This window comes from Ammospiza caudacuta, chromosome 4 (assembly GCF_027887145.1).
Source record: "Ammospiza caudacuta isolate bAmmCau1 chromosome 4, bAmmCau1.pri, whole genome shotgun sequence".
NCBI lineage: Eukaryota > Metazoa > Chordata > Aves > Passeriformes > Passerellidae > Ammospiza > Ammospiza caudacuta.
In genome coordinates, this window is record NC_080596.1 from 56,356,801 (window position 1) to 56,428,889 (window position 72,089).

Consider the following 72,089-nt stretch of genomic DNA (forward strand, 5'->3'; position numbering starts at 1 on the left):
TTTTGGTTTTCTGTGGGGTTTTTTTGTTGTCTTTAATCAGTTTTCCACTGACAAGCCTTTCAGTTTTTAATTTTGGACAGCTGAGCAGGATTGCAAAATGCATATTAAATAAACTTGGAAGAAAGCTGTGCCCCTCATTTTTTTGTGCTCAAGAAAGCAAGCTGATAAAGGAATAAAGCCAAGAATCTTACTGAATCTACTTTGTCCTTCGGGATTACAGCCTACCAATTTCTGCAGTCAGAGGTACATAGAGTAATAATATGACTACTGTCACATTCTCACTTTCAGATAAAATTACCAGATATCCATTTATGGCTGAATCAAGGTATTCAGCATGAATTCCTCATAAAAATAAAATTCTTATTGTTAGAGCTTCCATAAATCTTCCCACCTACTGTCCTAATAAGCACAATGAAGGGAAGATTGGATGGAAATGCAACCTACCCCATGTGGATGCATAGTGGGTTTCTCCAGGCTCTTTCTGCAATGGCTGAATGTCTGTAATTGCCCTGGCACTTCAGAGCCTCTCTGTCCAAATCTGAACCTCTCAGGTTCAGCCCTTGAGTGTCAGCCACCTTCTGATTTTCAGTTGATTTTCATATCATGATATGAACCTGCAAAAACCCAGATAAATGGATCCCAGGACCTTCAGCTTTATAATTTCTCCTCACTGCCATGACATTGATTTGAAGAGCCCTGGGAGTGGCTGTTGTTTGGCAGCTGGAAGCAGAACAGGACCAACATAAGGTGGAAAATGTAAATAGTTTACTCTGACACCCTGGCTTCCTCACAGAAGTTGGACTTGCCTTCCGGTACCATGCAGTTTACTCCAGGGAAAAAGAAGTTGTGATTCAAGCTCTGTCTAGCACAATAATCTGCAAGGAAATGGAAAAACTCAGGAATTTCTGGGGATATCTGTTCTCCAAATTTGTCCTGCTTAGCAGTGCTTTAAAGGAAGGTCCTGACTAGTAAAAATTTTGACCAGTAAATTTTTTTCATGAGACATTAGTTCTTTTTTGTTCCCTAATGATAGTAAAAGATAACTTAGTGATATGAATGGTTGAGGGAAGTTAGGAAAATGCAAATTCCCAGTTTTTATGGGGATCTCAGTGTCACAGTAGCTCAGTTTGTGACTAGAATGGCCAATGACAGCCTTGGAGCTGCTAAAGGTCTTGTCCTGAAGCCTTGTAGACTGAAGAAATCTCTCCCATAGAGTTCAGTTTGATTTATGGATAAAAAGGCATTTCTCACACTTGTTCAAAATTTAGCAGTTCTGGGTCAGCTCTTTAACCAGGGAAACATGATGATATCAGTAGCACTGGATTACTTTACACTGGCAGAGGTTTTATTCCAGAATGCTGGTTTTGAGAAAAGCAAAGAGGAGTTTTTGACTAACTGATGGAGCTGTTCCTAGAGTTTAGCCCATGGCATTGTTCTCACAGTTCAGCCTGTGGCTAGTAATTAAGACCTTCTAGCTGATTTTTACTCTCCCTACTGCCTTGTGCTGATTCTCTTGACCCTTCATAACTGTGTCTTGGCCTGCTTTACTCAAGTTATTTTTTCAGACTCCTGACTATCAAATTATTCATTATTTGGCCAAGAAAAAACTAAATTCAACAGCTCAAATTATTTCTCATGATGAGTCAATGCTTAAGCCCCCATCCAATTTGTTACCTCTCTGCAAATCCTTTCCAATCTGTTCATTCCCAAAATGGGAATACTCATGCTTCTCATGTCATTAAATGCACAATAGCCTTACTGAAGGATGGCACATAGCAGTGCTTGCAGGACTCTGTAGCTCTCTGGAGGACCCTGGGACAAGCCAGGAGCAGCCCTGAAAGTAGCACAGCACCACCACCCTGCCCTCCCCATACAGATGTTTTGCAAATTCTTTGAATAAATGCAGAAAATAAAATTTTAACTAAAAACCCTTATCTTTTAATATATTCTCTGTTTATTTTTAATAGGCTGTGCCACTCTAAAGAGTTGGAACCTTGATATAAAAAAACCCCAAATATTAAGACACATATTAGCATGGCACAGATATTTAGCATGGTATAGATTCTCAGTATACTGCTATGTAATTTTAAAGTGCTTAAATATATTTTTAAACATTTTATATTGACTAATTTAACACCATTTTTCTCCTGATGTTAAGTCAGACTTGTGTCTCAGAAGTGTATTTCTCAAAGTGAAGTTAAAATCCCCAGAGCTGAAATGGCTACTGGTTCTTGCTATCTGAGATGAACTCCCAGTTTTCTGGGGAGTGCCAGCCTTGGAGGAATTTATTTTTTTCTTTGGAAAATGCCAAGGATCTGCTTTAAAACCATCAGGGTCTCTTAAGTATTTCCCCCATGGGGTGTCTACCAACTACAGCACTCCAAATCACTTTTTCAAAATGCTTCCCAGCACCTCTGTGAATGTGAAAAGCAAGCCCCAGAGAACTTCTTTTGAATGTTTTGGCATTAATGTTCTGTGAGACAGGGAGAAGAGATGAAGTGAAATGAGTCTCAAAATAGGACTGTCAAGTTCTTTTCTGGTAGAACTTACATTAATTTTTAATACTCCATCTGTGATCAGAAGAAAAGAAAGATCTTTAGTTCTCAGCACAGATCTTTTTTGAGCACACATTTTTCCTTGTAGCTGTTATATATTCAGTTCTATGATTCATGAACATATTTGTATTATTTTCCTTGCTTTATGGGAGTCAGGCAGAGTCACCTTTGGGCCTCATCTTGAACAAAAACAGCAAAATGCATCACCAGTAACCCCTCAGCAGTAATCCTGCTTTGCTACTTTACATGTGGGAGTAATAAGAGGCAGCCTTTGAGAGGATAACAAGGTCCTTATGTCAGCCCTATCTCTTTAATGATTAAATTTAAATAATATTGTGTGCTTATAGCAGGATCTGGTGATCAGTGCATGCTATTTTGCACATGTTCTGCTGGATATAGAATCATATTTATTACTGTTGTCCCTTTGTGGTCTCGTTCTACCATCTGGTGCCAGGTTCCTTTCCAGTCTTTTGTATCATTGATGCCTTTGATCATGGATGAATTTTAACTAGATATCATTTTCTCCTGTCATCAAAAGAAACTTTCTGAGCAGCTTCATTTCTTACTGATTAACTGAAACAAGCACAGGGACCACATGAAGGGTAGGCCAAAGGAAAGGCATGTAGCCAGTTGAATCTTTTGGGGATGGTAGGGCCTTCTCCAGTTTTAATTGTGTTCTTCTGCATTATGATAGGATCAGCTCAATGAATCACCTGGATGTGGTATAAGCAACTAATTTTGTGGGTCAGTGACTTAGTTAATCTGTGACAAGTCAGAAGATAAAACCAGAAGTTAATTATCACTGACAGTACTTGTATTGAATTTAAATAATTTAAATATTTTTCAAGAGCTGCATTTTTTAATGTGTATTATATTTAATCAGGAAGGAAAGATGTATCTGTGACTATAATATTAAGTGAGGGAAGTAAACCCACCCACTCATTGCTTGCTTTTGTTTCCAGCTTATGAGGAAAAACTGGGGGAAAGAAATTGAGAAGACATGTCAAAATAAAATAAAAAAAAAAAAAATGACCAATTTTGGAAGAAATTTAATTTTTTTGAGTATGGTGAAACTGGTTCACACTGAGGTTTACTGGAGCATTATTCTTTCTCCCTTAGTGAGTTGGTACAACTATATACTTGATCAAAAATGATAAAAAATAACTGGTAGAGTCTACAGGGAATTTTGAAGTATTTAAGAAATGTAGGCAGTTGCAGTCCATGATCCATTCTAGGTTAAAATTTTAGGGTATAATGTGTAGGAAAACAGGAGAACTTGTTCTTGTGGTCTTTTCTTTATAGTCTCTCAATCAAATTTCCAGCACTCAATGTTTATGTGTGGCAGTTTCTAAACCGAAGTTTTTAATCCTGTGGGTCATAAGGGGAACAAATTGAAAGTTCAGATAAAAGGTACCACTAAAAAACTCTCAGTGAGAAAGTTAAAAGCTCCCCAAGTGTAATGTAGATGGTGCCAGAAGGCACAGAGAGACATCCCAAAATATCTGCTTAAGTGCAAAGCTCAGAATAGCCTGTGTATCTTTAGAAGAAATTAGCCATCTCTCTTATCCAGATGCATGTTAATTTGAATTAGAAATCTTTGTTTGGAGAACAAATTTGTTTTCCTTTTTTAACTTAGCATCTAGAAGCTGAAAGAGAAGCCCTTGTGGGCCTTTTCCAGTTCTCTGCTGTTACATGAAGCTCAATCCGTTTATAGGGAGATAAGGTCTTGCAAAGACAGGTAGAACAGGATTGGATTTTTTGAAATATTGCTATTGCTTTGCAGGAAGTTGCTGATTTAGTCCCTGTCTGTCCTGAGACCAGTTCCTCTTCTCTGCCCTGTTTTTCAGAAACTGAAACAGGGAGGAAAAAAAACAAAAATAAACAAAACCCACAGAATGCAATTGGTTGCCTCTCTGCAATTAAAATATCTCCTGGATTAATTTAAACCACTGTAAAGTCCTGAAACCACAGCTGCTGACTTTGTGCTGGAGCAGATGTGATGTGCTGCCGAACACTTTCTGCCAGCTTCACTAGCACCTAGTCAGGGAGAGAATAACAAGCCATGAAGTAGCATTTTCATCTGGTCTCTGTCTATTTGTCCTTCTGAAAAGTTATCTAGACAACACGGCTTCTGTTTAATGTTCAAACTCCTCTCAGCAGAGTCAAAATAAAAAAGAACCAGGTAATGAAACCCTGTCTAAATCTAAGATATTCCTCTGCTAAATTTCTCTTACAATAGTAAGAATCATGAGAATGCAACCAAGTTAAATGTACTGTATTTAATCCCACTTTGAGTACCTGCCAAGGACATAAATCAGTTTTGGTATTTAGTCCAGTCTGAGGATTTCTGGATTGCTTGTACTGTGGACTGTAGGCTAAAAGAAAGGTCAGATCAGGAAAACACAGTCAGCAATGGCAGCTAGTGAAATTATCTACCTTTATTGATTGCAGTGATTCAAATGCAAATGATGGAAGCCAGGTGATCTGCTTAACAGTCTGGGAGTCACTGGTTCATTTTTAAGATTCTTTTAGAATTGGGGTGAAAATTGTATATTTAACCCTAAACTAGAACTTGTTTTCAACTTCCTAAGATTAGAAGATTTACTAAACACAGCAATGAAAATAGAGAGGTTAAGAAATCCCTCTATTCCCAACCATCCCTGTCCTAGTGCTTTTAATGCTTTTAGGTTTGGTCATGCAGCTGTGAAATTCCTGCAAGTCCCATTTGATATAGTTAGTGTAAGCACACAACAAAAATATGAGAAGGGCAAGTGATATGCACAAACTGCTTACAATGGGCTGAAAAAACCCCACACAAGTTAGAAATGCTGGGAGGCCGGAATATTGTATAAATGGCAAGAGCAGTACCTGTACTACTGCTCCCCTCAGAAAGGTGTAGGTCTATAGGGGAACCCAGAGGTGACAAACATGCCAAACCATTCACAGAAAGACACACTAAATCCTGGGCTCAAGTCCCTTGGAAAGGAAGAAAAGAACAGGTAATCTAAGCTAAAAGTGAAATAACCCTTCCAGACCTTCTGTTTTCTGTACCTTAGGGCATGAAAGCACAAAAAAATTTATAGATGGTGGTGGCAAACTGATAAATTTACCTTTGTTTTTAATTACCTGAATGTCATTCTTAGGCCCCCATCTATCCTACTTATGCTCTAAATTTTTTATTCTGGTATCAAATAGACACCCTGATGAAATGTCAATAGTCTGTGAAAGCTGAGGAACAAAGAAGCTTGGAGCTTGCCAGCTACTGACAGCTTTATTTAGTTGATGCAGTGGAGCTTGTGAAGGATGTGATGTTTGTGGTATCATCCAGGCAATGGGGACTGTGCCACAGTCCATACAGAAATGAGGGTGAGTCCCACAGTGGCAAGCACACACACGACTCCAGACAAGCTGGTTTGCCACCAGCACTCACATAACAGTGCACAGAGCCCAGTCCTGCTGTCCCTCTGTGGCTGCTCAGTTTGGAGGCTCACTGGTGAAAGCACAAATGCTCCCACTCTGGGTTCACAGGCAGGCTCACCCTCACAGACTCCTCAAACATCAGCACAAGCTCTCAGGTCATGTCTGCACCCTGGGCCCTTTACCCAGCCACTGAACACACCTCGAGTCTTTTCAGGTAAGTCCTTTCCTACTTGCCTGCTAATCCAGACTGAAGTTTGCTAGCAACCTACACATGGACACAGGATTGTATTCACTTGGGAAATATAAACCCTCCTGGTCTCTCCAGAGGCTGACACCTAGATCTTGCAGCTTACACCTCAGTCTCTCAGCTTGCTGGCATTTTGACTTTTCAGCTCTCATAAATAGGACAGAGAGGGAGATTGCATAGTAGGAGAAAAAAAAAATGTTAAGGATTGAATATGAAAATAGACTGGATTTCAGTGATCAGGCATAGGACTCAGACAAGTGTACAGCCCCACAGCCTACCTGCATGCAGCCATGCCTTTTAATCTCCTCCTCTGATTTTCCTGCTCTTGGCCTACCTCATCCACCCTTTACTCCTTCCCATCATAAGTTTTACATGGTCTGAATTCACTTCTAATATCCAATAATAATGACATTGACCACATTTTAAAACACATGGTCCCAAAGTATGTGGCATCTACATTGGCAATGGTGACTGAAGTGCAGTGGAGGTGAGAAATCACTCAAAAGGACGTAATGCCTAGGCTGGGGGGGCAGCAAACAGAGAAAATATAGGCAGGAAAACATGCCAACAAAAAAGAAGTGAAAAGCTGACAGGACTATAGATAGTACAGGATTAGTTCTGCAGCAGAGTTCACCACCACAAGCACTGGGATATATGTGACAGGATCTCCCCTCACACTCTCAAGGGCTGCAGAAAACTGCAGTACAGACATGAACATTTCCAAGGGCTGAGGCTTGGCTTCTGTCTGTAGGTATAACCTCTTCTGCCTTTTGTTGTTGTAAAAAAATTGAGCCACATCACTTTGTTTAGTTCTGAGCAGCTTCTTTTTTTCCCTTTAACACAAAATGCACAGGCTGGGCACACAGCAAGCCTCAGGCTTTCACACACCCTCAGCTGTTCCTGAGCACATCAGGTACAAGTGTGGCAGATTGGTACTCAGAGCAGCCAGTTGTTGGGGAATTAGGCAGAAGGTGAAGTATTCCTTCCCTTGAAGGCCACACTTCCGGTGCTTTGTTGTTTTTTGGTTTTTTTTCTTGAGGGTCCAGCCATGCTGCTGTGTGATCAGGATAAAAAATAAGGCAGGTAAATAGTATTCTTGTCCTTGGAAGTTTGTTCTTTAAACCCTGATAGGCTTTGGTACTGCTAAGTTAGTTTAGACAAGGCAGACTGCAATCTCCAGATCTAGAGGGAAATCCTGAAGATAAAAAGCCAACCTGCTTTGCAGAGCCTGGAAGCAGAGGACATACTTGACTGCTGAGCTTCTCAATGCATCCCTTTCAAATGAGATGAGACATCAAATACTTTGATGAGAATACACAGCATTCTCCTGCCCTGTCAGCCTCTTTAGTGGCTTCCCTTTGGGGGGTTCATTTGATTACATTATCATACAGCACCATAACTCCCTACTGATCTCAAATATTGAGCAGCAGGAGCCAGCATGCTCTGCCTGCAAGGACAGATTCTCTGCTCTCCCATGTAAGCAGGTATCTATTCTCAAAGGAACATGCACTGCCTGAAAAAGATAGGATGCTTTGGTCTGTTTTGGTCGAGATTTTGAGGGAAAATTCCCCTTTTTCTGTGATATGAGACATTTTCTGATGTGTAGGTAAGAAATGAGGATTTTGCATCTTAATTTAGGTACACTTCTCCACCATACCTGTTGCACAGAAATTAAAACATACAATACATATTTCTTTAAAATATACTGAAAAAAACCCACCAAACCAACCAAACAATAAAATTAAAAGATCAATTTACTATCAACCTAACGTAGATTTACATTAAGTCCAGTTTAAACCTTATAATGCTGTCCTGGAATCTTATCTAGTCATTTGTGAAGTTATTATTTTTTTAAGAATAGACAGAAAACACTGGAATCCCTCCAGACAACTCGATCTTATCTTAAGTAAAATGCCCAGGAGGACCCTGCAGAGGAGAATCCTGGTGGCTGTTCTATGTGTTCCCATTCTCTGTGTGCTGGAGGGATGCAGCTTAGAGTTCTTTCACTGTCGTGTTATGTTCTAAAATTGCAGTTAAGTATGTGATGAAATACCACAGTTTGAAAGTTGCTTTCAGTTGTTTGCTGTTCTGTCTCTTCCCTCTGCTCTCTCCAGACAGCTCTCTTGGCTTCAGAGAGACACACATTCATGAATGTCCCTTGTCCCTTAGGAAGAGTGCTGCATGAAGACCAAAGGGACCCGGGGGGGGGGGGGGGGGGGGGGCACAACCCTGCAGGATCCCCCCTTTGCTCAAACTGTTTATGGAATTGTAAACCAGGCTGCAGGAGGGAGACAGTCTGGAGGCAGAGGGGAGGGGGAGCTCATTCCTCCTCCCTCTCTGTCTCTCTCAAAGCCTTTTGCTTTCCAAGCTGAAATGCAGCTGAAATCTGACGCCTGGACTGCACACACTGTGAGACGTGGGCATGCCCTTGCAGTGCACTGATTTCCTCAGCAGCTCGGAGAGCCAGAGCCGCGCTGGGGCTCGGCAGAGGAGTCACTCCATCAGGCACTGAGTGCCACATCACTGTGCTGCTGTGCAAGGGGCTCCAGCATGGTCCTGAGGCTCCTGCTCCTCCTCGCTGGGCTGCTTAGGGCCACCAAGCCAGCACCCCGCTGTGAAACCGGCCAGGAGACCCTAGGTAAGGCTAACCACCCCTAAAGTCCTCCTTCTTCTCTTCTGCCTTCTACTGGAGATAAGTGAAGAGTTCCAGCTCCAAGGGGAGGGAGATAGGAACTGTCACTCTCCCCTTGAGATGAGGGGGATCAACTCTTTGGAAATCTGCATACTGCTGGTGGTGAAACTGGGAAGCATGGATGGGAAGGTGGGAGGTGTGTGGCTGTGCAACAGAAAAACAAGGCTGTCATGTCAAGGCTGATAAAGATTCCTCATCACTGTCTTTAGGCTGTCACAGAGGTGTCTTTCTGGCAATCTGTGCAGCTCCCAGTTGTAAGGACCCCCCTCACTCTTATGGGGAATGTAGAAGGTTCACCTCATCTCTGGCCTTGCCTTCTAGGAATGTGGTAGCCAGATTGCAAGAAGGTGACCTTTTGACCGCCTGTATGCTTTTCTACTTAAGAAAAAAAAAAGCTTTTCCTTACATTTAGCTTTAGGTCATGTATTTCAAGTCCAAAGTATGAGATTTATTAGGATCTGACAGCTGTAGGGTGTGTTTTAGCTTGCTATAAGCAATATGGAATTTGTTTGAGTTGATAGGCTGGAAAAGCAGATTTACCCTTTAGAATAAAGGTTAAACACGAACGTGCTGCTAAATTAATTGAAAGTTTTGATTCAGTAACAACTTGGCTAATAAAATATATTAACAGCGTCTTTTGAAAATACATGTTTTTTATCAAGTGTGCTTAATTATGTGGGGACAGTGGAGACATGAATTTCAGTGTAGTGACAAGGTCTATTCCAGGAAAACTATTTTTAGAGACTTTAAACCTAAAATGAGTCAGAAAAATATTTATTTTATGGGATTACAGGAAGAGATAAGTTAACCTGAAACTGACCTTAATGCTACCCAAGGAAATTCAACTATATTTCAGTGCTTAAATATAAGCCATAGACTGTCACTGGCATTGAACTGCTACACAGTACAGTCCATGAGCCATGTACTGCATATAATTTGAGAGTGCTGTTCCCATGAACATCAAAGTGAGGTCTACCACAGCCTAAAGGGATTTTATTTTTGGATAAAGCTGCACAAAGAGAAGAGTTGTAGACTATTTACAGCCAATTACAGGAAGAGGCTATGTGGTTTGCAGCATGACCTTTCTCTGTGAGGTATGATTCTGCTCCAGTTCCAGCTGATCAGGGTCTTGCCATGGGATATTAATCCCAGCAACCACAAATGTATGGATCATTGAGGGGTGACTCTGAGAGTGTTCTGTGTGTGTTGGCAGCTGTGGTGCCTTTAGGGCAGGGCTTGCAGAAAGGCAACTGAATATGCTGCTGGAGGGATGGTTAGAGGAAGGGAAATGGAATTGTCAATGGCACCACACTGTGTGCCATGGAGGGATCACACTGCCCACTGCAGGGCTGTTGGGTCAGACAATAAAGAGGCAGCTTGGACATTGAGAGACCTGCCAGATTTCTCCAGGGTCTTTCCTTTCTAAAGGGGGGATAAGATCATGTCAGGATACATGAAAATAAAGGGGCCTGCAGTGATGCACATGTTCACAAATGGACCTCGCAGGGGTCTCCTCTCAGCGTTCAGGTCATAGGCTGTATCTTCAGTTGCAGCAGTAGGGTTTTCTCTCCTGTTTTGGGCTCCATTGTGTAGGTCTTGCTGTACCCCAGTGGCCAGACCTGTAGTGCCCTCTAAAAGGAGACCAGCCTGGAGCTGCTCTTGCAGGAAAGAACAGCAGGAGCCAGTACAACTGTCTGACTCCCAGCTAGGCTGGAGCTGCTTTCTGCAGGCTTCCTGGTGGTATTTGTTCTGCAGTGACTCATTTTGCTTTTTTTCATTTTTATAAGAAGACAAAATGAAACATGATTTACAATACCAAGATCCTTTGAAAATGCTTTGTGCTTTTCTGTTAAGAAAAATAAGGAAATGATTACTGTCATCCAGCTCCACAATATGACAGAGGCATCATATGGTGAGCTTTTTGGGCAGCAGCTGGGAGCTGTGGCACTGAGAGAGGCCAGATGCCTTCTCTGTGGCTGTGTCCTGTACTCCTGGGCAGTCAGTAAGCTCTGTCTCTCTCAGATGAGATGCTACGAGGTCCCATTGTCAGACCCTTATGAGTTTAACTGGCCTCTTAGCCTATAGTTTGGGTGAGAAAAATACAGTTTAGCATGGAAATGGCTAAACATTTTCGGAGTGAGCTAATAAAACAGGTTACTCTTTATCCAAGTTGGGCACCTCTGCTGCTGACAGATGTAGTCCAGTGTAATTAGTTAAGTGAAGTGCTTTATAAATATTGACTACAAAACTAAAATCCCACAAAGGCAGATTGAAGAGATACGTCTGATTTAGGTGACTTTCCTTGCAGCTGGGGACAACTCTACAATTGTGATGCCACCGGGGTATGCTGAGGCTGCAAAACAGAATCACACAATGGCTTAGGTTGGACGGGACCTTAAAGGATATCTCGTTCCAACTCCTCTGCCTTGTACAGAGACACCTCCCACTAGATCAGATTGCTCCAGCCCCCATCCAGCCTGGCCTTGAACACTTCCAGAATGCGGCATAACAGAGAAAAACCCTTTATCCATAGTGATGCTAAAAGCAGCAAAGCCTTTCCTTTCCTGTTACTTGTATTCAGGGAGCGCTTTTCTGCGGAATTCCAGGGGTACAGGGGTGTTGTAGTGGGGTTGCGAACCCCCGGCTCTCACAGGGAGCGCAGGGAGCCCAACCCGGCTCGGCCCCGGCCCCGGGCTGGGCCCCGCCGCCGCCGCCTGTGGTGCCTCCGTGCGGCCCCTGCTCGGCCCGGCCGCACGGCTGAGGCGGCGCGGTCAGGGCCAGGGGGCTGCCCGAGCTTTCTGCCGCCCTCCCGAGCCTTCTGCCGCCCTGCCCGAGCCTTCTGCCGCCCTGCCCGAGCCTTCTGCCGCCCTCTCCGGGCCTTCTGCCGCCCGCCTGAGCTCTGTCCCAGCGCATGAAGGGCTATTTGGGCCGGGGCACAGTCTGGCAGATGGAGCCGTGGAATTGCTACTGGAAACGACCACTGTGATCTTCGAGTTAAACCATGAACCCAGCCACCGCCGGGTTCAGCGCCAAACCAGGTCCCGAAGCAGCACATCTACACATCTTTTAAATCCTTCCAGGGATGCTGTCTCAACCAGTACCCTGGGTAGCATGCTACAAGGATTGACATTCTTCTTTCTGTGAAGAAATATTTCCTAATATCCAACCTAGACCTCCCCCAGAGCAATCTGAGGCTGTTTTATCCTCATCCTTTTACTTGTTACCTGGGAGGAGACTGACCCCAGCCTCGCTACAACCCCTCTCCAGGCAGTTGTAGAGAAGGAGAAGGTCCCCCTGAGCCTCCTACTCTCCTGTGCAGAGGAGTGGGGTTGTTTAACCTGAAGCTGTGGAGGTAGGAGAGCAGCCAGAGTGATGGTTGGCACACTTGTCCCTTGCGAGTCTCCTCCTTTTCCAAGCACCTCGTTGTTTTCATCATTTTTTCTTTCTCCTGAGACAGACACTGTCCCATACTGAGGATCTCTGGCCCCCTCTAGCCAGTGCAGATGAGAGAATGGGGGGGGTACAAGGAAGGGAGATGAGGAGTGAGAAATCACCAAGGCAGGGGGCAGGGGACAATTACAGTATATATTCTGGAGCCCAGAACAGATTTTGTGGCACTGGCTCTTCTTTGAGCTATAACATTGAGTAAGACTGACAGAAAAAGTGTGTTCACATAGAAATGTTATACCTTTCCTCTCTTCTTTCCAGCTCCAAACTCCACAATGTGCCACAGTTTTTGCTAAGTAAAAGGCAAAAAAGGGGGAAAGTTTCCTCCTATGACCTTCACACTGTCCCTGGTCCATGGGACCTGAGCAAATTTGTTCACCTGCTGTGGATGTTTCTCATGCTGGTTTCTTGGTGAAACCTGTACACACACAGAGGAAAAGCCTCTCCAGCTGCTGCTGCTCCTGTGCTTGTACTGACCTGGCAGTGGGCTGGGGTCTTCTCCCCACCCCAGTGGGGTGGTCCCTCATCCTGCTGTGGCTGGCACTGGCAGGTGCTGACATGGCTACAGGACTGTGCTGCCACGGTGGGAAAGTCCAGGCTGCAGGAATCTCACTGGCTGGACTTGAGATGGATGTGTCCAAGTTATGTCAAAACAAAAAAAATGCACAACTAGCATCTACATCATGCTCACTTACAAGATGAGAAATTCCTGCTCTTTCTGAAGCCAGTTGTCATCACTGGATCATGTGAGCTCTGCTGAATTCCTGCCAGTGGCTCTAGGATTTCTACACAATTATTATTTTAGCAACACTTGCCTTCAGCTCCTTTTAACATGGGAAATGGGGTCAGAAACAGACACTTATGAGAGAAAAGTTAATATTGAAAATAAAATACACAGGTATCTCCTTATACTGCTGAAATGATTTATACATGATTTTTAATGTGAAGGCAAAGTTTTCTTCAGAACATTTGTACAGACACCTTTGAAGTGTGGGGGTGTGCATATATAGTCAAAACTTGAACAAAATCCCACTGCTCTTAGTCACAGCTAGGCTTTTAGCAAGACTTAATAACACTAATGGTTGCTCCCCCATAGCATTTCTAGACACTACCTCTCCCTTCACACAGTCACAGTGTTTGAGGATGCTGGCTGGCTGACAGCTGCCATGGTGCCCTTTGGACTGCTGGTGTCTTGTGAGAGCCAGCCCCTTTGGAAGCCTAGGCCAAATGCTGGATCAAAGTCATGTGTTATTGTCTGATGCAGGGCTGGGCATGGAGGTACCATCAGAAGTCACCTATCATGTTGTGAGTGTGGTGTTTGAGGCTGGTGGGCCATGTCCTGTTGTCTTTGCTGGGCTTTTATGACCCAGGGTTTTTATCACTGCTGAATCCTCCTAGTTGGATGCAGCTGTCACAGATCAGTGGAGTTTAGGATTTGGGGTTTACTTTGTCCACTTAAAAAATAAAGCTGAAATTTCAATCCCTTAATTTATACTCTTGTAACTCTACTGATATACTTGACACCCAATTTTTAGGGTTATAATAGGATACATTTATCTAGGAGACAATATGAGATTAAGGCACAGATTTTAAGTCAAGGTTGTTAAATCAGCTGTCAATCTTTTGTAACATAAAAGCACCACATTTGGTTGAAACTCTACTTACAGAAGAATCAGATGGGGTGTTAATTATAATAGTCCTCATACTTCTAAACTAAAGAAAAGACAGAGTTGATCTAGAGGGATGGATTCACTGTTTAAAGAGGATGGGATGATATTTTGGCAAATGTTTTGGAAGGATTGTGGCAGAAAAGATAAAGCCCTCAATTTTTCAGACATGATCCTTTGTCCCGTGGCAATCAACAGAGTTGAGCTTGCTTAAAGGAAAGCTTCTAACTGTGGTAGGTTGTTGGCCAAAGCATTTGGAGAGTACTTAAACCATGGGAACTGAGCTGTAAGGAGTGCATGGTCGCAAAGTAAAGCTATGGGGGCATCACAGACCCAGATTACCTCATTAATAAGTGCTTTCATCCTTCACCAGGCAACCTGGCAAAAAATTTGATCCTTTAGTTGGTAGTTGTAGAGATTTCTTGACCTATTCCACCCTCTTACCCCAGCTGTTTTTTAATGTCATCATCCCCCAGATTTGAGCTTTTTTCCTCTTCCTTCATTGACCAGATCCTGAGAGATGATTTCCATATGTCTCCAGACCATCCTGGTGCACAGGAAATCCTTGTTCAGCAGCAGCCCTGTCACATGTGAAGTTCACTAAGCCTTCAGCCAATTTGGCAACTGCTGGCCCAGTTTGTTGTCATCATCTTTGTTGCATTTTGTTTTCTCTGTGGGTAATTTTTCCTTTGCAACTTGAAAAAAGATCTCAACTGAGGCCAGAAAAAGGCATTTAGTAGGTTTTGTTTAGGTAATTATGTTTGTATTCAGGATTTTCAACTCCTGAAGGACTCCTTGGAGCAGCACTTACCAGCCAGAGACACAGCTGGGGTGACACAGAGTCACTAGAGGCACCAAGGCAGTGGTGGGGACAGACAGATAGAAATACTCTTCATCAGTTCTTTTAGGCACCACCTACAACTGCAGACATGTTTAAATTGCATCTGAACCAGAAACTAGGGAGGATTACAGGTGCCCACTAAGGCTTTGTGCCCTTGCCATGTGACAGGCCTTGGCGTGCATCTGCACAGATTTTGACCTGTGGTCTGCAGGCTGTGACCTTACATCATCCATGGAAAAGCTGCAGCACCTTCTCACTGGCTTCAGAGCTGTCCTGAGAGAGAAACAATCCTGAAAGAGCTGATTGCAGTGTCATTGCTGTGGGCACACCTTCAGTATTTCAATAAAAATGGATGTTTAACCGAAAGCCAGGCAGCAGGTGGGTTAGAAAGAGTGATAGGCAATGAACACTGGCTTGGATCTTCCTGCTGTGATCTTGCTCTGCAAAATAAAGGCAGAGGGGGCATTAATCTCTTTCAGGTGCTTTCAGGCTTCTTCAAGTGAGGGAGCAGGGTTAAAGGAGGGCTGCACAGAGCTCTTGGGCACTGCTTCTCTCGTTTTCAAACACATCCCTCCCCCAGGCAGTTACTGAAATTGCTGGAGGGTTAATAACATCTATTCAGTCCTCTTCTCACAAAACATTTGATGTATCCAGAAAATGGAGTTAACCACGTGGCTGCTTTTTTGCAAGCACTCCTCTCTCCTCTAGCTTTCCTGGAATTTCTTCTCTGTGGCTGGGAACCTTCCCCACTTCTGCCTCTGCATGTGTGCCTTGGATGTGTGGCTGCCTTCTCTTCAGGGCTTCAATCTGCTCAATCATTCTTCCCCTGCCTGAGCTGCTCAGCTCTCTCGTTACTCTGCCCCTAGTCCCCTTACATCTCCACTCCTTCCACACCCTTTTCCTGATGATTCTGATCCATTTAAGTGTTATATAATGGATCTTGTCCTGCTCTTGTCTTTTTCCTGTCGCTAGGAGCTGCTCTGGAAGGTTATGCTTTGCCATGTGAGGGTGCTTTTCCAGTGCTTGTATCTTGCTACTGATACTAAGTTTTGTCTCTTTAGTGAAAAAGGCAGAATATCACTGAAAGACTGACTTGATGAACCATGTGAAACAGCCAGGAGAATAATAGTAATGTGATAAGGAACTAAACTGCTTTGTTTGGAAGTGAAAAGTGGAGGCTTTCACTATAAATAGACTAAAATGAATACCTATGTTCTTCTAGTTTAAAAAAGATTTGTAAGAAGCCCAGAAAGCTGTGAGGGTATGCGTTGGTCTTTACAATATAAATTATCTCATCTATTTTGATCTGCACTGACCAACACACCCCCCTACCAATCTGCCTCACTGAATGACTTAGATATTTCAGATTTAAAACTTGCCCTTGGGCTTATTCCAGATCATCAATTGCACAAGTCTCCTGTTGGCTTTGCTCTTGAAAAGGCAACTGGCCAGCCCATGGTACTAGAAGTAGTTGTTGAGCTCTGTTGTCTGGGTTAGGGTTAATCACAGCAGCTTGCTTCTTTTGGTGCTGAATCATCAAGGGGAAAAAATGTAAGCTTGGCAGTAAAATATGTATGTGCTGCATTGTAGATTTTCAAGCTTGCCTTTGCAAATTAAAACCAGAAGCGTATTTTATAGAGAGAGCTCAGAAAGCTTGAAATGGCTTTTCTCCTCTTCAATAAGTTATTTTATCCATAATCTTAAATAGAAGCTGTGCTACTGAAAGGACTTTTGTAGCTCTAGTGGAGTAGTTAGAGTACAAAAATAAACATAAAAAATTGAAAAGGCTGTTCTGTGTCAGGAAGAAAAAGGTCCCTCTGTACCAACCTGTCGGCGGATGGGACTTTGAGAGGAGGTGACAGTGTCTTTCTTTGAGCCCAGGGAAGCCTTTACACAAAAATTGAAAAATTTTAGATTCTTTCAAGCACAGAAGAAGCAGCAATTGAAGTCTGCCAAGTGAATTGGGAGACTTGAGAAAGTCTTTGTATATCAGCCCCTGTCATTTCTCTTATGAAAATGAGGCAGGGAGTGGCTGAACTCTTCTGGCATTGCCAGAGCTTAGAGAAAACGAGCTGTCATGGGCAGGGGTGGGGATTTTCTGGTGATTTCTCTGTGCAGAGACCCAGGCCAGTGGGTGCAAGGTTGCAGGAACAGACCGTACAGCTGCAGCCTGGGAGCTGGCCTTGGAGAGCTTCCTGCTGCTGGCTCTCCAGGCAGGCAGGCTCTGGCCCAGCTACGTGTATCCACACTTATTTATGTAAGCACACATCCTGCAGAATTATCCTTGGCCCCTGCAGAGCTGCACCCTCCAAAACATATGTAAGCACTGGTGTTAGGAAACACTGGGAAAGTCCAAACACCACATCAGCACACATATTTAAGGCTGGCTATAAAGCAAGGTTTGGTATAAACCAGACCTTTTCTCTCTTGATTTATGTATACTGACTCCTGATGACCTGAAATCTCAAGCTGTTTCAGTCCTGGGTGTTTACAACTGAGCTGTGGCTGATACATGGGTCATACAGCAGCTTGCATGATGGGGAGAAGTGGCCAGAAGAAGTTGCATGGATGTCTTTAATAAGGAGAGAGAGAGAAAATGCCCCAGTGTGCTGCAACAGTGTGAGGCTTAAATCTAATTTTAGCTTAGATCTAGATTTAGGTTTAGATCCATATCACTATAGGACACGAAACAAAACTACGTGGACACTGGAACCTCCAAAGTAAAAAGAAGGACGTTTAATTTTTGACTCCAGCATTTATAGATTTTCAAAAGTGACAGTGGCTTTGAGGATGACAGTGCCACCTCTCCAATGACACTGGACAAACCATCAGTCCATCAAATTTCTCCTTCTACAGAAAAGAATGCAAAACAATAATTATTTAGAGAAAAGCATGTGAGAAAGTTTGTTACAAGAATGTAAACACCAGAAGGCTTAGAAGAACTTAGAAGAACTTAGAAGGGCGGGGTGACAGATCCAGGTTTAGGACCCAGCAGCAAGGAGCTGCTTTTGCTAATCAGTGAGTGAGTCTTGGTAGCTTTGAGTTTGTGAGGGGCATCCTGGATCACAGGGAGTGGAAAAGCTTTACCGACTAAGCAGGGCTGTTGCGGAATTACCTCTGCTTATTACATACTGAGATGAATGATTTTAGTTGCAATGGAAAAGATTTATATGGATTTGGTGCCTCATCTAAAAAATAGATTCATCTTCTTCAGTCAGCATATTTGTTAATGAGCACTGGCCATGTTGCTTAATAGATTTCCTCTCCCTATATAGATATGGTAAAAATATCAAAGTGTGGATGACATGTAGCACGGTCTGAGACCAGAGCTGTCTTTCCATCTCCTCCTGCTGACAAAAGGAGCCAGTCCTCAGGTGAACCCCTGGACATCATATCTGTGGAATTTCACATCTCTTCCATCAGCTATCCATTGCTTCCTGATGCCTCTCCTGGCCAGCTGGGCAGAAAGAGGCATCAGCTAAAGGCAGCAAGTCTGCTGCTGCTCAGGGAGCTGGGGCAGGGAGAGGCAGCATCACATCCAGACCCTGCCTGCTGCATTTTCCCTTTGGTTTCCTCTGCTTGCTCTAGTGTGTTGCCAGAACTCTTTTTTGCTCCATCTGAATAAGCAGAATTCTGAGATGCCATTGAGAACAGGGCTGTGCCACATCTCAAACTGACTGTTGGCTAATAGCACTCCTGCACAGCAAAAGTGCTTGGGGAGACTGTATGTGCCTCAGGTTCATTATTTGATCATTGCAGGTCAGAGACAGAAACTAACAGGACATTTGTAGGTTGGTCCTGGAGCCAGCAGAGGGGGAAATGCCTCTTTGGGGAAACGTGAGCAGTTGTAGAAAGACCATTCACACTCCCCAAATACCCCACAAAGAACTGTGCCAAGCACATACAACCCTCTAGTCTAAAATAATAGCTACAATACATTAATTTCTGCTCAGGAGAGGAAAAAAAAAGGTGTCAAATATTTCTCATCTATCCCTCAAGGTAACAAAGGGGTTTCATTGCTAATAACCCTGGTGATAAATGGAGATAGTGTCACTCTCCTACTCTCCTCGTTGGGACGTGGCTAAACTCAAGCCAGTCCTCCCCCCACTATATTTTCCCTTCTGTAAGGAATGTTTGGCTGACTCTAGACTTATGTCCAAGGTCTCTCAAATGTGAATGTGATGATGTTAGTATATAAGACTGTCCAGATTCAATGGGCAGTAACATCCAATTTTATCAGCAGGATTAATTGCTGGAGCTCTTACTAACAAGAGATCATTTCTTTCTCTCTCCCAACTGGCATTGTACAAAATGCTATTCCTTGATTATCCCCAGATGTAGCACTGTATACAGTATCTGGCTGAGATGAAGCTTTTTTAGAAATGCCTTGACCTTAATAACTAACTCACAGAGGGGTTTGTGCCTAGCTAGGGGAAACAATGAAACCCTATAATGGATTCAACACTGTTGATGAACCAGGTATTATTTAATGCAATTATCATAATGTACTGAGCCCGGAAAGGAGCTTGTATGGATGTAATTTTTTCTAGCTTTCTGCTTAACAGAACTTGTTGGTGTTGAGGATGGGCTACTTCTGCTAGTTCTGATGCCTCATTTATTTTATGAGGTAATATGGCTCAATTACAATCCATAATATAGAACCAGACTGATTTCCAATTAAATGTCTCCCTCCAATATAAAATCCCAGGGTTAATTTTGTTCTCATTACAATGACTTTATTTTGGCTAAAGAATGATCAACTCATTAGCAACACATATGCAGATGATTACATTTAAACAAATATGCCAGGAGTAGAAGTTTAAACTCTTCAGCAGGAAAAAAGGAAAACATAATGAATTTGGTCTTGTGAGGATAAATGCTCAATTTACTGAGCAAGAAGCTGGGATGCCTGTCCCCCCAGTGAGAGCAGGAAGAAATAGCAATAGAAGAGATCCCCAGTACGCCACAAGAAAGGTGAACCTGGGGGTGTTCAGGCTGGCACAGAGAGATTTAGCTCCTATGAGGCACTGGTGAAACCAGCTCCAATATCTTGGCAGAAATATGTTTCTTTAGCTGCCAGTATTGGAGAAGGACAGGACAGAATTATTGGCTACAGGAACAAAAGAAGCAATTGACGACCAATTGATGGTCACCACACCATGCTCCTTCAAAATCAAGAGAGCATCATTTATTTGACCTAGTAAACAAAAAGCAGAGGAGATCTGTTGGCTCTTTTCTAACACAGTGTGAAGGAATGCACCAGGGAATGAGAGCTACTTAAGCTAAAGGACAATGCTGGCACAACAACAATGGATATAAACTGGCCACAAATACTTTTAAGCAGGAAATTAAAACGCAATTTCTGGCCGTTAGAAGAGCGATCTTTTGGAAAAGCTTTCCTGTGAGAGTAGTTGGGCAGGGAAATAATTAGCTTTAAGATATTATTAAGTGTGATAAAACCCAACTGCTAGAGACACAATTAAGTAGGATGAAGAAGGAGTAAAGTCTCCTCATATCTACCAAAGGCTGGATTGCTTTAACATGAAAGGTATCCACAGCATTATAAGGGACAAAAATATCTTTTAGAGGAGATTGATAAAACACCTTGATATGTACAGGACTCATATGGACTTTTAGACTAACCAGATTTAAAAATACCTAGGTTTTGATAAGTGAAATTTCCTAGGCACCTAACTGTGTGTGGATGAGGGGCAATGGGGTTTCTCAGCTGAGCCTATTCTGTGATTCTGTGATATGTGCCTGTTGGGAATATATGCTTGTTCCTGGTATGGCTCAGTCTGTGCTGCAGCAGATACCAGATCAGACAACTCCTAACACAAAGGAGTTAATGATTTTTAATGATTTTTCTTTTTCTCTTTATTTACAGGTCAATGTCAAACTGTACAGAAAGGTATGAAGTGTCTTTCCTTGCTGTTCTTGGAGAACCTCAAAACCATAAGTATTCCTTCATAATTTCCTGACAAGTATACTCATTTTGGTGCTACAGTGGGCTTTCTCACAAGAGAAATGTGCTTTTTCATGCAGTGCAGTATTTTGCTGCTGTGACAACAGTGTTTCTTACCAGCCAGAATCATTACCAAGAGGACACTCAAATGTAGGCCCATTACTTTAACAGCCAGTAATTTTATGAAGAGATGTCTTTCTATTACTCTTTTCCACTTCTAAGTGGATTGAGGGTGTTATCAACACTTATCTTTCCTAAGACTTCCTAACCTGATTCATTAAAATGTATTGGGTTTATGAGAATATACATGTAATCATATTATGGGTCTGCTTGCCTGTGAGTTAAGCACCACAAGAACTTTTCATGTCTGGGCAATTTCAATCAAACTTTGTGGAGGGTCTGCAGTTTCAGAGATATTAAATTCTACAAATATTGTGGGGCCAAGCAGGGGAAAGAGGTAACTTAGCATTCCCCACTAAAGAAGAAAACCTATAGGATCTCACATCTACTCAGGGAATCCATATGATTATTCAAGGACAGGTGAGAGAGTGATATCACAAATACACTTTTATTCAGGAATCTGAGTTTTTCTCAGCAAAAACTGAAAAAATGAAATCAGCAAATTCCTACCTTTCTCTTAGTAATTCTCTGGTCAAATCCCTAAACTCAATTTATATCTCCAGAAGCAAGCATGCTTCCCATCATCTTTCTATAAGTGGTTTCAAACATGCAATTCAGTTTGCAAACTATTCCCAGCCTACTTGGCAGCTAAAGAAATAAGTTTGTTTGACATAGTATTTGTTACGTTCTCTTTGTCTGCTCAGAATATGAGTGAAGAAAATTATTTTTCCTGTGTTCATCTCCTTTTCACAGCAAAGTGCGTGGATATTGCCCTGAGTTCTTGTACTGATGTTGCCTACACTCAAATGGTGTACCCCAACTTTCTGGATCAGAAGTCTCGAGAAGTGATTGAGTACAGCTCTGAGTACCTGCTCATCAGCGTGCTGCACAACCTGCTCCAGGGGGAATGCAACCCCGACCTGAGGCTCCTGGGCTGCTCAGTGCTGGCCCCACAGTGTGAAAAGGACAAAGTCATAAAGCCCTGCAGGCATGTCTGTGAGAACCTCAAAAAGAATTGCCTCCCTGCCTTTGATGCAATAGACATGGCCTGGCCCTACTTCTTAGACTGTGACCGCTTCTTCGCTGGGGAGGAAGAGGGGTGCTTCGACCCACTGGCCAAGCTGAGAGGTGAGGAGGGAGGGAGGGAGGGAAGGGAAGGAAGGGAGGGAGGGAGGGAGGGAGGGAAGGGAAGGGAGGGAGGGAAGGAAGGGAAGGGAGGAAGGGAGGGAAGGGAGGGAAGGGAGGGGAGGGAGAGAAGGAAGGAAGGAAGGAAGGAAGGAAGGAAGGAAGGAAGGAAGGAAGGAAGGAAGGAAGGAAGGAAGGAAGGAAGGAAGGAAGGAAGGAAGGAAGGAAGGAAGGAAGGAAGGAAGGAAGGAAGGAAGGAAGGAAGGAAGGAAGGAAGGAAGGAAGGAAGGAAGGAAGGAAGGAAGGAAGGAAGGAAGGAAGGAAGGAAGGAAGGAAGGAAGGAAGGAAGGAAGGAAGGAAGGAAGGAAGGAAGGAAGGAAGGAAGGAAGGAAGGAAGGAAGGAAGGAAGGAAGGAAGGAAGGAAGGAAGGAAGCTCTGCTGGCACACCTTGTCTGCATGGGGAGGGTCACGTCTCACTCAGCTTGACTTATCCATGGCACACAACCTCTTCATTTGTCATCTCAGTGTGCTTTGTAGAGACCTGTAATTTTGTGTCATTAATTTTGTTCAACCTCTTTAAAAGACTTAATTAAAGCGTGCTGAAGAAGTATCTATTTCTCCCCCTCATTTAAAAAGAGCATCAAGACAGGCTGCTCAGAGCAAGATATTTGGATGCATTTACATAATCTCTGTCCTGTGTGATAGCTGTCTATATATTTGAAATATTTTATTTAAAAACTGAAACTTTAGTGCACTTATAAATCTATGACTACCTGTCAAGCTTAACAGCTCATTAAAATATTCTCATTAGTGATTGTCACAGATTTTTGTTTGGATGAAGGTACAGATAGCTGAAGACAGATGAATCTCATAAAAAAAAAGATTCACCAAATTTAAAGGGAAAAATCTGCACAATTTGTTGCTGAAATGAGCTAGCATACCAAAGGTCAAATTTAACTGGAGATTGAACAAATATTTGTTAGTATGCATATGCATTAGTTGGATTAAAAAAAAAAACATGTCACAATAAAGTGTAGGATGTACTACATACATTTAAGGTTTTGATTGCAGCTTTATTTTCTATAATTCTTTTACTTATAAAGATAATTTGAAAAAAAGTTCAGGTTTTCATACAGTCCTCTGAGCATTATGGTTTTAAACACTGTTATGATTTTTCATTGCAGGCGAAGTAGATGCTGAGGAAGATTTGCCTTCAGACTTGCCAGCAACTTTTATTCAGTTCAAACATCATTCCTATTCCCAAATGGTGAGCACTCTGAAGAAGACTGCGTCGAGGTGCTCCCACATTGCCACCACTTACAGCATCGGCCGCAGCTTTGAGGGGAAGGATCTTTTTGTGATTGAGTTTTCAACCAAGCCTGGACACCATGAACTGCGTGAGTTTGATCAGTGCTGCTGCAGGTGGAGCAGATTGTTCAAGTGAAAACAGGCCCTGTTACTGGGACATCTCCTAAACTGTGAAAAGCCTTGACTCCAAAACATTTCTCCTCCCTTGGGTTCCTGAGTTGCACTGATGATGATTCCTTGTAGCAATTACAAGGAATACCCAGCAGCAATTTCTTACTGTTTTGGGCTCTGTGCATGACCGTGCTTGGTAATGCTGTTCCTTGTATCACTGTGTATTTGGCTGCAGTGATATCACTGTTATTTATTTGTGCCCAATGCACAAATTTGGGATACTCTGTTACTGACTTGCCCTCCCTATCATCTACCACTTCCTCACTGTCCTTCACATCCTAAAATACACAAGTCTTCTGAGAAGGCTTCAGGTAGAGAAGGACATTGACACTGAAAAGGGATGATTCAGCACAGAAAACAATCCTCCTGAACAGACATTCAGTCAGTACTATACCTGTCAGTTGGTGATAACAGGAATTTATGTTATGATAGCCCCTGAACAGATGTTATTATACCATTTATAGGTGCTAATATGTACATTAGGACATGACTCCTCACAAATTTTCTGCAGAGGGGAACACTACAAATCTCTATTTTGTAGTTTCATCACTAAGAGAGCAAGGACCAGACTTTTAAGTGTTTTAAATTCTTCACAAAGCAGATAACTTTCTAGGGCAGAATTTGGTATTGTTTTCCAATAGCTGACTCCCAGGTCAAAAATTATACTTGTTCAGATTTGGTGGATTACTATGGCCATTGCTGAGAGCCTCAGATTGCTGCAGAACTGAACTACATCTGACCTAATACTTTATTGAGATTATGGTCTCAGGTCAGGCCACTGTGTCCTCTATGTGCTGTGCTGCCCACAGAGGGGACTCAGAGAGGACAGCAGAGACTGGTCACTTTGTTTACTCTCAGCTGTGCTGCCCTGTGTGGTCTAGAGGTATTTTGAGGTGCCTTTAAACTTAATCAGGTCCCAGCAGATGTCATTAACAGAGCAAAGATCTAAGTTACATTTTCCTGGCCTATCACCCTTTGTCTCTTTTTCAAAGATAATAAGTTGCAGGTGTCTTTTTAAGCTTTTACTCCATTTGCCAGGAAAACACAAAGCCTATGAATCAGGCTTTTAAATGAGAACTGTGATATGGCATGATAAAAGATGGTAGTTTAACACATTTCCTAGCATTTTTCTCTAAATCTATTGCTTCATGCTGCTTGGACACCATAAAAGGAGGTAGAAATAGGTATAGAGCTGCAGATTTTACCAGCCTGAGCAAGTGGCATAATAGGTCTGTGCCAGGCTCCTTCCAGTGTCTAGTGCTCAAGGCTGGCCAGGATCAAAGGCAAAGATGAAGGGATAGGCAGGAAAAGGTGTCTCCAAAGTGCACTTATTTTATACTTTCCATTAGTCTCTAAGGAAGTATGGAAACTGAGAGAATAACTACAGAGTATTGCAAAGTTATGTGTTTCTAATAGGCTTATTCCAGGGCTATTTAGCCTGAAAGCCCCTTTTTATGCATTACCCAACTTCTTTCTTAAATAAAGGGGTAATATATTACATATCTGCAGGTGGTTTCTAGGATCTGTGACAAAATAAGGCATTGAAGCCCCCCACGGTATCTCAGAGTGCCAGGGTTGTGTTTTGGTCCCCCCCAGCCATGGCTTGATGTTTTTGTTTTCTTTTGCTCCTTTGCTCACAATTAATGATGACTGTAGCAAAAGCTCGGAGCAATGATCACCTCTTATAGTATGGAATCCTAATAGTTTGGAGTTAACTTTATTTCACACTATTTAAACTGTTGCTGAACTGATGTTTAATAGAGAGAAGTTCACCTAGAACTGCTGTGCTATTTGCAGGAACGTGTACGTGTATTTAGCGTAAATAAAACTTTGACTCATCAGTAAGCAACTTGGATCAGTCTGATTTTGGAAGCCACTCATGTATAATGAAATTAATGCATCTCATTATTTGACATTTCACAGTCAAGCCAGAATTTAAGTACATTGGCAACATGCACGGAAATGAAGTTGTGGGGAAGGAGCTGCTGATATACCTCGCTCAGTATCTGTGCTCAGAATATCTTCTTGGGAACCCTCGCGTCCAAGCCTTGATCAACAACACCAGAATTCATCTCCTGCCCTCACTCAATCCTGATGGGTATGAACTGGCTGCAGAAGAGGTAAAAGTTTTATTATAAGGAGATGTTCAGGCCTTTGTGTTTTTATAATTCTTCATGGGAAAGAACAAACTGAGAGGAGATGTCATGTAAAGGGAGGAACACTAATAATTGACTGCCAGAATCCCAGGTAGGTTTGGTGGTGCATTGCTTTCCAAAGATGATGTGAACAGAACTAGGAGGAAATCAGAGCCATATTTGTCAGTTTTGCTGCCTGCATGTGATGATGTAGGAATGACTGTGTTACTTTTTCACACACTTAGCACTCTCTGCTACAAGTTCTAGAACAAAATGCCTGACTCACTAAAATGACTTACATTGTTTTATAAGGCAATCCAGTCTAATAACATGCTCATGTTCCCCCTCTTTTAAATCTGTTGGCATAATGAAATGTGAATATTTTCTGTATTGTCAAAGTTTCATAATGGATGGCAGTTTTCTGAGATCAGCTCATGTCTGATGGAGACCTGTGAAAACTAAGATTCTATTATTTGTTACCTGACATTCTCATTTCCCTCTCTCTGTTTTCTCTACCACCACTAGCATGAAAATAGACCTTTTTTCTCTGTTTTTGCTCGTGTGGTGAGCTCTGTCCATTGTATGAGTCTGGGGTTATTGCACTGTGCCTCATGCTGTCTTGGGGCATCAGCTGTATTTTCTTTTTCTCCTCTAACCCACTCTGCATGCTGCTCTGAGCAAGAGGCTCCTGTGTTCCTCTCATGAGTCACATCACTGGTGAGTGAAACACTTCCTGAATGCTAGTTAGTGCATTAATATTCATGGAGACAAAATGTGGTTAATTAATAAGCGTGGGTTTTTAACAGTACAGACATTTTCAGTTTACTTCTTTTAAAACTTCCCTTTGATTAATCAATTTCCACTAAGTGTTATTTTGAGACAGGGAGCTATTCTGAAATTGGCTTCTGTGTGACAAAATAGGGGGCTGGTTACAATGGATGGGTCATCGGACGACAGACAGCTCAGAACTTGGACCTGAACAGAAATTTCCCAGATTTGACATCTGAGGCTTACAGAAGAGCTGGGATTCGTGGGGCCCGTCTGGATCACATCCCCATTCCACAGTCCTACTGGTGGGGTAAGGTATGAATTACACATTTTATAAATCATTTCTACTGCAGAGCAGCTCAGGAGTTAAGAGACTGAGATTGCTTGTTCTCAAGTTATTTACTTGTAATTAGATTTTATAAGTAGGACTGAAGTGGACAGGCTCGGAATTGGCATGAAAATCATGGTGTGGGTCTGGCCAAAGAGGCAGGTGTCACAAATTGTTTGGAAAATTTGTGGACAATTTGAACTTTGCTGGTTTAGATTAAGAATAATGACTGTTATGAGGGGGTCACAAGTGTGTAATAATTCATCATTAGTGCTTTAAACTGTGATGCCTGTTAAAGCCTTTTGTGGATTTGGTTGTCATTGCACCAAGTCCTGCACAGGTCTGCTGCAATAGGAGTTTCTGCCATGGAAAACGTACAAAGGCTGCATGCAAAGCTGTGTGGTGTCATCTTCCATTAAGAGTGGATGTTTATATATGACTGTAACCATATGGAGCAGTGGAAACAGCCAGTCGAGCTGCAGAGGTGCTGGGAGGGAAAGCTGCTGCTGCAGAGGTCAGAGCAGGATGGAGGCAGCACTACAGGGCCTCACACTCATCATCACTAAGGTGTGTGAGATGTTATGTCAGGAATGCAAGGCTCAGCCCTACCTGTGTTGCTGGCAGACCCCAGCACAACTCTAACTGGACCTTAGCTGCCCTTGAAAGAAGAATCACAGGAAGCCAAATCAGTAGTTCACATATTGGGAGCTCTGCTTTTCTCCTACTTTTATACTAATTGTATTCTGATTCAATATTTATTGCTGGCACAAAGCCTCAGACAGGTGGTGAACAAGATTGTTTCATCTGGTGTCAGCAGAAGATTTGAGAGATCATACTCCAGGTTCCTACTCTGCTGCAGGTGGTCTTATGTAAAGCCAGGTCTGAATCCCAAAGGCATCCCTGATGCTACCCCAGTATCCTGGTACCCCGTTTCACAGTAGTAAAATCTAGATAAAAGCACCTCATTTCCTCAGGATAATGTGCAGATAAAGATCCAAGGCTGTAAGGGGCTCAGTAATGCACAGTGTATTAGACCACTAATTTCTGCCATAATTAAGCTCAAGTAGTTTATTCTATTTTTGCATGTAATCATAGATACCAGATTGTGGCACTGAATTTCTTCATGGTTATAAGGTCACAAGCTTAGTTGTTTTCAACTTTTGACTGAATAATAACAGATAACAGCAAGTTATGTAAATGCAAGTGGAGATCAGAGCCTCAGATGGCAAAGAAAGGTTGAGAGCTGTGGAGCAGAGCCTAAGGCCAAATGGAAATAACAGGTAGAAAAAGAGAGGATATTAGGGGAAAAGTCAGAAGATTCTGATTCACCCCTGTGCTGAGTTTCCCTAGTGGGATGCCCACCAAAGCCACTCTATCACTCTCCTCCTCAGCTGGACAGGGGACAGAAAATATAACTAAAAGCTCATGGGTCAAGATAAAGACAGGGAGAAATTGCTCACTAATTAACATCAGAAGCAAAAAAGATTGAACTTGATGAAAATTATTTATATCTATTTTATTTATTATGAATCGAATCACAGTAGACTAATGAGAAATCTTAAAAACACTTTTCCCCCACCTCTGCTTTCTTCCCAGGATTAATTTTGCAGCTTAATTCCATACCTGCTTCCCCACTGTGGTGCAGAGGAACTGGAAATGGGGGCTGTGGTCAGTTCATCCCGCATTATCTATGGTACTCCTTCCACCTGAGAGGAAGGGCTCCTGAGACCTTTCCCCTGTTCCAACATGGGAAGGAAAGGATGGAGATCTTCCTTCAGCCATGTGCTCCCTTTCTCTGTGTGTCCAGAGATGCAGGGTTGAGGACCCAGGCAACACTGAGGAAGGACAAATGGGTCTTTGACCCCCATTTTTTTGCCAGTGCCTGGTGCAAACTGTGAGCTTGTCCCTGTAACTCTGGATTTCCTGGCTCTAACCTCCTCCCTCTCCAAGTCCTGCTTCTGCCCTGGTTCTTCTGCTGACCTGTGAGAGAGGTGGTAGTGGCAGGCAGCCACTTGCAGAAGCCACCTTTACAATCATGTATTTATCTTTCATAAACACTGTGTAACATCACAGCAGCTTACAGAGGGAAGGGTGGAGGCAGCCCAACATTGCTCTCACAGTTGCTACCACAGCTCAGCCCCAGCTGCAGCATCTCCCTGGGTTTCTGTCACAGACAACAGGCAGCGAACCTTGGCACACAACCCCCCCATCCCACCTGAGCTGTACCTCAGTGGGTGTGGACCTGGGGTTACAAATACAGCACTTCTCCTGCAAAGCTTTTCTTGTTTTTAAAGAAGAAATAAGATGGCCATCCATCCTCAGAGCACTGAAACTCAGGGAACCTTCTAGGTGCTCTCCTGGCCCCAAAGCTGGTCCTCACATAAAAAACCCTCAAACATCTCCAAATCCATATGCTTTACAGAGCATATGAAGGAACCAGGCCTGTGGCCTTAGTGGCACCACAAAATCTCCTTGCTAACTGCAGTTTCCTATGGTTCACAAACCTGGCAGTAAGTCCTCTCCCAGCCCTGTGTCTCCTGTGCTGATGGTATCACGGGACTGCCAAATCAGCTGTCCCTTAATGACCTTCAGTTTTGTCAGGCAGATGAGCCCATGGCTCTTACAGTGGTGCTTTGTGCATGCAGGAGCATTAGGTTGAATGTTTCAACACCAGCCTCTCCCCTTTCATTTACTTAACAGTGTTTGTTACCTGCCTTATTAAAGTAATTACCTGAGTGCTGCAGGGCATTGTACAAAGATCAGGAAGCAGAAAGTGAGCTCTCAGCCAGAGCTCCTGATCCCCAAAAGCCTGGCTTCATTCAGAGTGTTTTGTTCCCCTCTTTTATGAATTATTGTAATAAGTGGTCTGAGGGCTCAGACGGACCTCAGGCTACATCTCAAATATAGCTCAATTGTCTTGGTTCAAACAGAATTCGGAAGTCTATGCCAGTGGAGGCTGGCATACTCTTTAAGAAAATTAGTCTGGCTGCTTTTTAAAGGGAGAAAAAAAATCTTTGAAAGCCATGGAGACAGTGACTAACTGCAGTATAATTGAAGAAATGAGATTCAGGTTTAGAAAGGGTAGTAGCCCTTCTCTGTCCTCATGCAGAAATAATTTCCCTGTTTTCTAGTTGTGCTCTGAATTGTTCTTGTGAGATGAATACTTTAAAATTGATCTCATCTAACTTAAAAGCAAAAGCCCTGGTGGAAAAAAAAAATTAAGGCTCCACAAAACCCACATTAAAGGAAAAGTCAAAGGCCAGAGTGGCATAGATAACACCTGCTATCATCCGGTGGAGCTGAACCAAATATGCTCATTTACTGAAATGGTAATAGGGTAAAAATAGTGACATTGAAACTCCTGGTTTTTCACAACATTGATTTCATTAGGACACTGGCTCTGTGAGACAGCACTGTCATGGGGCTTATGCAAGTATCTGCTTAGCCAGTTGTCTGATCAGGATGAAGGACTGAAACCAGGAGCTCTCAAATAAAACTGTGTATTTTACCCTTGTTCACTGAATTGCAGAAGCAACTTGAAAATCATATCAAGGCCCAAGGCTGATGTTTGAAAGCAGGGCTGATGCTGTGTCAGGCATGGCCTCTATGGCTGGGCAGTAGGAGCTGGGGCAGCTGCAGCAGCGCAGGGAGCTGATGAGATTTTGGGGCAGCAACCTCCTCAGAAGGGCTGGTGCTATGGACTTGGAAGGTGTGAGCTTGTTCCAGGTGCTCAACCACCCTGAGAAACTCCCAAAGTATCCAATCCATGGGGCAGGCAGTGACACTTACAGTCCCTTACAAGCCCTCAGGGGTCTTCTCTTCAGAAGAGATGGGCTCAGAGGATGAGCTTCCAGGGTGCATGTGGAAGTGGCTGGTTCAGTCCAAAGCACTGCTGGGATAAAGGTCATGATCAGCTCATCCAGGGCACTGTACAAAGGCCAGAAAAACAAATCCTTTGGTGCAGATAGCATTCTTTGGACAGTGCCATATTTCTTCTTAGGAAGCCTGGGGTCTGCTTTCTTCTCCCACTTCTCGATTGTGTGAGACTGCTAAAAGTCCTTTCCTTTTGTAATGCCCTTTATCTGCATTTTTTAATAATTTTTTCCATGTCATGCCCTTCCTGGAAACTCTGTGTTTAATCTTCCCTATTACATAAAAAACTTTGATTAGGTTTCTGGTGTGCAAAGTGCATTCTGTGTTACTCAGTTGATCAGACTTTACCTGTTACATTCCATTTTTTAAGTTGCCTTTTTAAAATGCGGAAGTTGAAAGCTACAGAGTAGCATTTATCTCAATAGCTGCAGAAGGGCATTTTAAGGAAACCCAAACACTAGAAAGACTAATTTAAAAACTATGCCTTCTATAGGGAGGTAGTCTCCTGCTTAGGTCAGGAGCAGACAGGGAAATATCTTCTTAAATCATTCCAGGTAAAACTATGTTTAGATGTGGCTTTTTCCTTGGCTTTCTGCCTCATTGATGGAGCTATAATACACATATTTTGCATCTTCACAGCGTTTTTCTGTGCTCTACCCCTGGGTTTGTGGATCCCCAAAGGTTTTTTTAACAATAGTAGATTAGGGACTGATCCAAAGAAAACAGGAATTACTATTGTTGAAACACAAGTATATAGGTCTTTAGGGGCTTTATTGAGTTGATTGTGTAGTTTTTTTCTTGTTTGTTCTGGATGTTTTTTCCCTGCACACTGTTAGTCACTAGTGCTCTAGAGCCCTGGCTGCCTGGTTTTCTGAGTGCTGTGTCAAAGCAAAGGGTGACAAGCAATCCCTAAAGCAGCCCTAAATAGATGCTGGATTAACTTCATTATAACAGGTATTTCTCATTTTTATGAAACCTGCATACCTGCAGTGGTGCAGGGTCCAGATAAGCAGCCTCTGTCATCCTCAGGTTTTCCCCAGGTAACTTCCCCCAGCTGGCAGGAAAGGAACCTCAGCTCTCCGGGGGCACTGGCGTGAGTCTGGGCTTGCAGGGACCGGCCACCAGATGCCACTGTTATCCCTAAGAATGAACCAACACCGGAGCAGGTCCCGGAAATTTCCCCTCAGAAACGGGGTGAAGGAGCCTCCTGCATGCCGGGTGCCTGAACATGCCTTAGAGTCTGCTGCCCTCTCCCTTGCCGCTGTTACTGAGGGGGGACTGTCAAAAACACCTAGATTTGGTGACTTATCTGCCACAGCTCACTGCAAGCTAACTGCAGGCATTGCTGTGCTTTATACATATCAGTTTTCAGTTATTTACAGATTATCCTGCACCTAAGGACAGCAAATGCATTTTCAACAAGGGTTGAGAATTGCAAATTTATCCCCCTATTCCAGTTTATCCATTCAAAGTTAATCCTGTTGATTCAGAAATGAAATTAGATAGGGAATTAGGTAAGTAATGATAAAATGCCACAAATTTTCCAGCCTAAAGTATCATAATCTGAAAATGTCACTGTAATGAAAAGTTTCTTCCTCTGTCAAATGCTCTCTTTCCTTTTTTGTTCCATTTTTTCCACAGTGAACAATGTGTATCATCCATTCCCTGGAGAAAACTGATTTTCTTCCCCTGGTAACTTTTGGGCTGGAAGAGCCAAAGAGCTTCAACATTCTCCTTTTGACACAGCCTCTTCTCCATTAGGCTTCATCCTGCACAAGATCAAATCCCTTTGGAATTGCATGGCTAGTCACAGCTTTTTTTTTTTTTTCTCCTGGATTTCAGGTGGCCCCTGAGACAAAAGCAGTCATGAAGTGGTTGAGGTCTATCCCATTTGTGCTGTCTGCCAGCCTGCATGGGGGTGAGCTAGTTGTGACCTATCCTTATGACTATTCAAGGCATCCTATGGAAGAAAAAATGTTCTCCCCTACACCTGATGAGAAGGTAATGTTGCTTTTGCGGGGTTAGGATGTTGGTTCCATTTGTGGAACTACGGAAACATTTACTTTTAATAAATAACAAACTTTAATTCATTTAGATCATGTACGTATGTGGGTATATTATGTATAAATAACATATTTATATACATACTCCAATATATATATATATATATATATATATATATGTATGTATATATATGTATTCAATATGATATCAGCTCATTTGGATAGAGCTGATGCTAATAATGCCAAGGTCAAGTGCTCAATCCCCACAGAGGCCTTTCACTTAAGACTTGGACGTGATGATCCTTGTGGATTCCTTCCAACTCAGAATATTGCATGACTCTAATTTATACACTTACTTAATGTACTTTAAAATATAGGATTGTTAACTCTCTATCAGCTTGGTCTGGAAAGATTTACCTATCTTTTGTGAGGTCAGATAAGGTTTCATAAAGCACAGATTAGGAAAATCCACATTTTAATTTTTAAAGGGAGTCGGCTGTGATATTTTTTACCAGTGGTTTCCAGAAGAAAAGGAACAAGCCTGACCAGGAGTGTTATTTTCCTTTGGAATCCATAAGGAGTGAACGGAAAAAAGACTTATTGCCATATGGTGGCAGCCTTGCAACATTTATTCCAGGTCAGACGAATGGGATTGGTTCTCCCTCTTGTCCCTGAAAAGTTCCTCATTTGGGACTCACTGTAAATCTTCTGTGAAATTTTTTGCCATCTTTCCTATTTCCCTTCGGCTTCCTCAATCTAGTATTCATTGCTGACATGCCCACCAGGAGAACAGCTAGCTTTTCAGCCTGCTAGCTGAGCTACAAATGTCTGTGGCCCCTTAAGAAAAGTGGTTCTTTATATAAACAAAGAACAGTTGAAAATAGTCAGAAGTTGATCTTTGACTTGAAGCATCCTTTATCTTTGAGCATATCTCTAGGCTGACTTCTTGTGCAATGGCAGTTCTCACTAACACATATTAAATATTTAAAGATGTATGACTGTTAAACATTTTCTGTATCAATCCATTTCTTCTGAGCTGTACAATGCCTAGTGACTATGTATGTATGAAAATGATTTAGCTGTAAAATTAACCAGGCACTGCACAGCAACAAGCCTGTGTAAGAAATATCTGTTGGGTGCTAATGCAACCTGCAGAACCTCTTGCTGAGGACGGGGGAAATCATAAAATTGTGCTTTTACATCCCACTGCCTGGGCTAGGGCTATCCTATGCATAGGTGGTGAAGGAGTATTGCCATGTGTGCTTCATCAAGCAGTTCACCCCTGGAATGGAAGTACAGCAGTACTTCCATCATTTCCACTCAGGGACAGCACGTGTATTTTGAGGGGAAGTATGCAGCCACACAGACACAGGGCTCTATCCCAGTGTAGTGCACAGCTGGACAAACCCTAATGGCACTCCTGGCTTGCAGCACAGGGACAGGGAACCCTATACAGGTGACTGCTGCATAGTCAGTGACTGCAAAGTCTGGCAATCTGGCTACAAATCTGGACATTTAGAACATGCAGGGGAGAGCTGGGGATGTCTTCAGTGAAAAACTGATTTTTCAAATGACAGCACAAGAAACCTTAACAGCCCTGTTAGTATCACTTGAAATTTTTCACAGAAATATATAAAACCTGTACCAATGAAGTGACCTGCATTTAAATAATGTGTTCTACAGCTGCTGCTGTCAGAGAACCTGCATCCCAAAATACAGCAGTTTGGTTATCTGTCATACATTGGCCAAAACCATTGTTCTGAATGCTGACTTCCTACATTTGCTCTGCAAGGGGAAACTTGCAGACCAGGGTGAAATGCTGCAGAGCAGATGATAGCCAGATATTAAAAAATCAAATTTTGAGAAATATATTCAAAGCACGTTTCCCCATTTGAAAATGCATCTGTGCTTCCACCTCAGCATGTCTGTCATGGTGCATGGAAGCACAAGGATCCTCTCCTCTGTTCCAAGATGCTGCAGATTTCAAGTCTTTTTTTGGCCTGCACCACAACCTGGGACAGTACTGGCTGAGAGCAAGGAGTCTCAAAACTGGACCATGTCCTTACACTCACATTCTTGCATCTGGTTCAGCCCACCTCAAAACTTTCCCATATTTTGGGATTTGTGGAGATGGAATTTTAACACTTTTTTTTTTTTTTAACAAGAAACTGAATTGATGACTCTGCTCACCAGAGCAGAAAGGTCAACACCAAGTCAAGTTCACTCCCTTTGGTGAGCTGAAACACTCCCTTCCCTCCCTCTGAAAAACCCAACCTGTGATGGTCAGTGGGGTAAAAGTGCTGGCTGAGGTAACAGCACTGACCTCACTTTGCTGAGTGAAGCCTCACACTGCCAAAGTCACAAGGATTCCTCTGGTTTTCCCCTTTTTATTACTCTATATTATACCTAAAAATCTAAGTTTCCTTGAGGTCCATGACTGGTCATACATTAGCTTCTAAGTGATAACAAATGTATTGTTATCCAGGAACTTTTTTCTTCCTCTTCTCACTACCACTGGCCTTATTTTACTTGAACTATTGGCCAGGCAAAAGCCTTATGCCTCTTGGTGTGAAACAAGAGGAAGCTTGGTCACTGGAAATAGGACATCTGCAGGTGTCTTTGTAAAAGGTGAGGATCATACTCCTAACTCACATAGTCACCTTCTAAACTTTATATCAAATATCTTCCATGGAACGTTCAGAAATGGAACCCAAATTCCTGTAGAAATTAAAGATATTGTGCCTGGCACTGAACTATTGTCAGTGAAATTTCTTCTTAACATATTTAATTAATTTCTATTTCTTTTCAGCAAAACTTTGAAGAACACAATTTGCTGGCCTGAGCAATATTGAGACACATAGAAACTTATGGGAGTTGCACAAGCATTTTATATTAAGTCTGAATTTTTTGTTTCTGGTCATCAGAAGTATGTCAGCAATATGTCTTTACACTTACATTAAACTGTCTTTCCACCTTTCCTTGCTCACCTACCTCATCCCATAATTGGCTCAGCCATGTGATTATTAGAAACAATCACAAATATCAATCAATGTTGTATGCCTAATCTTTTGGGTCTTTATCCTTGATGACAACACTAGGACAAAGCTTTAGGATAACTTCTAAAACTAGATTTTAGACACCAAACTTCTTGCACACACTGTCTTAAGCAATATGGAATGAAACTCATGATGATGAATAGTAGTATCATGTAGCACCTGATAACTGCTGTAATTTCAGTATTGAAATCTGAGAGTCTTGCCTTAGCAAGATAAGATCCAAAGAGACAAAAAGGAGAGGGAGGATTTTTATACAAAGTTGGAATAACCATTGGAGAAGAAGGGCAGGAACATGATTCAAATAAATGGTTTCTTCAGATAACTGCTCTTTCTTCTGTCTTCACTACATGTTCTGCCACTGTTCCTTTCTGCGTGGTGACTGCTCTGCTCTTCATCAGTGTCAACACTCTTTGGAAATCAGTGGTGACATCCTGCATCATCACATCCTATCCTTCACTTTTTGGAATGGTTTCTGCCCCACACAGAAGGAGCTCTCTGAGATCAAACTGGCAGGTTTTCCTGTGTGAGTGATAAGTGCAAAGCAAATTGACACTGACTATTTTAAACAGCAGCATTCAGTGTGAAGATTTAGTTGGGCTGAAGGGTAAAAAATATCAAAAACTAAAACAAAACGTAAAAGAAGCCTAAATTTAAATTTTAAAACCTGGGACTTGAAGTACAACCAAAAATGTCCTTTGCTCCTGCCCCAGGTGGTAGATTGAAGCCAAGTATCAAAAAATCCATTGTTATTTAATATGTTGTCCCTGGATAAATATATTGGAGTGAAGAGAAGAAACTCCAGAGAAGAGGACAAATCAAAATTTCTTAGCAACAAGCAAAACTTCCTTATAGAGCAGTTCATCCCCTCCTTCAGTCTTGAGGACACAGGGTGGCTTGTTGTCTGGACTGACAACAGCAATAGTTAATAACAGCAATGGCAAAGTGTTCAGTTTGTAAAAGCAAACATATTCTAATCATGTCTGTAACAGGTGTTCAAGATGCTGGCTAAAGCCTATGCAGATGCGCACCCCGTCATCTCAGACCGGTCTGAGCTTCGCTGTGGTGGGAATTTTGTGAAACGTGGAGGTATTATAAATGGTGCTGAGTGGTACAGCTTCACTGGAGGTAAAACCACTTTACCATCATATCAAGTGAGGTAAAACCTCTATGTGACCTTTATAAGACACCAGGGTTTGAACAAAATGATTTTATTCATTTCAGTTTGGTTAAGGTCCTGCCCATGTAAAACATAATTTTTAGGGGATTTAAGTAATAAATCTATGTTGGTAACGTTTTTATGCGGTTAACATGGGATGTGTTCAACCCCAATGGGATTTGAGGAAAATTAACAAGTTATGCAAGGGTCACATTTGTTATACCATATAATATAATATTTTTTATTTTTAAATCTGACATGTAGAAATAAATTCTTAATGCTATGCTCTCATTCCTTAGCTTCCTGAGTCTGAATCCATCTTGTAGGCAATGCATGTGCTGCTTCCTCATCTGTTTAAATAAATTCTTTTTTCAGGGAAAACTACAACAGAGACAAACGTCCAATTCATTTGTGCTTCCACTGTTAATTTGATTTCCCCAATAATAGTATTTTGTTTTCTTTAGAATTCCTTCAATACTGGCATGGATAAAATATCAGTGTTCATAAATTTTCAGCTGCGCTTCACTTGTGTTTTCCAATAGGACCCAGCTGGATCCCCAAATAATTATGTTGAAACTAGACATTTAGAATGCTTTAGGGCATGTGTGAGAATTAGGTTTAGATCTCTTTGGCTTACTTTCTTCCCAAAATTATATCCAATGTCTTTTGTACCGAAAGAGTTTTGAACATAATAATGGCAAAAGGTCATTTCTTTTCTGGTGACCCTTGGCAATCACCTCTGATACAGCCAATTATACAGTTACTGTAATTAACCAATCTTTATTGCTGTATTGCTACTTCTTGGCCAGGTGAATAATAATGTAAAATTATGCTTTTTTGCCTGAAAGGAGTGTCATTGTCCTTAGTTTTTATAGTTGAAACAAGCTATAGAATTCTGAATTTGTTGAACACTTTTTATATATTTGCAAGTGCTTTTTACAGTATAATAACCCACACCCATTGGGACAGCATTCAGCTGGCTGCAGCAGCAAAGCTCCAGCTAAAAGCTACAAGGCTGTTCATAAGCTGTCTTCTTTCTTTTTAAACCTGTAGGTATGGCAGATTTTAATTACCTTCACACAAATTGCTTTGAAGTTACCGTGGAGGTAGGATGTGAAAAGTTTCCTTTGGAGGAAGAATTGTTTACAATATGGCATGAAAACAAAGCTGCCCTTCTGAATTACATGGAAATGGTACTGCTCTGCTTTTACAGACCTTTTTGCATTTTGTTTTTCTTTTTCATTCTTTGTCAAAATTAATTTCTTTGCTATTTTCCTGGTTAGCCCTCGAGATGATGCTGAATCAAAACCACACACTTCTCCAGGGTCCCCAGTGCCTCAGTTTATCTGGCAGGACACACAGGTGGTATTTTGTCTATGCTGCAGAAGGGCTTGAGACTGAGGACTGCAAAGGCCTTGAAAATAGTGAGAAAGGGAATTATCTGCGAATGCTTTGGGGAGCATTATTCATCAACTGTGCAAAATTTTAGCACTAGAGAAAACCTTAACATTCAGAAAAGTATGAATCAACTTTCCTTTTGAAGACTAAAGCAAGAAGATCTGCTCTCCAGAAAGCTTCCTGAAATTTTCCTTTCCATATTCCATGTTTGTGTCCCAAACTCTACGGTCCCACAGCAAGAAATTTAGATTCAGCTAAAATCTTGCTAGAAATACCATTTGCACACTTTTGATCTTGATTTTTTTATGACAGTAGTTTTTAAAAACCTAAAGCCAAATCTTTAAGGAAGAACTGTGTGTCTCTGAGCATTAAAGTGTGCCACTTAAATGTCATTTTTAATAATAAGTTTAAGCTCAGCAAAAACAAATACCTCACTGACAATAAGTAAGTGAGCACAGAAACAGAAGTTGCTCTTTCTCTCAGCCATTAGCAGATTAGCTTTCTGTCATGCCTTATTTTGATAGAGTATGCAGTAATTTAAAATTGTTAGGAGTGTTTTTATGGCCTTTCTAAGCAACCTCTTGCTACTTGTGGTAAGTATTATCATTCAATAAAGTCTGCAGTACAGACCACCAAACTCATTTCGTTTTACAGCTGTCTGATGAAAATGAGTTTTAGTGAATCCAAATGGAGCTGGGTTAAATCCATATATATTACAATTGAAGTCTTCAAGATGTAAAGATTTTATAGTGTGAGATACTGTAGAAGTCTGTGCTGGAAAAGCTTTTTGAGTAAATGCAGGACAGTAAGCAAAACAACTTTGCAGATAAGGATGACTGAATTACCCACGATAAGGATTAAGTCTGCCATAACCAATTCAAACTTTTCTTATTCTGATACATACCAGGCTATTTGGTGTGTGTACAAATATACTTGCCTCAACACACAGAAGTAGAATTCAGTTTCCTAAACACTGATCTCTTCTCCCCATCAGAAGCAGTATTGAAACACCCTGCCAAACTCATGTGACACCAATTTGAGGGAAAAATGAAAAATAGTACATTTAATAAAGCAAACCAAAGCAAGATTGAGAAAGAAATTTCAGTTTTGTAATTTTTATCCTGTCATGTTATAATTGCAAAATTAGTATTGAAGCTAGATGAGGTCATACTACTTTGAGTATGTCTACACTGTAAATTGAATTTGAGTGCGAGATGACTGTTCTGACCATATTTACTTTCTATCCATATGATAAATCCCCAAGTTTGTACTGCAAAGCAAACTGCAGTGCTTCATTATAAGGAATAGTTTTCAAATCCTTATATTGAGTTGCTCCTAAACTTTCCAGTGAGCAGCTTAATTCAGTACATGGGACAGCTGCTTAACAAGAGCAGTGACAACATAGTCTCACCTTAAATTAAAAACTGCTCTCACTAGACTAGACTTATTTTTTCAAACTATGTATTATCAACTACTGTAAAGTTGGATACTTTAATGATTATTTTTAAACATCTCCATATTCCAACAGAAAAGCAAATGTGCTTTTCCCATTGTTTTGATACTTTGTGCTTTTTTTCTATTCTTCTCTTTTGACAAGGGTACTGAGAAAGGGAGAGTGAGTAGAAGAGAAAAGAGAAATTGGGGAAGTAAAGAACAACCCAAGTTGGTCATAGCTGTTTATAGAAAAAATCAAAATGGAATTATTTTTCACTTAAAAAAGGTCATATACATTTCCAGATATAAAATATTTTAAATTTGGAATGCTGTAAAAAGAGAACCTAAAGAGGCCTAATGTTTCAATACTTTGAACATTTTTTCTGTTTTGTTTTATTTTATTGAACTTCCAGTATAGCTGTTAGTGGACCTCCTTGTATGAAAAAATTCACATTGCTCTTTAGCTTTTCACCAAGCACATTTCTCAACAGCTCAAGCAGCTCAGTTCTGTGCTTGTAGAGAAGGGGAAATGGCTGTCATACACATTGCTGTCATGACATTCTGACAGGCAGTGAAGTGTAGGCAGCAGAGTGATGATGAGTCACAAGTACCTGAAGTGATGCCTTCACATTGTGTTCTGGGCACCAGATTGGTTTTGAAAGCCGTAACTTTTCATTTCTTTGTGGAACAGTCCTTAAATACTGTGGTCACATCACAAGGTGCCAGTGATTTGTGCAGAGAAGGGTCTCTCCAAGCAGAGCCACATACCTGTCCTAAAAATGCTATGGTTCCATTTTCCCTTTCCCTCAGTCCCCTTGGACCTCCCTAAATAGGCCATGTGATCTGAAGGGACATTATCTCCTGAGAGCCTCTGAATGGGGTGAATTTTTTGACAATTGCTTCCTCTCTACAAAGGTTTCCTTGTGATGAGGAGGTGGTATCGCAGTGACTCCCGTCTAACTCTGCTTTGCTTTGCCAGGTTCATCGGGGTATAAAAGGAATTGTGTCTGATAAGTTTGGCAACCCAATAAAAAATGCTCGTATTTCAGTCAGGGGCATTCAGCATGATGTCACCACAGGTAATATTTTTGGTTTAAGATTTTTCCTGGGGCAGGTTGAAAGTACTGAGAGCTTAACCTGCAAAAGTATTGCCATGTTTGGTAGAAATGACACCTTAATGGAAAACTGAAGGCTCAGATGGGGGTTCTCTTCTGGAATAACAAGAGAGAAGACATGTTAAGCTGACTGCTAAGTCTGTCCTGTCTCTGGGATGATGGAGCTCTTCATATGAAAAATTCCACCTGGAACAGTCTGCTGTTCACCAAAGCTAATTTGGGAGAATATGGCAACAGCTCTGCTCAGGGGCTGTAACTCAGCATGTGGAGATATGGAACCTTGATGGAATAAGTTAGTTGAGATATTGTGAACATGTTGTGGGTAGTGCAGTAGAATCCCCTCTGATTTTCACAACTAGAATAATTGCAGAAATTGAAGGGTCCACAACTTTTCCTGTTCATGTGGAAACACATAAATATGTGCAATTTTTGGAACTATTATTATTAGAACATTGAATTATGTCCACTTTATACCTGTCACCAGCTGATAAACATATATTGGGGCATGTACAACTGTTATTTTTCACAGTCATAAAGTTCTGAGCTCTTAGGCTGTCACTGAAATCAATGCTTTCTTTTTATTATTGATTTCAGTGAGAACAGGGTAGGCCATAGAAGTGCAAAATAGAAGATATGAATGGTTACATTTTGGTCTAATGATCGTTGTTGAATCAATTTGGAAAGCCAGAATGGCTTATAATGTAGTGGATGTTTTCCAGCTTTCAAAAAAAACAGTACTAGAGGGGATACAATAGTGGAGATGATGCAGATTATTAAGGCTGGTGGGAGACTCTGGCATGAATTAGGGTCTTTTTCAAACTTCTTCCTAGACAATGGCTTCCCATTGGCAGTGGACCTTTAAAGGATTAAGAATTAAAGAAAAATATGTTTACACTGTAGGAAAGAGAGTATTTGCTCTGAGTTAGGTGGGGTTAAAAATGTCATATGGTTAAAAAGTTTTTTGATTTTAGTTAAAAAGAACTAAGAAATTCCATGAGAAACTAGTATTAAATGCAACACTAACTGAGCTAAGAGACTTGCCATTCAAAATAAAGGAAATATAAAATGAGGAATAAATTTTAAATTTTTCAGTTTTAAAGCTCCCTGCTTTTGCCTGCAGGGTCTAACCTTCAGCTGGAGGAAATTTACACCCGTTTTACACTAATGGCAATTTATACCAGCTGCAGCTCCAAGTCCATACATAGTCTTACATGCAAGAATGTCTGCTAAGGAATTGAATGTAATTTAATTAAAAGAGGGATTTCTTAGCTCCTCAGACATTCTAAATATATATATGTGTATATATTGCAGCCTGGACTCTGATTTCACTTTCTTAAGTTTCACTTAGTTTTAAATTGATTTCTTTGGGAGTTATTCATTGTTCCCTTGGGAAAAGCATCATGAAGGAAAGTGTCTTTTCGCTGTGATACAGAAACAGCAAGTAGGGACATTTTGTATGTGATTTTTACTCCATTACTTCCCAAGGGCCAAGTTTTCTTAAGTTTCACTTAGTTTTAAATTGATTTCTATGGGAGTTATTCCTTGTACCCTTGAGAAAAGCAGCATGAAGGAAAGCATCTCTTTCCTGTGATACAGAAACAGCAGGTAGTGACATTTTGTATGTGAATTTTACTCCATTAACTGCCAAGGGCCAAGTTTTCACAGGCAAAGTCTCTTTTATGTTATCTAGAGTTTGCCTTCAAACATTTTCCAAAATCTGAGCTGCTTTCATGGCCCACCCCTTAGCTGCCATCTGAGGTAGTGCGTGCAGCTACAGGGGCTGTGAGGTGAAAAACTGATCTTGGTTTTGTTGTGCCTGTCCCTTTCCCAAGCTGCTGATGGCGACTACTGGCGGCTCCTGCCTCCGGGCACGTTCATCATCAGCGCCCAGGCGCCGGGCTACAGCCGGGTGATGAAGAGGGTCACCATCCCCACCAGGATGAAGCAGGCCGGCCGCGTGGATTTCGTGCTGCGGCCCGCCGAGGCCTGGCCCAGCAAGCTGCTCCGGCGCTCCATGGAGGACGCCTATGACCCTCAGGACCCGCTGGAACTTTTTGACCCTCACGCCCAGCACGGGCAGGCCGAGGCTCGCGGAGGGTCCGCGGCAGGCAGGGAGAAGCCGTGGTGGTGGTCGTACTTCAGCTCCCTGGACCTGCACAAACCTCTGTGGCTGCTCAAGCAGCGCTGAGGGACGGATGGCGCCGCGCTCCGCTCGGCTCGCTCCGCTGCCCTTCCCGACACCCGCGCTGCTCTTGGCAATATTTAAATGTTTCATTTGAAAATATAATATTAATTCAAGCACGCTTGCTTCTTTTGTTTTCTCTTCACACACAACTGAGTATATTCAAGTGGGCTTTTAAGTATTAAAAACAACGGTGCACATCCATTCAAAGGGCAGATTTTATGCAGGTTTTTTCTTGGTAATGCTCTGTACTTCTGCCCATGTAGTTAATGATCACATTCATTATTTATTAGGTTTTAAGTACCTGCAGGAAAATATTCCTGATCCTTTAATGCATTTTTGTACATGTTTTAATACATTAATGATAAAACACTAAAAACAACATTCAGAAACACTCAGAAAACTCCTTTATTTTCCATTTTTACATTGGCATATTAAGTTCATTACCTCTTCTAATAACAGCTCAAAATATAGGGTCTTTTTTAAAATTTTTAAATGTTTTTACAAATTTAAAAATAAGCTTTTAATGTATTGAGCAAAATACTGGAAAATGCCTTTACTGCTGAAAATACATACTATAAATGTGTGTAGACATAGAAAAATACTTGAGATAATTCATGAGGAATTTAGGTTCAAGTGTGACATATTACACTGAAGTTTTTAACATCATGCACTGTTCTGAGCCTATGTATATGTTAATGAAACTTGTAGACATCAAAGGAATCAAACTTCTTTTCAAGATACTTGAGTAAAGTTCAGTGAATAGTGGTCTTGCAAGATGCTGTCCTCTCTCAAATATCAGATGCAATGGATTTTTAAGGTGATATTAAAGAAAAGTCCTTGATTTTGATGAAACACATAGACCCACACCTCCTTTTAGCCTGGACTGTTAATGAACTCCCTATACAGACTGTATTTCCTCCTCTAAATGCCACAGTGCTTGAATGGTGTGATTGTTGGAGCTGATTTACTTTCTGCAGGAGCTGCTGGATTAGCTGTGTGGATTGCCCTATGAGTTCTAAAAACTTTTTTTGCTCATCTTAGATAAAGCAGCCCCATTGCATGAGCCCCATAGTCCACATGCACATATCTTATTCTGTAGCTTCCTAGGAAGACCCAAGAGATGAATGATCTTAATTCTGCAACCAGATGCTGCACATGGCTAAGTACTTTATTCCCAGTTGTAATCTGATTGAAGTTAGGAGTCTGTTATTCATGTGCTTGGATGTCTGCAGGACTGGAGACTATGTTAAAATGAAAGAAAATAATTTCAGAGCATTAACAAAAAGTAATTATATGGGAGTGAATGTACCGCATGCACATGGGTAAGTGTTCCTTGCCCAGGCTTGCCAAGTTAAAGGAACTCTGAACCCTAAATATGCCAAAGAAAATTGAGCAGGAGATACACCTCCAGACTTTATTTCCAGTAATAGGTATTACTACTCTTTTTTTTGGTCATTTTTTTCAAAGCCAGCTTCCTGTGAAAACAGTAGTGAAGCTAACAAAATCAGAACAATATGCTAAATTGCTAAGTATTAGCTGCACTTATTAAACATATAATTTGTTGCATGCTTAGAAAGATGCTTTCTCTGACTACTTCCCAGATTCTCACAGACCTATTTAGAAATTTTTTTAAGTGATCACAGTAAACCCAAGCCTGCTGAAATGCCAAACAGAATGACTGTGCAAAAAATTCACTTTTTTCCTGCAGTCCAGAGTTGAAAAAGTAGATGAAAGTCAAGACTTGGGAAATATGATTTCTGAGTAGATTGTAAAGACATCTTATGTTTGAGACAGTTTGAAAAAGTAGTTTGCTGTACTACTATACCACTTATGGTATATTAGTGAAAAGAGAGAGAAGAATAACCTCTCTCAGTCATAAAGAATAACCCTCAGTCATAAAAAGAAGTGTCCAGCAGAGAAAAAGTTAAGATCAGAACCTTCTGCAGGTTCACCCTTAACAGCCTTTATAGAAGGGATGTATTAAACTGCATTGAAGTAACTGTTAGGGTCCTGGGAAAAGGTGTGCTTTGTCTTCTGGTGCTATTTAATCTTTTTCATAAGAGGAATTCTGTTTTCAGTTCCCTTGGAGGTGGAAAAGACTGGTAGAATGACTAAGTAGCTCCAAAAAAACCATTTTACTCTAGAGGAGATTTAGGACTTATTTATTGGTGCTTTCAGAAAGAAAAGAAAAGAAGTAAAGGAAAGAAAGAGGAAGAAAAATAAAGAAAGAAGGAAAGAAAGAAAAGGAAAGAAGGAGAGAAAGAGAAAGAAAGAAAGAATTGGTCAAAGCCAGCCAAGTAACAATGCAATCAAAATTAGTATCACCATGCCATTTTTATTTGAGTTTAATACAGACTTAGTTCTATATATATATGTGAGAGAAAATATTGGCTTGGATGTGTATGTGTATCCTGAACTGGATTACATAAATCTTCTCTAATGTTAATTTAAATCAAGCAATGTGTGTTTAGTATCAGACAGTTTTGTTAAAAAGAAGAAAAAAAGACATAACCCAAAATAACCCACTCCATGACTGTAATATGGTTCAAAGGATTTTTAAGTGGTGGTGAAATTTAAGCAGCTGTAGGCAGCTCTGTAACTAATATGTGGAAATGAACACAGTGATCAGCTCCCTCATGCACCTCTGTGAAAGGCTCTTATACAGAGTTTAATGGAACATAAATTTAGGAGAATATTAAATACTTTTTAAATAGAAAGAGGGATTAAAATGCTTCAATGAAACATGCCCTCCTACAGGTGAAGTGAAAGTAACATAGGAAAGAAGTGAGAAATAACCAAAGCTCTCTGGCAGTCTCCTTCATGCTTGAGCCCTGCCTTGGAGACTGGGCTTGGCCTTTTTCCAGTGCTGCTTTGGACCCTGACAGGTTCAGCAGCCAGACAGTGCTGTCAGAAATTATAGTGTGTGTTCATCAGACTTCCTCTCCTTTTAAGTCAGAGTCTACATAATTTTTTTCAATTACCTTCCAACCACATATTGAACAGTATTGATGTATGTTTTTGCAACATCCTCCTTAATAATTAATTTCCCAGTCTCCATATTTATTTCAGAGGGATCTTCTCTACCATGGAGCCAAACTTTTCTGCACAATCGCACTAATAAATGTTTTGACCTGCCAACTGTCCAGACCTCACTGCTCTGCCAGCAATGAATCTTCTCAAGTCAAAGCCTGCAAATATAGCTAACAGCATTACAAGCATAAAGAGCAAAGAGAAAGCTCTGCTTATGTCATATGTGCAATTTCTCTTTCACTCACATGCCAGAAAAAAGCCAAGAACACATTAAAAAAATATCAGCAGTTCAATCACAAGCTGTGTTCATGAATTATACACAAGAAGATATGGGTCTCTTTGTTCCATTCACAAAAACTTTTGAGATCAAAAATAGCAATAATAAAAAAAGCATAAAATTTGCAGCTGTTTACATCTTCATCTCCTGTAAGAAAATTGTATTCCAGTCTTGGGCCTCCCACATCTTTGTTTTCCTAAAGACAAGAAAGTAGAGAAAGGTGTCTTAAGCAAACTGCTGAAAACAGAACTGTAAGTGTCAAAACCACTGAGTATTAGAAGCTCTTCCTGCTATCATTTTTCACAGTGTTCATGCAGTTTTTCTCCCTTTCATGCCTCGGTTTAGCAGCTAAAGGGAAGCACTCCAAAACAATATTGCAGTCTGTTCTGAAATACTGTGAACCAGCTGTCGATCAGAGTTTGCCAAGCCAGTGCCATTTCTCTGTGTCCATCACTCTAGTATTGCTCTGCATTTCAAAAACAAGCCAGAGATGTCTTTAGTGGTTACAAAAGCATCCATCAAAATAAGACAGGTCGGTGTGTCTCTGAGGTGATGCTTGCAGACAGGCTGGGAGATCTCTGTCATGGGTGGGCATTCACCCCACAGCAGTGAAGCACTGCAGATTCAGCCTTTGGGAGAGGAGGAACAACAGGGACTGGAGCTGTTTGAGTGTCTTGGATGGAAATGTGAGCTGAAGCTGATGCTCCTCTTTACAAGCTCCTGTCAGAGGTACTCTCATGCTGTTTTCCTTCACTGTAAGATGCACCTTTTGAAGCTTCCACAGTGTAAAAGGAGTGGACGGGGAGGTTTCACTATACTTCTCCTGCTGTCTTTGTCTTCATAGCATCTTGGAAGAGAGATTCTCTTTGACATTTGTCTTTTCTGACATCATGCAGTCTCAAATTGTGCAGGCAAAGGGCTTCTCATTGACCTGCTTGGTGGGGCAGCCAGACCTCCATGAGGAGGCTCCAGCCATCCCTCATGCTTAGGTGACACTAGAAGGACTTTTCTGTTGTGGCTCTTTAGTAATCTTTTGGATCCTGGGTGCAGGTCTGCTTGCATCAGAGTGTGAGAGCCTGGAAAAAGGAGTGGGGAGGGTGTTTTTAGTTTGGTTTTCTTTCTCACTATGCTACTCAGTTTTTGATTAACAGTAACATTTTCGCCAAGTCAAGTCTGCTTTGCCTTCAACAATAGGCAAACCAGACTTAGGGTTTGAGTTTCTCTAAGCGTCAGAGTTTTCAATAAAAAGATACCGTAATGATGAGGACAAAATTTTTTTTCCTATTTCATAAGCAGGTGTGAGATATCTCCTAATGAGCTGGTGGCAGTCCTATCAGCAAAAGCTGCTGAAAAAGATAAGAGATTGTTTTGCAGGGAGCTGATGATATAACTTTATGAAGTAAATCCATCTAATGAGGATGATCAGACATGAATAGTTGTATTATGGTTTTATTATCCCTTCTCATCAGCCTTTCTTACAAAAACCACATTGGCACAGACTTGTTACCCTTGTTATGTTCACATTGACCATAAGAAGTCTGGGCAGGTCATCAGGAGATCAGGGATATGGGGGTCTTTTGAGGGCAGGAAGGTGCTGAGGACTTACTGGCACAGCTGCCACCCAGAGGAAGTAAGCAAACCAGCCCAAGTACTAACATCTCTATTTCTCTGGAGAAAGAGGAAAAAAATACTCTTCTGAGGTGATATGACTGTATTCACAGGTAAATTCTTACTGGACTAACTGCAGATTGTTCCTTTGGCTGAGACAGTCAGAGCAGCAGAGAGGAATGCAGGAAATTCTGGTCTGGATCAGACCAGTGGCCACCTCCATGTAGTGCTGGTACATCACAAGCTCTTTTTGAGAAGTAGAATAAAGCCAGTGGTAGTGTCTGTCAACAAATATAACAACCTCTTGCCAGGGCTTAGTTCTGGGATGTCATCATGTCCTGTACCAGGGCTAGGGTAGCACTGAGGGGGGTCCCCACGTGTCTCTGCAGCCCATGCCCATGATGCAAGCTCTCCTGGGTCTTTAAGAAATGCCATGAGCCTTTATTAACCCTCAACACAGTTTACTCTATTTCTCATTCATGCAGACAATCCTCTAAATTAACTCTATATTGGAAAAGGGTTTTTATATTTATTAAATTTGAAATGTCACCAACCAGGACTCCAAAACTTAGGATGATCATTTGGAACATCTCTCAATTTATACACGCACACTTGTGCATTCATCTACACAAACACACATGCACGTCCACATACATGGAGGCATATTTTTATAGAGTGTGCCTATAAACAATTATGGATTATAAGTTATGTCATATACTAGTTATTATTTTGCATTGCAGTCAGAAAGATATTCAAACCATTAGGAATAAAAAAATAATATTGTCTTTATTTAATTTGGTTATTATTTCTGAAGACTTAATAAATTGTTTCAAATCAAATAATATCTTCAAAATTCATCTTCAAAAGCAGAGTCACAAAACCTAAGGTATTTTTCTTCATTAATTTTTTATCAGGTAAACTGAATGAAACACTGATGTTGCCAAAAATACGGATATGTAATTTTTCTGCCAAAAATTAGCACTAGTGCATTAATGCAAGTGATTTAGTTAGTTCTTCTGTTTTTATTAAATACCAAACTTAGGGAGTTCACGAAGTGAAAGCCTCCAGTAAAAGAATTATTAATGAAATAAAAGACAAAATCTGATCAAGTTAAAGCAGCAGTAAGGCTTAGTAGTTAGGACTACCAGGAATCAAACAAAAGGAGAGACATGGCAGCTAAAACACCTTTAAAAAACTGCATTGTTTTGTCACTAATGCAGTGCTTAAGGCAACTCTTCTGCCCTCCTGTAGGTAATCAAGAAATGAGAAGTTTGTTTTGACAAAATTTTTATTTTTTCACTGGTGTTAAAATATGAATGGAGAACAGAGAAACTAACTTTGAAAACTGAATGCAGATCCATCTGTCTATAGGAAATAAATCACTGCAGTCAGTTGAAATCACTAACAAACATTTGTCCCATTTGTGTAGAGGACTCGTGAAAACCCATTTCTCATCAGAAGGTGATTTCATTTTAGGCAAAAGAATTGGACAAGTCCAAATTTTAAAATCTCAGAGCCCCTGCTCAGCTACTCCAATTTGTTCACCAAAAGAATGCAGGATACCTTTCTTCTGACATTATTAACACTCACTTAAATGTCTACTTGTCAACTTCCTCAAAATCATCAGTCATGGCTTGCTCAGGGGTACAGCTCCTATTTCATTCTCTGCTGGGATTCACAAATTGAATTTTCCTCTGACTACCTCCCCTGAAAGGCTTGGTCCAGTCAGCACTCATGTTGCTCATCTGAAAGACCGCAGTATCTGTGTCAGCTTGCATTTAAAACCCAGCTAGAGAAGGCAGAGCCTTCAATATCCCTCTGTTTAAAGTATAGCTGATACATCCTCAGCACTTTCCTCCATAAAAAGTGCTTTGGAACTGTGTATTCTCTCTTACTGGGCTATTTTCTAGTGATTAAGCCCTTCTGGGTAAGCCACTTGATATTTCTTAAGTTGATATTTTTTAAATAAATCGTAGTATCAGAGAATTCTAGAATGGTTTGGGTTGGACAGGACCTTAAATTTCATCTTGTTCCAGCCACCTGTCAAGGGCAAAGACATCTTCCACTAGAAAAGGTTCCTCAAAACCCCAACCAACCTGGCCTTGAACACTTCTATTTCTAAAGTTAAAATAAATTAAAAAAAAAAATGCCATAGCTATTCTCCCTGTTTTCAAAGTTTTCTCACCACTACTAAAGTGTCTTAAATACATTTATCAGACCGGACATGTGAAGAGACCTGTGGAAGGCATCAACTCACTAGACTTTCATGTAAATATACACAACCAAGATATTAGCTCTAAGATCAGTTTGTAGTTAATGCAGATAATAATGCAAACCTTAGATGCAAACACTTTCATAACAACTCTACCCAGGCCCCAAGTTTCCAAAATAGTGGCCGTTTCTGGTGCAATACTTGGCACACACAGAAACATGAGTGTAGCTAATTGGAGAAATTCACTGACAAAATAGATAAATCACCCCACATTGAGGTGAATTTTGAGGATCTCATCCTTTAAAGGTACTAACAAATTCTACCAAGGACCATTTCAAGTCCTTTTCCTATCACATTATCATGTAGAAATATATGTTTATTTATAAAACTTCTGCCAAAACCCTATTGCCAGTATGAAGCTTGCAGGAACATGTAAGAGAACAGAGCTCCATCTGGTTTCTGTTCAATCAAAAAAAGAAATAAGAGAATGGACCTAAGTCTCTGTGATTTACAATGATAATTTTTGACTGGCACTTAGTCTGAATCCTGTAAATTTTACAAATTCAGAAGTATGTCTTCAAATGTCTCATGAAGGTAGAAATGTTCCAAGGACACAGGGAAGGAGCTGTAAAAAAACAATCTTTCCATTGCATTGCTAGTGTTTGCAAAACCACGTTTTCTTTTAGCAGAGATACAGTGGTTGCTGGTTTTGCAGCTCTTCTTTGACAGAATCCTGAAGATGCTTTGCTTTCTTCACAGAAATGTGATCATTGTAAACTGAAAAAAACAGCTAAGTGAATCTGTTAGATACAGGGACAATAATCTGACCTAAAAAATTGGCTCTATAGATCTTAGCCTTTAAGTTCGTGGGAACAATCATGAATACCAGTGTAACTTTCTACATAACCCGGCAGTCCAATCTCCAGTGTATCTTATACTGCTTGAATATGGTTAAAGGAAGAGGAGAGCCTTCCCCAAAGGTTGCTGTCCAGTAATGCCACCCTCACATTTTCTCAGGCAGGTCAACACTGCTTCTTCTCTCTCCACCCTCCTTTTATTCAGATTCTGCCCAGTTCATTGATGGGAAACAACAGCAGCATAATACTACATATTCATTCCTCTGAAAGACCAGTCTGCTCAGGGATGTTTCAGAAATTCTCCATTATGCAAGTAATGCAGTTTAAGCATACTGGTGGAAATCTCGACTTGTGATCTTACGTAGAGGCGTATGGTTCTGATGCACAAAAAACAGTGTCTCCTTTAAAATAACCCCTTCAGGAGTTATTTAATGTCATGTTAAACTCTTGTCAAGTACTTTGCTCCAGTTCTACCTCAAGAGAGTGATTTTCATATTTTGCAAATATTTTAATGTTGGCTTTCTAAAGATGATGTTGTGATTTATTACCTAAATGAAGCTAAGCCCCACTGCTGAGTCTAGGGACAGCTTTCAGAAACTGTGATGCAGAAATCACTCCAGTGGGAAGTGGCCATTGGCCTCTCAGTGAATGTCAGTTTGAATGCTTTCCTGGGTAGAGATGGGCTCCTGGATTTTGGCAAAAGGTGGACATGAAGCAGGTATGGCATCTTGGCCCCAAGACTGTGGGAAAGCTTTCAGGCTATACTAAACTATGTGATAGGTCTAAGTCTTACTTTTTTTTTGAAGATGCATTGTTGGAGAATTTTGCTCAGAAATGGCTTATAGAGTTTTGTTCAGACATGCCATAATCATATACAGCTGATGGAAAAGTAAAAGGCATCTGTGAGGAGCAAATTCTCACAGCCTGTTTCTGTAAACAGCTAAGTTCTCAAGCCTGTCTTCAATAACAAGTAAACATTCTGTCTTTGGCTGTTTTGGGAACAGACATGGAGGTTTTGAGAACCCTTCATGTCAGGGCGAGAACAGAAATCTTGGATTCAATAACAAACCACAGGTATTGAAAACAAAAGGAGGGGTTAATGTGTAATCTGTGACCTATGATGAGCTCGGATTTTGCAATATGCATGAGCTTAATTAACACCACTATAAAAGTGTGTAAGTGAGGTCAATAAATTGGAGTTCAATGCTGATCAACAAGGATGGGTAGTCTCCCGTCGCTTTCAACAATGCATCTTGAGTAAAGGTCAGGGACTCTTCTGCTTTCCTCCTGCTGCTGCTAATATCCATTCAGCTCTTCTGCTGTTGCAAAATTTAGAAACTTGTGGCATGTCAAAAAGTGAAGGGGAGCAAAAACTTTGAAGAACACAGTGCAGCTTTGCTAAGACAATTTCCAGTGTCCACATGCACTTGGGCTTATGACTTACTCGGTAACTCATGACCACTTGGCACAGTAGCCATTAAATACATCCTCCACCCTTAACCATGATGATAATCTATTGAATAGGGATGTAAATGCAGAGATTTGAATCTGGAATAGCATAAGACAGTTTTCTTCTATTTAATCCATGCTAAAAATGCAAAAGGGTGGTGCAGGCATGCTTTTGACAGTTTGGTTTATAAAAATGAATGTTGTGGTTAAGTGGGTGGGAAATACAATGAGGAACTGAGGACCAAAAGGGAAATGTCTCCTTGTTGAGGAATGCTTTTGCAATCTTGATTTTCTCTGTGTAAAGCTAACCTTGTAGTGTGCAGACTGAGAGAAGAGACCACACAACCCTTAGGAGCATACGGGAGTAGCCATTATGTGGACTCAGGAGTATTTGCTAAGATGCCCTAATAATCAAATGAAGTAGCTAAGCTGCCTTGTCTTGCTGGAGAATAGATTGGTTTCTTATGCCATTTACAAAAACAACACTGAACAGATTTTTTATTGTAATCATTTGAATTAAAATTCCTCCACCTTTCATCACTTTATGCATTTTATTTCTCTGTAGACAATTCCACCCAGATAAACTCTGGAATACTAAAAGATATTGTACGCATTCCTGGAGTTTTTCAAGTATCTGACTGTCTACATCAACACTGGCCTTGGAATGGTGGACCAAGATATTGGCTCAGTTCCTATTTCCTCAGGCAGTGGTGGTAAGACTGGGATGCCTACCCTGACTCAATGTTGTTGGATGTGTTACACCAGAAAAACCACACAAATATGAATGCTCTCATCTTAACTAAGAACATTAGTAGGAATAAGCCAGGAGAGAGTCTACTCAAAAGATTTGCATGGAAAAACACTTTTCAGAAAGAACTATACGCCACCGTGACTACACAGGTACCCCTGATCTGCCCTGTCTTTAAAAGTGACATAGCTCTAAATATGAAGTCTGGTTCAAATGGGGTTTCCTTTGGAATTGCTATCTTCTTTAAGTAAATGTAAATGAAAAATGTAAAAGGTCTCCCAGATCAGTATGAGCAAAGCAAATATCCTGGTGGCAGCAGAAAGTTGTAACAGCACAGAGGAGCAGTGGTGAGCGCACATAAATCTGTGAGCAGTGGAACCAAGGATGCCTGGTGTCCTATTGGTTTGTGACTCAAGGTAGAATTCCCAAGAAGAACCCCCATGTCCAAGCAGGGATAAACTTACTGTGAAGTCACCTTCTCAGTAGGAACCTTAGCAGGATTTCTTCCTTTTGAGATCTTTCTTCATCTCTCAGATTTTGATTGCAATTGACCGAAAGTCAAGTGGCAAGCAGAGATAATTGCATGAGTACATATGCACACACAAACTCCCACAAATTCATGTGTATCAAAGACTTTTACTGCAGAAACCAGCCTAATACTCTTGGAAATGCAAACACATCTGCCCCAGAATACTGGGATGGAGTGCTGCTCCCTCCTGGGCACAAAAGTGCTCTGTTGCTGGGAATCTAAAATCCGTCTAGAAGTGATGAATCATTTGTTTCAAACTGCATTGCCAGTGTTACAAATAAAAAGTCAAAATGAGCTCCTTCACTTTACAAGCAGTGATAAATGCAGTAGAAGCCACTTAATTAGTCTATGATAAATTGCGTGCCCAATTAATTGTGATGACTGCCTAGGGGACAAAACCCAACTCGAGGCAGTTTGATGACTCCACAGTAATGGCACATTTAGTGAACACTGGAGTCTCTTTCCATGCCCTTTCTGCAGCTGTGGGAAGCTGAATCATAACATTTTAACTGCCAGGGATGCATTCCCTTGCACTAGCTTTGCCCCAGTTTGACCTTTTCTTCATTTTATTCTAGTTAACTGAATCAATATTATCTTAATACAGTGTTTCCATTTGTCCTCCCAGTAGCAGTGCATGGCTATGCTGCAGATTTAAAGTGCAATCAATGAAATATTAAATGAGTGGAATGGAATTCCTTATCCCTCAGAGCAGTGGGTGGGAACTGGGAGGAAACACATTAAAGGTGAGGAAGTTACCTGAATGTTAAATCAGTGCAGATCTGAAAGTTGTCCTTCATAAATTTATGTAGAGAGCCTGGGAAGCATGGCCATAACAAACAGGCTTGTACCTGTTTGAGTGAAAAGGTAGTTTTGAAATGTTTGTGCTAAACTGGTGACAAAGACCATGCAGACATTGCTCTTTCAGTTTCAAAACAGCAAACGACTTCACAGGGCTCTGGCAGGTCCCAAATGTGCCATCTGCCAGGTTGTGGTTTATTTTATACATGATTGAGTGTAGTGCTCATCTTGGTTCCTTTTACATAATCACATTATGATAACCACATCATTAATGTTTTCGGTATTTAGCAGATAAATGAGATGAAAAAAGAGAGAAATATCTGATGCTTAGAAATTCTTCTCAAGTGCTCAGTAGAAGCCCAGATTTGTTCTAGTATATTTTATCTATAATTTATAGTATTTGGAATCATTTATAGTATATAGTATTATTAATCATTTATAGTATTTAGAATTGGCTTGCAGTTATAGTAAAGTTTGTTTATGAACCTTTAATGGGATGTTAGTGCATGGGTAAAACAAACATTTTTGGCTTTTTTTTTCCCTCCCACATTGTTTTTACTTCCCAGATGTTACTCGCCAAGACTTCCCAAAATTTCATCCAGAAGTACAATAAAGTGACACATTTCAATGTAGTCAAAAATATTTCACTTTCTTTTGGGAGCTGAAGAATCTCCTGTAAATTGCCTTAAATCTGTGTTCTAGAAAGTATATCAGGGTTTTTTTTTCAGACCTTCTACTCCTGCAAGCATGTGAATGCTTATACTCTTGCCCATTATTTCTTATAAAAATGTGGAGTTTATACTCTTGCCTCTTCTTATTTGGAAAGTTAACCTCTCCACAAATGGAACTAGAATTTGAGCAGAAACATATGGAGAAAATACTTCTTGTTCTTCTGGGTCCATGAAAAATTATGAAGTGGAGGTGAAGAATGTGAGCTTAGTGGGGGAAAAGAAGGTCAATGAGAAATTTGTCCCTGTTTCAAATATTTTCTCATCACAGACTATATTAGACAATGTTCCTCCTAGGTCAGGATCATAGAAATGTGTCTCCTGTGATTTGACTTTAGCCTCTTGAGATGGATCTCTGGTGGGAATTCTCATATTAGTGATGTTTTAAACTGCAAATATTCAGGTAAAGAACCCCATACATTCACAAATGTTCTGCAGACTTTTGTAGCAATGAGCAAAGCTGATGTCTCCTATTAGGAAAGTTCTTTACAAGAATAATTTTGAAGTGCCATTATACATTATTAATGGAGACAGATCTGATGATGAAGAAAACTACATTTGGCAGAAAGAACATTTACTAAAAGTGTCATTAAAGCGTTTAGGCTGTGTGCTACCAAGTATTTTGTGACTCCCTTCACTGGCTTCTTGGCCTCTTTATTTCTTTCATGTCTGGTAAGTAGCTTGAGGCAGTTGATGAACATTGGAACTGAGGAAGTCTGGCTTCTCACTGCTGTTTTTCTAAAAGTTTTTTGGCTTTGGCACATAAGAAGGAGGAAGCTCTAACCCAGTCCATGCCTCATTTTGTGCACTTAGAGCTTTCCTAAGCTTGTCTTTCATGTAGGTTTTGTAGAGTCAAAAAGAAGTAGGGGTTTTACCATAACTAATTCCTCAGTGGAGGTAAATTTATGTTTTTTTTTTCTTTCTAACAGTGAGTGCCTATTCCCAGAATTTATAAAATTTGAGATATCTTCCAACCTTCCTCTGACAAATTTACATGAATACAAGTGGACACATTTTGCTTAAATCTTCCAATAAATGATAAAGAACAATAGAAAGCACAATAGGCTGTAATATTCACTTAGAATGGCATGACCCATTTCTTAGAAATACCACCTTTAAAAAGAGAAGCATTATGGGATATATTTTATCAAATACTGCATTCAATGTCATCTTTGTGAAAAAGTGCAACTTAACTACTGCATCTCTTCTTTTTGAAATGCTGAGGCGGTGAAATGAAATAGTTACCTTTGAAATGAAATGCAGCCTCAAAGGCTGGTTTACTAGGACAAGAAGTTACTGCCCAGGTGATCCTTGGCACAGACTGGAATAATCAGAAATATAAGTCTTGCTTATACAGAGCTCATTTTTATCTAAAAGTAGCCGAGGTGATCCTATTGTCCTTTCAAAATTTACTGACATCACAACACAATGTAAGTATCTAGCGATTTTTTATGCCATACCAATGAATATTGTATATATAAATAAATAGCCCACAGAGATGGAACAGAAAATGAGGAAGTATTTCAAATTAGGGGGATATTTACATTTGGCACTTGAAATCAAAGAGGTGGAAGGAAAAAAAAGTATGAGTACATATATAAAAAGGGGGGAGGGGGTTACTACAGTTTTTTATGCAGTGGATATTTGATGGCTCTGCAAGGCCTGGCACTGAGCTCTCTACCCAGTGAATTTAGGTCAAGAGTCTGTAAAGGCTCTATTGTCTGAAGCTGGACATGGACTATGGTCTGGCATTCATGATCTGTACATTCTGTGACCTCAATTGCCAAAAGTAAAGAAGTTTCAATCATGGACTCTTCCAACTCCTTTGGGAGTGACCAAGGCACAAGATGTTTCTTCCAGCAGCTCCATGATTTTCCCAGCTGGATGAAGTTCCTCTCTTTCCTTATGGCTTACAAGCAGCCCTTTCCTTACAGGTCAATCCCTCTTTTTTCAGTTTTACTGGGATTTGGTGTTGGCTTTACCTAAACTCCTCCTGGAGCTGAATGAAGCCACTGCATTGAGCACCACCCTGTCCCCAGGGAAGCTTCATAGGGATCTGAAGGGATATTCCAGATATATGAAGGAGTGACGGAAACTTTTGTGTGAGAGTCTTCTTGAGCTAGGGTTCAGCTTGATCTACTTTTCATGGAAGTACTTAAATATCTCTTATGCCAGAAGAAATAAGGAACATGGCATTGCTCAAGTTGGAGTCTGCTCCAGGGGCTGTCCACCTTGACTGGGGAAGCCCAGCTCCTGGTAGGTGTTTGCTGGGAAATGGCACCTGCAGAGCCCAGGCTCGTGTTCTCCATCCTCCCAGCAGGGCTGCCAGACCCCCACCCTGAGGAGAAGGGCTCTGGGGGCTGGCAGGAGCAGAACTCGTGGGGCATTAGACATGCTGACAGAATGTAAATGTTGCCACTGGCAGATGAAAAGAGAGTGGTAGTTTTGAAGAGTGAAATTTGAGCAAATGCACTCCAACCCTGCAGTCTATTCAGGGATTTAAATCCCTCTGTGGATATTGGCCTATATAGAGAGCTGCTGGACTGTGCTTTTACATAAGATCCTAAGTGACTTTGTAAGCCTTCGAGCACTTCCAAATCCTCCACTTTCAACAACAGTACTCTTTGTACTGAAAATTTAGTATATAAAGCCATATCATATACTGGGGTTTAAATATACTCAGAAAAGTTCCACATAATGGCATCTTAATGCCTAGACAAATGCAAAATTAATATACTGGAAATCTCTGGCAGCAGTTAAGAGTAAAAGCAGTCCAATTTTTTAATGTTTTGTTGGGATTTTTTTAATAGCAAGCTCTACTTCTGAGACAGGCAGAGGAAAATCTTCTCAAGCTGTAAGCTCAGCGTCCCCAGAGTGAATAGGGTTCAATGTAGCATGGATAATTTGTTTGCTTTGCAATTATTTTCCGTCAGTGGAGACAAATTGATTTGTACAATAAAATTGACGGTCACTGCAAGGCAGCTGGCTTTCTAAACTGTAAAAGAATTTGACTAGGTTAAGTGAGTACCAAATTTTTGGAGTACTGGGATGTCCTTTTGTACTGGTAAAACTTGCAACAATTTTAGGGCTTGCCAGTGATTGCTATGTGAAATTCAATATCAGAGAATGCTAGAATAGTTATTCTTAATACCACTATGAGCAGGCCCTCTGCCAGTTTATTAGCAGCCTGCTCTGAAAATTATTTCCACCAAAACAAAAATCAAAATGCAGTAAAAGAAACTGATAGTAGAGTAGATGAATAGGTGATTCTATTATTGGAGGAATAATTGCCTCCAAGCCACCATCTTATTTATTAAGAGGAAATGAGATATTTAACACGATCCAGAGTCAGGAATGTTTGGCAACAATTGAGTTTCTAGCAGGGAAAAACAAGTAACAAAGGCTTATCTAGAAAATAGGACCATGATCAGACAGTGAGGTGTATTTCCAGAAAATGCTGGTAGTGAAAACATAAAACAAATAGCCAATATTTTCAGCAACTAGAGTATTTGCATATTTGTCCAAATAAAAGATCTAAATCTCATAAAAAATAAGTAGCTATTGACATCTACTCTTTCACTTTTGTTTTTTAAAAAAAACCAAAAAATTGGTTTGGCATCTCAAAAGGCCTGGCAAAATTTTAGTGCAAGCATGATCAAATGCTGTGTGTGATTAGGAATGCTGTAGTACCTGGTAGCAGCCTGAAATGAGGCTTTGATTCCACTTTTCACAACACTGAGCTAATCAGGACATTCTGTCATATTCAATTTAAAAGCTGGATATGCCCCAGAAAAATGTTGGACCTAAAAGCTCAGCAAATAGCTCTGGTTAAACTTCACTTGGATGTTTCAAGTGTTAAACCTCATTGCAGACATCAGGATTAGATTAGTGATACTGTCAGTTTTGCCAAAGTCCAAGATCAGCACTAAGTAAAGTAGAAGTTTGCTAAGACAGGCTAGTTTCTCTTTGCCCAAATTAAAAGGACCTGGGAAAAGTTGATACTGTACAGTTCAAGGACATTTGATTGGGCTCAATACAAAAGGTAAACAAAGCACTCTGAGCCCCGATCAAAGTGCACTTCTGGAGGCCAGTGGCATGATCTTGAGGTGTGAGAAAAAAAAGTTTTGAGGAAGAAGGTCACATGTTTGAAGGTCCAGACAATCAGGCTTTGGCTTGACCTCTCTGCCTATCTGGGAGCAGCTCCCCCCAGCTACTCATGTGAGAGGGGTTCAGAGGTTACCAATTACTTAGGGAGGCTGAGAAAGTTGTATGGAGCTGCTCTCAGCTGCCATTTCACATTAGCTTCAGGCCACTTGCAGGTAGGCTGTGGCTCTTAATGCTTCACTGGCAGTCAGGGATGTTTTTCAGCTCTCAGCCGCCGTGGCAGTGACAAACCATCTCCTGTCCCGCCAGGCAGCACTTGGTGCCTGCCCTGCAGCACAGCTCCCCAGCCCCACACATTTGTGCACCACAAAGCTGCAATCCCACCGCATGGTGGTTGTTTTAATTGCTTAACTGCTGACCAGGTAACATTTTTCTACGCTTTTAAAAAATTTTCTTTTTTTTTTTCCTTTTGCCCTCTCTGAGTATTTCAGAGCCATCAGTAAAAATGAGTGAAATGCTTTGATTGGTTGCAGATATTGAGAAGATCAGAGTAATTCGTGGCAACTTTTTCTTGCAAAACTTAAAATATTGTATGTGTCTTCACACACTTCACAACTAACAAATTAAGCAAAGGTGACTTACAACCTTATGGTAGCAGAGGTATAAAAAAACCACCTTCAGTATAAGTCTTGCAAATACAGTAAAAAAATTCTATCTTAAAAAAAGGTCTTAATTTAGGAGCTTATTTTCAAGTTCCAACTTTAGAAGTTAGAACTACCCTTAGAAATTAACTGAGAGTGGATAGATTGTGTGAAATGCGCTCCCTGGGGGAGTTCTCCTGCTTTCTTTTGAGGCTGCTCTCTTGGATATTGACAAACAGGATATTGAGCTACCCAGGATTCTGGTTTCATCCAGTATGGAATGTCCCATTCTTTCCATTTCACAAATAAGATTTGGGAGTTTGGAGTTTTTGTGGAAGTCACAAACTTGAGAGTGATCACACTTCCCTAATGCAAGGCATATTTTCAGTCTATAAACAAGCCAGTTTCCTTTCAGAAATATGTCTGGGTTTTATTACACATCCTTTAACTTTCCCTGGAAAATGAGTACATTTGTGTTTGGAAATATTCACATGAGTGAAGAAATTTTCTAGGAAATTAAGTGAGCCACATTGAGTTTACAGTGAAAGGCAAGAGCAGCCCTGCGTTAGTTTGTGAATATCTTATTTCACATACACTGCTATGATATATTTATAGTTGCTGTGAATTCATTTGAAGATTTTTTTAATGGGTGGTTTGTTGGTTTGGTTTGGGGTTGGGAGTTCTTTTAGGGGTTTTTGGTTTTGTTTGTTTGTCTGTTGTTTTTTTTGGAGTGGGGGTTTAATTCAAAAAAATCACAAAATATAACAGATTATTTTAGTCTTGATTTACACTCACTTTATTCTTCTCTTGCTCTTACCAGTTAATTTACCTTTAGGGTGAAAAGTGGTGCCTGTTAAATGTTCCACAAAGTAAATGTGTGGTGCTCATAACTTCCTCTGTGACATGTACTAAGTGCTTACTGGAAGTCTGCTTTCCATGGAGCAAACAGGCAAGAAGAGGGACCGGGACTTTGAAATCTGGAAAATTTGTGAATATCCTGGTTACATGGCAAGTCATGCTACACAGCACAGACATTGACATATCTGGAGAAACATTTGATACATCCTGGGTTTTTTCAAAAGCATCTTGACTCTGATTTGTGTCACAATAGAGACTCTTATTTAATATACAGATGCATTACAAATGTTCCAATTTTTTCATTTTTTGCATTTTTGTTGCCTCTTACTACATGAAGTTGAATAGGGCAGCAATTACTTTTCATTTAATTCCATTTCATTTTATATAAAAAAAAAAAATTCCACTATTAAGAAAACCTTAACTGGATAATCTTTTTGAGAATTTAATGCTGTCACTATGAGTTTAATAGGAGAAGTGAATTTACAACTTGAAGTAAATGGAATTGTCACCTCTTACCTAATCTGTGGCTAGGAAAATTCAATTATTTTCACAGAAGAAAAAAAATGCCAAGCACGGACATACTCAGAAAGGTAAGGGTATGATATTCAATAGCATTTTTAGGGGTGATGGGTTTATAATTTCCAGATTGCAATGTCTATAGCCTTTTTGTAGTATAATATAATAGATGTCTTGAATAGGATTATTGATAAGAGAGGAAGGAAATGTAAGTATGATGTTTGCAGTGTTTTGACCCCATTTTGTGCAGATTTGTTCCTCCTCAGACACATTTTTGTGTTTCAATCCCCACTATCAAAAGGCGCTTCAAAACCTTGCATAGATTTCAGGAAGAAGACTGCATGGAAGGCTAGGGAGTGGAATGGCTGGGAAAAGATTCCTGGACAAAAAGGGCATGCAGAGGGGATTTTACAGCTCATTGCTCACTTGGGTTAAAGTCAGAGCAGGCAGATTGCTGCAGAGGGGGAGAATGGGTGAAAATTGGCTGAAGACGAGGAGAAAAAGACAGGAGGACTGGAGGGAAGAGGAAGAAATCTATAGGAAGGAAAGAGAAAGTACATTAAACTTGAGATGTGTTTTTGAGGAGCACAGAACCTGAAATATAAAAACAAGTAGACCTCCAATTTAAATGTTTGACAATCTGCAGAAGATATAATTTCTACCTGTTTTACATTAACCTATGTTAAACAAAACCTTTATTAAATTATATATCCTCTTACACATTAACTAAATATTGAATGTAATACTACTGTAAAACATATTTAACGTAGGAACAGTTTTTAGTCCTTTATTTCAAATTATTTCATATAAAAGAGAGAAACTGCAGTCCAGGTTTTCATGAGTAATATATGGAAAACCAAAACAAAACCAGGAAACAAAACAATGTGACATTCCAAATGCTTTAATGTATAAGTTTAACACCACCACTGTTAACTTAATGGAAAACCCCTTTATGCCATATAGGCAACAAGGATTTCAGGAATGTAACTATTTAGCAATGAAAAAAGCCCAAATATATAAGGAGTTTTTAAACTGGCTGATGTCAATGTAAACATTAGATCCAGTTTGGAGGTCTTGCAGAAATCCTTCAGTGATGTTCTAGATGACTGAAGAAAAGCCATAGAGTCCAGGGAGAACAGAAAAGTACATTTATTTTTTTTCTAGGGAAAATTAAATGAATGATCAATGGCAAAAATTATATTTTAAAAATTATTACTTATTAATACTATTTGAAATATACATATTGATGTGTCTACTGTACCCCTTCTTTTCATCAGCATCCTCACCATGTCAGCTGATTCTGCTTAAGATAATTCAAAGAAAATAGATAATCACAATGGGCAAAGCACAGCCAAAAAGGTCCAAGGCTGCTACTGTGGTGCAGATTCCTGTCTTGGATGGGTAGCTGAATGGCATTGGCAGAGTCAAATAAAGTTTTGTTTGATTTATCAGGCATCAAGCTTGAGTTCAAATGAAGTTTTTGAAATATCAGATCTACCAAATTTACTGCATTTCACTAAGACATATTGATAGCAGCCAATCCATATAAGACTGCATTTCAGTACAGAGGGGCTCAGTTTAAAATACCCCAGTGAGCTACAGGAAGAGAGCAACAGGAAAAGTGAAGAAAGGTTGAGCAGACTGAAGCTCTCATCTAAGTTTATATCAAGTGGAGATGGGGTGAGAAATAATGCCATGAGTGCTCTGGGCTCTTCAGTCACCCTGGTGCACAGAAAACATAATAAATAAAATAAAATAAATAAGACTATAATATCTACCATGAATCTGAAAGTCAATGCACCAAAAATTTCATAGAAACTTCCAGGTCTTGGACAACATCTCATAAATGTGATTTCTGTTATTTCTCAGGAACATTATAGTGACAGGAAAACTTATTAAAAGCGATAAACAGATACAAAATAAAGCACATGTTTCCATCACAAGATCTGAAATCAAGGCTTCTGGGTTCAGTTTCCAAGCCTGCTGTAAATACTTAATGAATTACAAATGTCTCAGATCCTCATCCATCCAAATGGTTAGTGTTCCCCTCGCTTGCTGCTTTTTTGTCAATTGCTTTTTAGCTAAAATTTTTTTTCTCCTATCAGACCTTTAACAGCAGAGTTCTATTTAAGTGCAACTATAATGCATAAAATAAGTTGTAAAATATCAATATCTTTATTTTCTTTTTCTGTGTTTTGATCATATATAAAGTTCTACCCAGATAATTAACTTGACCAAAGGTAACATCAAGTTCTTCCACTACATGGACCACCCTAAAGAAAGGTTGAGAATTGTTCAGGTCAATAGTACTCCTCTTCATGATGAAAAATATAAACTTGCTTATTTAAAGCAGTCATAGAAATGCTTTTTTTTCTTTGCTGTATTTATATTTCATCAAAGAATTCCCTATTTTGTTAAATGGGCATTTTGAAAGAGTTGGGGGGCTGATTTCAGCAAGAATCTTCCTTCCTTTTGCCATGTGCAGTCTATATCTAGTGCTTCAAGGAGGTTTGATTGTTGTTATTGTTGATTTTCTCTGGTAGTAACCAGCTAAGCAGAAACAGACCTGTGATGACAGTAATATGTTACAGTGGGTACTGCAAAAGGTGGGAAAGAGTTGTAAAGAAGGGAAGGAGAAGTGGGCAGAAATGGCCAAACTGCTCTTTTCTGGAGTATTCCCAGGTTCAGAACAGTGCAATGGGATCCATTCCAGGATATCTTAACTCCTTCCTTGGCAGGAAGAAAATTATTTGCATATAGTCTTGTGGTTCCTGCATGTGCAAAATATGTATAACCAGCTTCAGCAGCCTCAGCACAGACCTGTGGATGTCAGTAGTAACACACATGGTTTAAGAGCATTTTTTATTTTCTGAATGTTTGCTCTTCTCTGGTGTAGCTCTTTATGCCTGTGAAAGCATTTCACTTCTCCTCTATTTGTTCTACATTGACCACTTTTTTCTGCCCTGCTCTCCTCTGTGTTATCATCCCTTGTTCCTGATTCATGTATTTTGCCAGCTGTGATCTGGACTGAATTCAGAGGATCAGATGGATTGGGATGGTCAGATTACTTTGGCAAGGCAAAGATGAAGGTGTATCCTGGAAAATACAGCTTTGTTCAGTTTTGATAGCAATGATTGCTCCAGCTCTGCCATTTGGAGAGGCTGCTGTCTGCAGCTGCATGTCACAGACATCCCTCTGAATATCACCATCCTGCGAGTGCCAGCTGAGCATCTGGTGTGCACTGCACCTTCTTCCAGAGGTTACAAGCCAAGGACTCTAACAAAATTGGCCAGGGAGCCCTTTGGCAGCATATAGCAGCCATAGCTTTCCCTGCCTCTGCAGCTGTCCAGCACGTTCCTTTCTTCCTGCAGCTCAGTCTGGTTTTGGCTCCCCCCAGCTCTCCTCAACCACCACCCCCTGCCTCGCTCTCCTCCTGATGGCAGTGGTTATGCCCTATAGCAGAGATTTTTAAGGATTATCCTCTGCCCCTGCTGGCTAGGCCAGACAGGAGGGCAATTGCTAGGAGCAGCTGTCTCCTTCCCAGCTGATGCATTGTACTTGCTCTCCCTTTTATGTGTGCTGGCATGACTTGCAATGTGTTACTTCTCTTGCAGTCGTAACTAAGGCTAATAAAATGCTATTATGGTTAATTATATTCACCGGTGAGGCACTTAAACTTTACATGAAATGGCATCCCAGTAGGCTTCAGTTTTCATAACACATGGCAGTTGGAATGGCAAGGTTTTAAAAACCATGTAATTTCATTACAGTAACAAGACAAGCACTTGAGTAATTTTTCTACGACAGGCTTAATGGTGTTGCCATATGGATGGCTTGTAAATAAACAAACAAAAAAAAACCTGGTGGAAGGCTAGAGGATGTAAGGGACATACATTTGGCACAGGATATCCCAGCATGCTTCAAGCACTTGCACTTTTAATAAGCACTTCTCAGCACCTTGTGCTTATGAAAAGGTTCAGTGAGGTGGTGATTCATGCCCATTTCCAGAACTAACTTTTACTTAATTTTTTTTTTTTTAAGTTGTGTGAGGCCTTTATAAATTCTCTTCAGTCCATTGGAATGTCCTGCTGTATACCAGGGAGCTTTTCTCTCTCTTTTTGTTCACTAGAAGACATTTAATCCATACTGGCCTGAATGCTACAACTTCTAAGCTAGGTCCACAGTTTTGTGGAGATGACTTTTCTCATCTTTTGGATACCTTAGAAACTTATTTTGGGACACCATGTTATTAATGAAATGCCATAATGGTAAACTACTGTTGTTAGTTTAAGCCTAGTTAAGACTATTTATGAAATCCAAAACAATATTACAAAGTTTTACAGGGGTGCAGATGACAGAAAATAAAATGTTTACTTACAAGATCAAGTCAGGGAGTTCTATTTCCCTCTCCATACCCGACTGCAGAGGTGTGAGCACTCCTAGAGAACCAGGCACCTTGGCTGGGCACAATTCAGAGGGCATAAACAGAAAATACTCTTCAGTTTATGATATGTAGAAACTTTTGCTTGTCTTTACCTGGGGTTTTTCAGAGGGTTCATGCATGATCATATTTTATTTCTTTTGAGTTTTTATTCCTCAGATTATTGGACTTCAGCTTGGAAGATAGTTCTGAACTTCTGGGTTAGTAACTTTTCTCAGTGTTTTGGAAATAACTACTGTGTCTTTGGCAAACTAGATGTTTGACAGTAATTCTGGCAGATCTTTACCTGTAGAAAAGTGGAAACTTTTCTGGATCTCATAATGTAATTTACAACTATCAGACAAACTGTCTCTGTTCTCCAGAACATAGAGCTCATATTAACATGCAGTTAAAAACACATTTTACAGAAGGCAGCCTGCTACTGAATCCTGGCTGAAACTACATGTGATGATAAATAACCAAGACAAAGTGTTAATCTCCAACATGGCATGACTCCATCACACAGCCTTGATTCTTTGGATGTACTGTAATAAAACACTGTTCTGGTGGAATTTATATCAGTTGTCCAATCCAACCTGTTAAACAATTTTTGCCATCAGAGTTTTGAGTGGTTCTAACTAACTCTGTGAATTGGGACTGCTTGAGAGATATGCACAGAAAACAAGGAGAGGAATTAATAGAATCATTAAATCCTGTGGATGGGATTGTATTTGTAGGGAGCAAGTACAGGATTAAGCAAATACATATGTGAAGTAGAGGAAAGCTGCAGGTGTCCTCCCTAGGGTAGGGAGGTAGACACACAATAGGCAGATAGCAGGTTACTGGGGTGAAATTTGCAAAGGACAAGAAAAACAGACTGCAGGGGAAAGGAAAGGAAAAGCCCTTCCCCTGCCAGCACAACGGAAGAGGTGAGAGTGGGAAGGACCAAGAGCAGCAGAACCATGATGGACACCTTGGAAAGCTTGAAAGCACTGAGATGGTCATCAGAAGATGAATTTGTGGTGAATCATCACAAAGTAGGAAATCATGATTGTTGTAGAATAAAGGAAAACCATCTTGCTTTTAGTTTCCCCAAGCTATATTTTTGTCCTTTTAGTGGGTGAATTCAGGGCTCTTTAAAGATCAAAAGCAGTAAGACCAACTTGAGGAGCACAAAATGTGAGCAGATGTTGTGCAGTCTCTCATGTGTCATTCTGTCCCAGTATCTGCCACGTCTGACGTGACCTATAATAGGGACAACTCTGAACTTTCACTTCTCTGCTCCTTTTAACCATGGACTGCAGTAGTTTGGGACTGTGCGATGACTTTGTAATGTTGACAACTGAGGACGAAGAATAAGGTGCTAAATGCTTTTTAATAGCAACCAAACATAAGAGGCAAAGTGTCTAGAGGCAACATAAACTGCCAACTCTGTTTTTAAAAATATAATTTGCGAAAAAGCCATCCACAACGTATATATTTATTTTCTTTTAAAACATTTATTTAAAACAAAAAAGTACTAAATCCTGGCAGAGGTTTTTGGCTAAAATGCAGGAAATATATTATGAACAGATTTTTACACTATTTTTCCATGTTATTTTTGCTATATACTCCAGACCTATGCAATATATAAAATAATATATTTCCCCTTAATGTATGGAAAATACTCATCAACTTTATGGTTTCATTAAAGCCAGAGAAGAAAGAAGTTTCCACTGTAGTTCATAACAGTTCCAAGTGAAGAAACTGTTGTGTCTTGATATTGTGAAGGTGGCATTGCCCAAGACTGATATTCAGACTACAAATAAGATAACGAATGAATCATTCAGATACTCCTTCATATTTTCAAAATATTTTCTAGTTACTTAGTTTCCAAAGACCATTTTAACAGCTCCAAAGCAAATCTCTTCAAGCCAAGGTGGGTTCTTCCTAAATTATTTCCTTACATTCCACTGCAATCTAACACCAATTTTTAAAGTGAGTTTAGAAATCAGTGGGTATTTCTGAAGAAGAACAATGAGCAAGCATGGAGCACAGGCCAATTTTGGACCTTTTGAGAGTGCTTGTATCTTAGAAGCATTTCAATTGTGGATACTTTCTTTTTCTGTCCTAGTGCATTCTGTACTGCCAAAATTCAGGTGCATAGGGACCATCACATGAATGCTGACAGCAATGTCTCCATTTTACAAATAAACCATACAAGGAAGGAAAAAGAGTAAAGTTTCTCTCCTAACCCACATAGAGGGCAAACTATAGAGGCCAGACAAGGATAATAAAAGTGTATGACTGACAGCTGACAGTATGCCAGTGAAAATTTCCCTTTCCCTTAGGATATTGTTTTGATAATCTTCGCTGATTTAATACTTTATGGAACTAGAGGTTTTTTTGTCCAAATGAATGTTTTTTGAGGGGTGGGGGTTGCACTTGTCAATTGCACATCAAAATAGGGTGGATAGACAGAGAAGTGCAATGTAAACAACAGCTCCAGGTTTGTTTTTCTCTTTAGGCTGTTGGGGGATGTTTTTGTACATGAAGGTTAATGGAGCAGAGTAATGGACTTCATCACTTCTTAAGGACATTTGGCCAATGCTCCAATACAACCAGCTGCAATTTTATTACCTGGTTTTGCATCCTCTAATTTAAAACATCTTTTCTGAAGTTTAGCTGTAAGATAGCATAAAGTGCTTACCTCTCGATGATATTTAAAGACTATACTTTGCTTAGAAATTTTTATATAATTTTCTGTTCACAAGTCTATCATTTTGCCACATTTCTATCCACTTTGTCTGTTTTGTGAGCATGTCCTGTTCATGCCAGGTGAGACACTGAACCTAAACTGTGAGTGCCCTCATCATGCTGGTGTGATCAGTCTGTGGGGCTTTATATGAGTTTGGTGTTGTCAGGCTTCCCCAGCCCAGCCATTATAACCTCCTGTAGCTCACCCAGCAGCTGCTCAGACTCCTTGTCTCTATTTGTCTTTTGGCCATCCTTTTACCTTATCACAAGGTTTATGACTTGCAAGGTGGGTGAAATTGTAAAGTTTGCCTCTCACTGCCAAGCTGAGCCTGTAATGCACCAAAGAATAAAGCATAAACAAAACAAGTTTCTCCTGCAGAATTTTGCAGATATGACTCCAAATGCACTGAAGAGAGAGATCTGTTGAGTTATTTGATGCCTTTTGTAGAAACTTAATTAGTTTCTCATCTGGAATCTGAATGTCTTTTTTTTTTCTTTTTATTTCCATATGAAATGTTCTTGTTTTGTAAGTAAAATGCAATGTTCACCTTGCAAACAAAGACAGCTCTGAAAACTAAGATAAATTTTTTTCCACAATATTAATATCACAAAAGAGGGCTGTACAGGCAAACCTGTACAAGTTACCTGTGTAACTCTACTAATTTCAAGACATACCTTCTGTGGCAAAGATGTCCATTGTGCTTGGTAGGATAACACCTTTGTTATTGATTGGAATTCACTAAGTTCTGTAGGTGATGATTCATGAGGCATTTCACTTTTTTGGAATTGGATAAGCTTTAGAGTAGGAAAGGGCGGATGCAGATATTTCTGCCTATGGATCTAGCAGGGACTACCTTGAGCACTCTTGGTCTTGAGCCCACTCTGTTCTATCTACACCAAAGCTGTGTTGGGGCTAAATAGGTTGAGGTCAGCTTCACTCTGAATTGAACCACTTCAGTCTCAGTATTTTCATATCAAAAGGGGCCTCTGATAAAAAAGAAAATTTAATAAACTGCCTTTTAATGTTTATAGATACAATGAATCTCAGTGAATAAGTGCCGTTTGAGTTAGTTTCTTCATGAAAACAATGTGCTATTCAAAGAATGATTAAAAAAATTACACTCCACATTTTCACAAAAATTTAGGTTAATTTATCACAGAGGGGTTTTGGCTTGGTTAGGTGAGATGGGTGTAGGTGCTTGAATATATTGCAGACATTTAGTCTCGGAGACTAATAATTTAAAAATATGTCCAAATAGCCTTTCATACAGGCATGTTCCCTCTTAATGCAGTGAGGTTGCACTGACACATCTGTGACCTGGTGGTTGCTTTCACATAAAATATTATTTGGGTAGACTCTGACTAATTCACTGGGCTCTGAAGAAGGGTGTATGAAATTTTCTTCTGTCTAAAGTATACCATATACAATTTTGCGATAGATATGCTATTGTATGTCTAATATTATTGCAAATAAAATGTCTTCTTTTGTGCTCTTAGCCCTTTCTGTCTGCTCTATGCCCATTTCTTTGTGCCTGGGGATGGCCCTGTGTCATTTTTCTTTACTTCCTTTATGTAAAGGCAAATAATTATACTTGTCAATTTATTTGTGGCTTTCTCAGCTGCATAGCTAATGCTCTTCTGCTTGATAGGATGTCTTTGCTTTCTGTAATTATAGTTCTGCTTATGCCCTTGAGGAAGAACATCTGCTGCTTCCCACTCATGAGTTACATTTCATCCTCTCATTTCCTTGGTGTTATTCTGCTCCACATTGGTGTGGTGGTCCCTGATGCCCTTTGAAGAAATTTTCCTTGGTGTTCTGCATAAGATACTCAGTCTTCCTCCTTGCTTCCCCCTTCCCTCATCAGCCTGCTGTGCTGTTTTCCTCAGCATGAGTGGTGCATTTGCTTCTCTGATTCAGCTGTGAGGGAAAGGGCAGAGGTGTGCAGGGAGCTCCTACAACAATCTGTCTCAGTGGGAATGAATGTGCAGCAGAAGCCCAAGGACAGCCCTCTGCAATGCCCTCACCAAAACGAGCAGTGTCAGCTGTCAGGGGCAGGAAATGTGACCACCCAGTTAGAACAGAAGAAAAGAGCAGGAAAAACCCACCTTATCTTTTTGGACACTTGGCAGTTAAATTCTGCCAACTTGGCATATTTTCCCCACCATATTTGTTGTCTTTGTTGCTCGCTGTTGCATGTAAATCAGTTGAATGACCTTTTATTATTCCTTTGTTCTCACACATTTATAATTTCCTCTCAAAATAACCTCTTGATATGAACACAAAGACATATTGTGTAGTAGGCAAATTTGGAGGGTTAAAATACGTGATTTTTTGAATAGTCAAAATGAACTGTTTGGAATTTTTAACATTTTTATAATGTTCACTTTTACAGAATATCTATTTTTATACAAAATGCAACATGCTTTTGAGCATATGGTATGACTCTTGGGTATGGTTCTGTGCAGGACCAGGAGCTGGACTCAATGGTCCTTGTGGGCCTCTTCAACTTAGCATAATCTGTAATTCTGTGATTTTGATGAATAATTAATGCATATTTTTACATGGCCAGAATTGGGTTTGGTGTATCCCAACTAAGGAGACTACATCAAAGAATTTGAAGCATTTCTGTTTCAGCAAGAGCTGGGAAGAAGAGGCCAGTACTCCAGCCAAGGGGAAACCAAGAAGAAGACAAAAAGTGATGGAGCCTCACAGACGGACCCTTGACTCTGTCAGACAGAGCTCCTGCAGTACAGATGTGGCTGAAGGCTGGCCTGCAGGAAAAGGTGCTGCCACCCCTCAGCAGCCCAGCCAGTGCCGAAATCAGTGGAGTGACCTGAGAAGGGCCAGTCCTAGTTTGTGGAAGAGGTCAGCATCCTGAACTTCCAGGGATTTCTTTTTCTCTGGCTCATCAGTTCAGCACAGTGAATTTTGAAATAATACTGTGGCAGTATTGCAATAAAAAATAGTTGTTTTTTGCATTGAGATCAGCTGGCAGAAATGTGAATTTGGTATGAACACAGAATTGAATATATTTCAGTGTCAAGGGTAACATTTATTATAAATATTTGTGCAGAGCTGGAAGAATAAGGAAGTGTTCTATATTGAATACGTAAATAGAATTGTACAATAGCAAACTGACTGTGTGTTGCAGGATTAGAAGGACTGTGTGGTACTCGGTATTTTATTTTTTTTTTTTAGAAGAGGATTTATATAGGACTTTATAAAGGATGAGATCCTTCTGAGGGAAAAAAAGCCCTAACCACTACCTTTTATGATTAATAATAGGGGGATAAACCTTGACATGACAGAGGCTGGGAGAGACATGAGGGTGACCTGAGCAAGGCAACATGGAAAAAATATGTTTTATCTGATGTGCACTTGTTGCTAACCTAGATGTTAAGGGAAAGACAGTTAACTATAAAGGGTCCCACTGGATATGAAACTGGCCCATGGAAGAATTATGGGAGAAGATGGACAAAACCAGGAACAGTGAGTATCCCTTGAGTGAAATAATTAAAATCAGAGATTTCACAAAGTACAATACAGGAAATAGATGAGAAGCCCATGT

At 40.5% G+C, this 72,089-nt stretch overlaps 1 protein-coding gene across 1 annotated transcript; it reads left to right on the forward strand.

The window, feature by feature from the left end:
* The first annotated feature begins 8,707 nt into the window (after positions 1-8,707).
* On the forward strand, positions 8,708-43,012 carry CPZ (carboxypeptidase Z). Its single transcript, XM_058803927.1, has 11 exons — positions 8,708-8,860; positions 20,757-20,780; positions 21,708-22,082; positions 23,264-23,476; positions 25,482-25,678; positions 26,615-26,776; positions 32,505-32,663; positions 36,711-36,846; positions 37,931-38,070; positions 40,689-40,788; positions 42,657-43,012. Exons 1-11 carry the CDS (start codon positions 8,773-8,775, stop codon positions 43,010-43,012), a joined length of 1,950 nt encoding a protein of 649 aa, XP_058659910.1. The 5' UTR covers positions 8,708-8,772.
* The last annotated feature ends 29,077 nt before the right edge of the window (positions 43,013-72,089 follow it).

Coding starts and splice junctions, on each gene's coding strand:
- CPZ (XM_058803927.1), top strand. CDS start 8,773: ATGGTCCTGAGGCTCCTGCTCCTCCTCGCTGGGCTGCTTAGGGCCACC. Junction 22,083..23,263: donor CCCACTGGCCAAGCTGAGAG/GTGAGGAGGGAG, acceptor TTTTCATTGCAG/GCGAAGTAGATGCTGAGGAA. Junction 26,777..32,504: donor AGTCCTACTGGTGGGGTAAG/GTATGAATTACA, acceptor CCTGGATTTCAG/GTGGCCCCTGAGACAAAAGC.